Source organism: Vigna unguiculata, chromosome 7 (assembly GCF_037176805.1).
Source record: "Vigna unguiculata cultivar grain cowpea cultivar isolate G323 ecotype 2 chromosome 7, ASM3717680v1, whole genome shotgun sequence".
Taxonomy (NCBI): Eukaryota; Viridiplantae; Streptophyta; class Magnoliopsida; order Fabales; family Fabaceae; genus Vigna; species Vigna unguiculata.
In genome coordinates, this window is record NC_140798.1 from 38640930 (window position 1) to 38693033 (window position 52104).

At 31.7% G+C, this 52104-nt stretch overlaps 4 protein-coding genes and 1 long non-coding RNA gene across 9 annotated transcripts; 3 read left to right on the forward strand and 2 right to left on the reverse strand.

Moving 5' to 3' along the window:
- The first annotated feature begins 7050 nt into the window (after positions 1-7050).
- On the forward strand, positions 7051-10443 carry LOC114190899 (glucomannan 4-beta-mannosyltransferase 9-like). The gene is made up of 9 exons (XM_028079967.2): positions 7051-7551; positions 7665-7763; positions 8056-8308; positions 8431-8541; positions 8628-8764; positions 8984-9097; positions 9203-9402; positions 9488-9682; positions 9974-10443. Exons 1-9 carry the CDS (start codon positions 7231-7233, stop codon positions 10134-10136), a joined length of 1593 nt encoding a protein of 530 aa, XP_027935768.1. The 5' UTR covers positions 7051-7230; the 3' UTR covers positions 10137-10443.
- Positions 10444-11952: 1509 nt separating this feature from the next.
- Positions 11953-16657, reverse strand: LOC114192649 (uncharacterized). Of its 2 annotated transcripts, XM_085665111.1 has the most exons (9): positions 16314-16657; positions 15851-15987; positions 15675-15732; positions 15427-15564; positions 14952-15346; positions 14744-14816; positions 14525-14668; positions 13743-13868; positions 11953-12644 (listed from the first exon to the last, which is right to left on the reverse strand). In XM_085665111.1, exons 2-9 carry the CDS (start codon positions 15973-15975, stop codon positions 12030-12032), a joined length of 1674 nt encoding a protein of 557 aa, XP_085521237.1. In that variant the 5' UTR covers positions 15976-15987; positions 16314-16657; the 3' UTR covers positions 11953-12029. The 2 variants fall into 2 exon arrangements, with proteins under 2 accessions (XP_085521237.1, XP_085521236.1); XM_085665110.1 differs by having other exon boundaries at positions 14744-15346.
- Positions 16658-18146: 1489 nt separating this feature from the next.
- Positions 18147-27532, forward strand: LOC114189520 (Vps51/Vps67 family (components of vesicular transport) protein). The gene is made up of 7 exons (XM_028078108.2): positions 18147-18969; positions 19131-20618; positions 21324-21518; positions 25150-25430; positions 25908-26087; positions 26320-26494; positions 26767-27532. The coding sequence occupies exons 1-7, from the start codon at positions 18283-18285 to the stop codon at positions 26938-26940; spliced, it is 3180 nt and encodes a 1059-aa protein (XP_027933909.2). The 5' UTR covers positions 18147-18282; the 3' UTR covers positions 26941-27532.
- Positions 27533-34718: 7186 nt separating this feature from the next.
- On the forward strand, positions 34719-37177 carry LOC114189819 (uncharacterized). The gene is made up of 5 exons (XM_028078520.2): positions 34719-35305; positions 35851-35972; positions 36065-36105; positions 36192-36290; positions 36757-37177. The coding sequence occupies exons 1-5, from the start codon at positions 34849-34851 to the stop codon at positions 36908-36910; spliced, it is 873 nt and encodes a 290-aa protein (XP_027934321.1). The 5' UTR covers positions 34719-34848; the 3' UTR covers positions 36911-37177.
- Positions 37178-40512: 3335 nt separating this feature from the next.
- LOC114192436 (uncharacterized) lies at positions 40513-49193 on the reverse strand. Of its 4 annotated transcripts, XR_014996594.1 has the most exons (5): positions 48735-49193; positions 48254-48458; positions 44880-46598; positions 44138-44288; positions 40513-43844 (listed from the first exon to the last, which is right to left on the reverse strand). It is a non-coding gene; the product is annotated as an uncharacterized LOC114192436 (long non-coding RNA). The 4 variants fall into 4 exon arrangements; XR_014996592.1 differs by having other exon boundaries at positions 40513-44288; XR_014996593.1 differs by having other exon boundaries at positions 44138-46598.
- Positions 49194-52104: the final 2911 nt, after the last annotated feature.

The window sequence follows — 52104 nt, forward strand, 5'->3', positions numbered from 1 at the left end:
AGTTCCATACGAAGGAAAACAAATCCAAGTCTCAAAGATGAAAAAGATGGTAGGAATTATACACTACATCAAACACATTCCAACTCCAAAAAAATTATTAATTGCTTAATTCTTACGCAAAACATGTAGACGCCGCTTTAATAAAAGGCAAAAATACGTGTTATTCAAGTCGACAAAAAAGAAACCAGGAATAAAGTGAGAATATTCAAAATCCCAAACCCTCAAGCCATACAAGTTTCTATGCTTTAACATTTTTATTACACTTTTAACTCGCTATAAATCCAAATACAAATATTTATTCTTCTTATTATTATATTGCAATAACACAACGCTCATTTCATACAAAACGTTACAAGGTATTGTAAAATTAAATAAATAATTAAATCCTATATATTCTTCTTTCTTCCGTCGTTATAAACATTGTTGTAAAAATGGACTTTGACAATAGGTTGGCGAAATTTAGAACATCTCATTCCATTTGTTCAGAGTTTTTTCTTTCTTGACTGCATGATTATTATGTTTACGCATGTTAAAAATTAAAGGAACTAAATTTTCCTTCTTCATTTCAATATGTTATCATTATTATTACTCGGTTCATACAGGTTGATTCATCATTATAGGTTAAACTAAAAAATATTAGTTTAACTCGACTCACTTTTCGATGAACCATAAATTTTGCAATCCGGTCCGACTCACTAAAGGTTTGTAGGTTAGTGCATTGACTCACTTACGAATTATTATTTTTTTGTAATTTCTTTTATATATTTATTGTTTTATAATGATAGTGAATTGACTTAATTTATATTTTATAATAATGAAATTAAAGTGTTCACCTATATGAATGTGTGAACCTATATAATTAGATAATTAGGAGTAGTAAATAATTATAACAAAAGAATTTTAAAAAAATCATCAAAAAATGTTGATGAGTAAAGTTGGTCAACCCAGTTTCAACCCGATTTGAACTCGTGGATTAAGTGAATCGGGTTCAATTCAACCCATTTTTGAAAAACTAAATTTTTTTCAATCCAATCCGAATTTGTAGTGAATTAAATTGATCTACCGATTAAAATTTATTTTGACATCTCTAATCGTGGTTGCACTTATGTCTTTTATCATAGTGTTGTACTCTTTTAAAAACAGAAGAGATAGTAAACTGTTTGGAAACAAACTTGTTCCAGAGAATTCATTCTAAAAGATACTAGATATGTTTGAAAAAAAAACAAAACTCATTCTAAAAATCTAATTTTTGAAATATCGCCAGGTATCTCGTATGTTTTGAAAACTTTGTTTTCGAATATGTTCTGAAATGTTTACTCCAAAAATCCTATGTTAGAAAGCACATTGCGTTTCATATGTTATGAAAAGCGTGTTCCTAAAACCATGTTCTGAAATTATGTTCCAAGAATTATGAAAAACTTGAGTCGAAAGATTCGTAGAATAAATAAGTTGGAAATCAGCTTTATAAAATAAAATAGCCATTCTAAAATTATGGGGGTGTAGTTAGAAATTGTGTGAGTGGAGGAAGAAAAAGCCTGGTTGAGATGAAGAATTAGGGTTAGTTTATGAATATATTTTAATGGGACTAACTAACCCTAATCCAGTAGCTTGAACTCTTTTGGTTGAAGTGTTGCCTCTTGTTTCAGAAGCCAAACTGTAGACACACTGATCACAGTTTTTCAAAAGCAGTTCTTTCATATCATAAAGCACATAATGTGGATTAAACCAAATTCTTTGCTTTTTTAAGATAATGCATTATAATTATCACAATTTGGAATCTCTTTGCCAAGAGTTTCAACAGTTACAATGAAACAAGCAATTACCGCTATACAATATCAATAAACTTTGACCTAACACGTCAGCATCATTGCAAATTTTTATGTACTACTACTAGGGACGCATAACTACTCAGAATTGGAACAAAAAACCAGATCACATTAATGAAGTTTTGGGGCTTTTAGAGTAATCGTAACCTACACAAATGATGAAGGTTTAAGTAATTTTAATTACTTATTTCAATAATATTATTCAAATATGTTCCTTTCAGACTTTAGTATCTTACTTTAGAATTTTCTCATATATATTTGTATAATAAGATTGTTATTTTTAGATATTTTTAAAAATATGATTATCACTTCTTCTTTTTTTTGTATTCATTGGAATTCTTTTAAATTTAAAATATTTTTTAAAAATAAAATAAAATCTATATTGAATTAGGAAAATAACTTCTCTCATTTTTTGTATGAAATATTGTATTGTCCTTTTTGAATTGAAAATAAAAATTGTTCAACTAAAGGTACGTAATCATAGGTGATTTAAGGATTTGGAAAGTTTAAAATAATTTTAAAAATATGTCTTTTATTTAAAATTTATTTTTTTATATAAAATTACTTATTAAATTATTATAATTAATTTAATTTAACTCCTTTTTTTCTCAATTCCAACTCGTATTATTAGAGATTTTATTTTGATTATATACCAAAAGGTTAAACTCTAATATAATTAAAAGTTTTCCAATTCAAAGCAAAAATGTTAATTCCTCGTTAAAATATTTGTAAAAAAACTTTCAAAATTTATAAATTAAAAAAAAATTAAAAAAGAAGAAGCATATTTATAATCCTAATACAAATAAAATAAAAAAAATATTAACATAAATAGAAAGAAAAACAAACTAATGAGCTTAAAATTCAATGAATGAAATATGTTAAAATCCTGGAAAGAATAACTTTAAAATAGAGAAAAGCAAAAGAAAAATCAAGTGAAATCACAATATAAGCCAACAGATAAAGAAAGAAAATAAAAATAAAAATTGAATATATGAGAATATAATAACTATTCACTATTCTTTTCTTAAATAGAATTATAATATATCGAAAGAAATAAAGTTTTAATTCATTAAAATATAATTTTTAATACCAATAAAAATTAACAGATAGTATAAACATTATAATAATTTAATTAAATTTTGTTTTCAAATATAAAAATATAATTAATTTAATAGAAATATATTAATATTAAAATAAAATTTGATTTTTTTTTCTTAAACATAATTTTATAATTGATTTAATAGAAGTATATTAGTTCTAAAAAAATTTGTTGAAGATTTTTTCTCTTAAATAATTTTATAATTAATTTATTAGAGGAATATTAATATTAAGAAGAAAAAAATTGAGGTCTTTATTTGTTGGAGACCTAAAATACTTTACTTGTTACACCATTACCAAAAATTAGTATTTTTACCATTTTCTAATAAAACATATTACAAAATTTGTAAAAAAGAACATTATGTGAACCGAATGATCCATAATAAATAGAGATGACAATGTGGATTATACTAGTTCATTTAGGCTCGGTCCGCATTTGACTTGCAAATGTGAACTAGACTAGTTCATTTAGTTCATTTTTAATGTGGCTCGTCCCACATTAAAAATGTAGGCTAAAAATAATGGCTCACCCTATATTGATAGCCTGCTTTTCTTGAATAATTAAATGCTTTTATTTCATTTAGTAAATAATATCGCATAAATTTGTTGCCAAAACTTAATTGTCAATTTCATACATGCAACATCATATATGAAGTGTTAACAAATTACATGTGTAGCTAAAATATAAATGCAAAAAACATATACCAAATTATATGTGTAAAAAATTATGCAGATCAACGCATTAGCTTGTCCCATCTCATCCTAGGCCCGCATACTGCAAATTAAGAATGTCAAATTTATGCGAGCCAAAAGACTCAAAATGCTAGCCCATCTTGCTTTTTTAATCATGAGTCAATTAGTTCCGCATTATCTTTCTTACTTAAATATATATATATATATATATATATATATATATATATATATATATATATATATATATAAAATTATTATTATTATTATCGAAGGAAGTCACTAATTAAAATAAACAAAAAAAATAACTTTTTAACTGTTCATCTTTTATATATATATATATATATATATATATATATATATATATATATATATATATATATATAAACTATTGTATTATAATTTTAAATTTGTAGTTGATACTTAAATATTTAAAATTAAAAGAAAAATGTAAATTATTTGTTTAAATAGGTCCCGTTATTTTTTTTTTATTTTAATTAGTGACTTCCCTCGATAATAATATATATATATATATATAAACTATTGTATTATAATTTTAAATTTGTAGTTGATACTTAAATATTTAAAATTAAAAGAAAAATGTAAATTATTTGTTTAAATAGGTCCCGTTAATTAGTGTCGAGCATTATTTAAAGTGTAATTAATAAATATTGATTTTTAAAACAAATTCATAATTAATTGAGATATTAAATGAATTATTATCTTAATTATTAATAAATTTTACTTTATTTAGATGACAAATTTGTCATAACTATTATATTATAATTGATCATTTATTTGTTACACACAAAAAAAAGTTAAAATATAGTTAAATAATAAAATAAATATATTTTAATATTATTAAAAATTAAAATATAATTAAATGAAAAAAAAAACTTAAATTAACATAAAATAAAATATTGTTTATTTTTTTAATAAAGAAAACAAACAATATTTTATTATTTATTTTATGTTGAAATACTTAAGAAAATGAAGTTTTAAAAGTGATAGTGATTTAAAAATAGTGAGACTCAATTATTTTAATATTAAAATATTTTAGTATGAATAAAATTCTTATAAACAAGTTTCATCGTTCTAAAAATATTATCTCTATAAATCACTTTACAAAGTTCTTTGACCTTCTCTCTAAGAGTTCTCCCTCTTTGTTAGTCTGTTTGAAGATTGAAGACCGTTAAAATGATCCTCTTGGCGAACTCTTCTTTTCTGTTCGACCAATTTTTTCATTCGTTTAGGTTAAACTTTTGCTTGTTTTCCTGTGAGTCTTCTCTGATTTGGCTTGCATCCAGTCTGTTGTACACTAGCTTATCCTGTTGTGTGTTTTGTGTCTTCTTGTGTTGTTGGTCCCTTCTCTTATGATAATCATCTATTTGGTGAGAGCAGAAGACCTATTTGGTGGGAGCAGAAGATGTTGCAGATTTAAAGATACCCCTGAAAGATAAGGAGCCATTAGTTAGAGTTTTAAAAGGTTTCAGAGAGTTTTTGTAAGTGAATAGTTTATGTATAGAGCTTGTTAGTTTCAATTTAAGTGTATAAATGATATATTTTTATACTCATATCTTTTGTAAGACTGTATGAATATATTCTGTACATTGAATTATTTGTTTTCAATACTATGATGAAACATTCTATTTTATTAGTGTTAAAATGTTATAATTGGGATGGATGATACATATGTTAATTAATATTTTTATGTTTAATTATATTTTAATATTTAGTAACATTAAAATATAGTTTTTTATGTTTAATTATTTTTTAACTTTTTTTTCACCAAATAAATTATCAATTATAAATATATAACACTTATAGATGTTTTTATTCTTTAAATAAAGTAAAATTGCACTAACAATTATTAAGATCATGATTCATTTAATATTACCGTTATCTATCAACTTTTATAAAATTTAATATTCATTAATTACACTTTAACTAATACTCTCAGGACACTAGTTAGTATTCTCCCTTTAAATATATATACCTCCATTGATTCATCTGGAATCTTGATAGCTATTATTTATTTGGATTAAAATATCTTATAAGTACGATAATTTTTTCTTCAAATTGGTTACCTTGATTATTAATGAATAAATATAAGTAAATTTTTAAGTTCTCATTTCGTACGTTTTTCTGATCTTAATTAAGAGAATTAAAGCACGGTATTAATGTATATTTATGATGATATCAAGTGGCCTTTCAATGTTCATAATCCGTCAAGTTCAATTAAATTTATTTGGAGAAAATAGATGGCATATATTAATTATAATTTATCACACAATTTGATTATTATGCTTATAAAGTGCCAAAAAATTATACATGTCAATTTTCAATGTGTACTTTTTCAGCATCAAACTTGTCGATACAAAATTAAGGTGAATAGAACTTGGGACCTATAAAATACATGGACATGTCAACCACCCAAGTACATGGTTTTTGTTGGCTGTTCTTTGTCTAATTTAACAACACCTTCTAATCATTCTATTTGGACACATGTAAAAGGAACCAAAATCAAATTACAAATTCCCAAGCTTCTTTCCAAAAACACAAAAACTAAAGAGTAAAATAAATACTTCTTTTACTCCATGTACTTAAAATACTCTTTTTAGTATATATTTTTCAATATTATATATATAAAAAATTATAATTACATATATCTTAAATAAAAATATGAAATATTAATTAAGTAAAAGTCAAACAATTGTTACAAAGAGTAACGTATTTTATAGATAAGTTACAAAATTAAAGAACAATGTAATTTTTTTAAATTATCTAAAATAAAGATGAGTAGGAGAACGATGATAAATATGAAAGAACGATGATAAACAAATTTAGTTACTACTTAACACAACAAAATAATTTTTTAAAATGTTTAATTTATTTTTGTATCAACACAATTTTATGACGAAAATGAAGTTCCCTCAAAAAAATTTCATAGACAAAATCTCAACCTTGGTGTTAGGAAATAATGAGTAGCTTTGTAGAAAGCACTGCTCCATACATGTCTGCAAACGCCACTGGATTGTGACACTCTTTTCTGGTTTCAACTCTGAAGCAAGCTGTGTCCATAATCCATTCATCTCATCATAATGGTTTTGCAATTTTTTTCTCCTTCCCTTTCATACAAACTCTGCAATTTATCAAATATAAATAACACTTCACACTTTGTTCTATCATTGCTCAAGACATTCAAATAAATACCCTTCTTCTCTATCTCTCTCCCATTTTTCATAAGAAAATAGAGAGAGAGAGAGCTTGAGAAACACTGCACCATACGTTAGGTTGGTGTCACAAAATGTTGCACATGGAGCTCAGTGTAAATGCATTGTTACTTTGTTTGTTGTTTGTTAGTACTGTGCTATAATAGTGCCTTCTGACTCTACTCTCTTGCTCTTCCTTGTTGCCTTAACGTAACTCCTAAGCAACAATCACTGAGTGAGTGGCCAAAAGTGAAAAAAACTACAAACAATTCGTGTTCTTTTCGCAAAGCCAACAAGCCACCAAGACCAAGCACAAACAGTTAGTGAGTGAGTGATCTCACTTTTGTTCTATATAGTCACACCATTCCATCAGTGCAATTTGTCTCTCCACAGAAAGCCACCAGATGGATCGGCTTTCATCAGCAGCTACGTTTGAAAACCTGCATTATGATGGCAGTGCAAGCCAAATGGGTTTGATTTGGCAGCAAACCAGAGCACCCCTTGTGGTTCCATTGCTGAAATTGCTTGTGGCTTTGTGCCTAGCCATGTCAATTATGTTGTTTGTGGAGAGAGTTTATATGGGTGTAGTCATAATCTTTGTGAAGTTGTTTAGGTACAAACCAGATAACAAGTATAAATGGGAACCTCTCAGAGATGACCTTGAGATTGGAAACTCTGCATACCCAATGGTCTTGGTACAAATTCCTATGTACAATGAGAAAGAGGTACAGTGTTACTGAAAAGTTATCACATTTAGCATATATTGCTCTCACATGCATTGTTTCTTGGAGTAGAATTTTTCTTTTACTGAATTTTTTTACTGTTTCATTGCTTGCAGGTGTATCAGTTATCAATTGGAGCTGCATGTGGGATATCATGGCCGTCTGATAGGATTATAATTCAAGTTCTTGATGATTCCACTGACCCAATCATTAAGGTTGACATTATCCATCCCTAACTGAAAATTTGCTCCTTTATCTTTCATTAACTAAAGCATGCTAAATATTTTTAGATTTTTTTTTTCTTAGTCATCAAAAGCCTATTTTGAGATACTTTCTACTCTATAAGGGCTACTAAAAAGCAAGTTTACTCATTAGTCATGTGTAAGGTCAATATTTGATAACAAAATTACTTTCTGTCAGAAAATCCAAGGCTTCTTCTATGTTCTCTCTGATCATAGTTTGTGCTCACATGACCTTTTTCTGTTTCTTTTAACCAAAAATACTCAGAAAATGGTGGAAGTGGAATGCCAGAGATGGGCCAGCAAAGGCATAAACATAAAGTATGAGATCAGACAGAACAGAAATGGATACAAAGCTGGAGCTCTTAAAGAAGGCATGAAGCATAGCTATGTGAACTTGTGTGATTATGTGGCCATCTTTGATGCTGATTTCCAACCTGAGCCTAACTTCCTTCGCCGCACAATACCATTTCTGGCTCACAACCCAGAAGTTGCACTAGTCCAAGCTCGATGGAAATTTGGTGAGTTTTTTCTCATTAAACCTTCATGAAAAAGGTGTTCTGCAGCAAAGATCAAAACTTCCTTAAGTTGCATCTGGTTTATCTAGTTGTGTTTCATTTTTAAGATACCTTGTGTGTGGCAGTTAATGCTGATGAATGCTTAATGACAAGAATGCAAGAGATGTCACTGGACTATCATTTCCTTGTGGAGCAGGAAGTTGGGTCCTCAACCTATGCCTTCTTTGGTTTCAATGGTAAATCATTTCCCTAATAAACAGTACAAATATTGTCATTGGGTAGTAGAAGCAGTCATGTGAATAATGCAGATGATATGTTGCAGGCACTGCTGGTGTGTGGAGAATTTCAGCATTAAATGAAGCTGGTGGATGGAAGGACCGCACAACAGTGGAGGATATGGATCTGGCTGTCCGAGCTGGCCTCAAAGGAGGGAAATTTGTGTATCTTAGCGATCTTAAGGTATGATGAATCTTTGAAGGGTGAAATATGTTTTTAGTCCTGAACTTTGTTATTTTTTGAAACTTTGATACATTTTAATTTCAACTTTAAAAATTAATGAATATAATCATTTTAATCTAATTAAGTATTTTTTATGTAATTTCAGTAACACATCTACTTTCCGATGAGTCTTCTCTCCTGTACTGAATTATTTGTTTTCTGTAATCTAAACAAATTTAGGTGAAAAGTGAACTGCCAAGTACCTTCAAAGCCTTTCGTTATCAGCAGCATCGGTGGTCATGTGGCCCAGCTAATCTTTTCAAGAAAATGGCAATGGAAATCATGAGAAACAAGGTATCAGTTTCCTTGTAAAACTCAATTTCTATAGTTTGTTTGAAGAGGTCAAATTGTATTATCTTCCATCTTCTCTTGTAATTTCTTTTTTACCATGCCATGCAGAAAGTCTCCACTTGGAAGAAGTTTTATGTGATTTATAGTTTCTTCTTTGTCCGGAAAATCGTAGCTCATGTGGTCACATTTGTATTCTACTGTGTGGTTATGCCAGCCACTGTTCTAGTTCCAGAAGTGGAAGTTCCTAAGTGGGGTGCTGTGTATATACCTTCTATCATCACACTCCTCAATGCAGTTGGAACTCCAAGGTAAGCATTATAAGTTAGCAATTTTCTGCAGGCAAGGTTTTCTTGTGTTGATTTGTGAGTAACTTTTCATCTATATCTTGTTCAGGTCAATCCACTTACTCGTATTCTGGATACTCTTTGAAAATGTTATGTCAATGCATAGGACCAAGGCAACACTCACAGGTTTGCTAGAGGCAGGGAGAGTAAATGAATGGGTAGTTACTGAGAAATTGGGAGATGCCCTTAAGACAAAGTCAGGTGGCAAAGCAGCAAGGAAGCCTCGTATCAAGATTAGTGAAAGGTACACCAACACAAGGAAAATACTCTACTTTTATTAACCTCGTACCAACATAAGGTTATGATTTGTTGAAAGTCTTACATCGACGAGAGATAAAACTAATTTATAATATATAAGTGGATGCAAACCTCATTTTATAAGTCAGTTTTGTAAAATTGAATTATATTTCCTCCGGTTGGATATTTGGTGTCTGAATTTGGTTGATGGAAAGAATTGTACAAGCAACTTAGTATGTGATTTCATAACTAGCATTCACTATTTCACCTTCATTACTTGTTTTTTGATGATTGACAGGCTTCATTTCTTGGAACTTCTAGTGGGGGCTTACCTCTTTTTCTGTGGATGCTATGACCTTACCTATGGGAGGAACCACTACTTCATATATCTTTTCCTGCAATCTATTGCCTTCTTTGTTGTAGGGGTTGGCTATGTTGGCACCTTTGTTCCTAATTCATAAAGGAGCTTCTTTTCTCAGAATTATTCGACGTGGCTGTCATTCACTTCAAGGAACACAATGCAGTTTCTTCTGCTCATAGCTACAATTCAATTTGTTTTAGTACCATACATTACTTTACAACCATTATTTGTCATGTTTTGTATTGTTTTTATATGGACATAGACAAAGAACATAGATAAACAAAACAGAAAAAGTTTGTGTATTATTTGAAATCCCTTGGAAAGAATTATCAATAAATTCTATAAATTGGAAATCAGGAACACAGAAGCAAGTTGACAGTTTCTGCTTCCCACCTTCCCTTCTCTAACCTGGAAGTTAAGCTGTGTGACAATCTTGATCTTCACTTTCAAAGATGGCCTTATTTTAATCTAAATTCAATAATTTATTAATAATTTTATCTTAAAAGAAGAAATAAAATTTAAGTCTAATTCAACCTTACAAATCAAACTTTGAAAGTAAAATTTGCATTCACTTATACACTGTAAATTTATTTTATCTTTAATCATTGTAGATCTCTAACACGTCTTCTCGTGTTGAGATATATACATCTTGAGTTTGAGACTGGATATTTACGAGTAACCAGATAGCGACTCGATAGTTGGTAAAAACAAACAAAAGAGACTTTTAAATAGTATGATATCATCTTAATAATAAAAAAACCTTAAACCTAATTTAATCCAACAAAAAATTGTAAATTTGTTTATCTGTAGAAAATCTGTGATCTCCAACGGTTTAAAAAGTAAAAAAAGAAAGAGCCCTCAAATTTGAATCTTGATTGATTAAAGAAACAAAATTAGGATTTGCTTTAAAGTTGATGTTATTCAGAAATAAAATTACCACAAAACCTAAACTGGAAATAAAATGGAAGTACAGATATTCCAGCATCTCAAAGGCTGCAAATTACAACTTTTGGAGACTTGTGATGGAGGGTACCGTGTTGTTCAGAGGGACCATCAGTTGATACTTGATGATGTCTTCACACTTTTAGATTAGGATTTCAAGTGAAATTCATCATATCAAGTAGCGACATGGTTCTTTTTTAAGCTATATGCATGTTATTGTTTCAAGCCAATGCATTCTCTGTGGAAGTGGAATCTTTGAGGTTTGGCTTACCATGAAACCTCTTCACATGGGACAAATGTACCTAAAGACATCATCAAATGAAGATTTTCATTGCTCAAAACATTTTACAGTATCTGAATCCATATACCACCTCTGTCAAATTCTGATTTTACAGAATACCTTTTAGTGCATGCCAAAAAGGAGTGAGAATTCTTAATCCCGAGTAATCATACCATGGTAATAGTCTTAGTAAGAATATAAAACATGAAATAAAATTCATCTTTGTATTTATAAGGTTACAATAACTTTTTTGTTCTAATTGGAATGCCTAATTAGAAAACCAGGTTTCATATCTGAATTCAGTACCATATTTGCCTTTTGGTTAAAATCATATAACGTCTAACAGTTGCGTTTATTAATTATATGCTTTTGTGTATACAATTTGTCCATTTAGAATTATTAATTAGAATAAATTTTGTCAACCAAATCCAGCAACAACTTACGCCATTAGAAGGAAATGAACGAAAGATTTTTATGTAAAATAATTAAATTGTTATTTGGTTACAAGGTATTACCATTTATTTGACCAGTAGAAGCAATATACAAATTGTAATATAACCAAATTAGAATGTAGGTTTTACAATTTATTAAAAACCGATAATGTAGAACTTTTAACAAGTGTAAAGGAGATTCACAATGAGAAAAAAGGGGATGAGTAGGTATGGCTTTTCCTGTACAATAGAAACCACAAATATTGAGAAAAAAAACATAATATCTATATTGTGATTTTATCTATAATTATCTATAATTATCTATAATCTAGGTCATAAATCAAGAGTAATCTACATTAGAATTCCATATACAAATATCTATATTGAGCTCTCCTGAAGAAACAAGAAAACTGAAAGGAATCAAAATAAAATCTAGTGGGGGGAAATCCTTCATTCGACCAGGAAAATTCTCAGCTACAGACTTCAATCTGAGAGAACTTTTTCCCCTACATGAAACAATCTCATAAACAAACCTCTCTTTTGATGAGGTTGGACCAATACAGGTTATCATCACTGTATTCCCATTAGTTTCTGTGCCCTTGTTGAGGAGAAAGAGAACCCCATCTTCTTCTGCCTGCAGAATAAGAAATTGTTCATCCATCTGTAAAGAGATAGCCAATGGATAATTATATTTGAATCGTCTTCCAGAATCCCAGTGTTTACTGCTGAAATGCAATGCCAACTGTTCAAATGGCCCAACATAGTTACAGTCTTGAAGTGGACAGGTACACGGAGAATAGATGCAGGTTACTTCATGGTTATTACTGGTCATGCAATCCACAGTTTCATTGCAACCATATTCTCTGTTTCGACAAGGGGCTTTGACTGATTCGACTATAACATCTACATCTCCACTCAACATAGTTCTGCTCCTTGGAAAATCTAGGATGGCTTCCTGTAGAAAAAACTTGTTTTTGAGAGCTCAATCTGCAGATTTCAAAATAAAAAAAATGCATGTGCACCAACACACACTCGTCTTAGGAGAGTATAGAAATAGAGCTTCCACTAATAACTCGTTGATAACTTTGGCATTCGTTAAGGAATAAATTAAAGTAGCTATTACAGTTATGAAAAACTATAAAATTCAAGCCCCAATGCATTCTCACTGATTACTTCTCCCTTGAATAAGATTAGTAACACGAGTACTGCTTTAAAATTGACCAGTTAATAATCAAAAACAGAAATCTGAGGAAAAGCTCAACCCAAAATCACCATCGAAAAATACAGAACAAAACGAATATCTCAAACTTAATTAGCGGCATGGGAAAGCCATTTTTCTTTAAAGTCATATCAAGACCCTGTCACTCTTATATATTCATGTGAACCCAGTATAGAAACATGAGCAAGCTATTATCATGAATTTAAGTTACAACAGTGCCCTTGAAGGAAGTCCAGAAAAGAAAAATAAGAAGTTTTTGTATAAGCAGCTTCCAATGCAAAGATAAAAAATCTGTTCGTTGTATAACATGTTCAACAACCCTTTGGTTTATCATCATCGTTATGACCTCATCATCGTTATGACTGCCTGCCAATGATCCAATAATTAACTAGACAGCAAAACAAAGAGACTAAAGACCCAAAGTAACTAGTTTATAACCCAACCTCACCAAAGAGACTAAAGACCATTGGGCTTGATTTTTGCAAAGTACGGGTCATGTTAATAAGTTCTTTCACGTAATGCACCTTCTTACCATCTTAAAAACGTTTCACCAAAATCTATAGCCATCCCATATAAAAGAAAACACATCTCATGGTCACTCAATCATTTTTCAATCAAACTTTTAAATTGTCTTACTATCTTGTTTCTTCTTCACTGTAAGGTCAGAAGGAAACTCAACTATGCATTGGCCTTTTTTACTTCACAAAAAGAAAAGTAAAAATTTTGGGTTCATAACTACAAAAGATATAGGCATAAAACAGTGCCTTTTGACATGATTTTATGGACATGCTAAGACGCTAAGAAGCTAGTAATGAATGTCAATGGCATCATCACCTCATTTAATACTGTTCTAAGAGGACCATGCCCAATCCCAGTGTTTTCTGTGATGATTGGTGGCCCATCTGAATGATCTTTACACTCTGGGAACACCATATAGTGACGTTTCTTCTTGCTTGCTAGCTGCAAAGTAAAAGCATACCTCAGTAGACACCTAAATCCACTAGTTTAAAAGAAAATATCCAATGTGTATTGTTTCACATAAAAGCAGCCCAGTCAGTTGAATTACTTTTAACACTTTAAATGATACATTCTCCTAATACAGTTTTGATTGGTTGTAGGACATGATATCCTTTATGACTCGTGGTGGGGAGCTGAGATCTTTCCACAATTTACTCCCATTGCAACAAAATGTGTATTATTTAAATGCACTGTTGAAGCATACGAAAATATTTTGAAAAATAATAGAAAGCAAGTCTTAAAGAAGATGTCAAAGGGTGTTTTCAGAAATAAATCCACCACTATAAAATTGTAAGATGAAATATCATTTTCAGAGAAAATGCAATCAAATTAGAAATATCATACTTTCCAATGACTTGCATTCAATTGAAAAAGGCTTTCAAGAGACTGTTTAACATTGAACTTTTTTCACCATGAGAACATCTCATGAAACAAATGGTTGGCAGAAGCCTGCTTTAAGTCCTTTTCATCTCCTTGAGGGTTTTTCTGATTTCTACAATTAAATAAACTATTTTGACCTAAAAATAGGAAAATAAATACCACATTTTCCCCAATACAAGTGTAGCATTATAGTAAATAATTTGAATGCCATTATCTACCTCCCCAGAACCATAGCCACCAAGTTCCTTTTCTCGTTTTTCTCTCTCAGAAATCTCCTCCTCTCCCCAAGAAAACAGATATGGAACTGTTGTTGAAACTGGGGCAGAAGACCCTTCAAGAGTTATGCTCTCATAGTAGAAAAGCTGAAAAGAAAGAGTTTAAAAACATATATATTGCTTAATAAGTTAAATAGAAATTGATGCAAAAAATAATTTTACCTGCAAAAATAAGAGACAACCACCAACAGCTCTTTGCTTTCCTTTATGGAAGCGCGATACTTCTCGAACTAGCCTATCAAGCACAAATTTACTCCAGTTATACTGATGTACAAGATCCATATTTGTCAAAATGTGGAGGAATGACGGACTAACATCCAGCCTAGCTGTTGGGGACAGAAGAGTTCCCAACACATAGAGAACAAAAGACCTCTTAAAATCATCTCCAGCCTCTGCAGTAGCCAACCTGTCCTCTAAAAGTCTCACTGAAATTCCATGATTTATCGCATTGTAACTGCTCCGCAAATCTGAAATCAAGTCTTCTGGACCAGAGTTCACCACTTCTTTGCCACTGGCTGATAATCCCAATACTGTCTCCACATCTTTTGGAGTTAATGGCAAGTGCGCACTGCTGATCTCTAAGCTGCAATTAGTAGCATCAAATCTCTCCAATAACCAAAGACACAAACTGCGTCGAAGAGTTCGACATCTAAGTCCAAGGAGGCTCCCGAAGCCCATGCTCTTTACTGACTCCTTCTGTTCAGGTGTGAGGCGCTGTAACACATTGAATAAGCGACCTGGGGAGCATCTTGTTACCAGTTTAGTCTGCATTATTTAATCTTTAACATTAAGATTCATCAACTATTGAAATGAATTAACGAATCAACCCATGTGCTTAGAATTACCTGTTTCCTTGGCTTGGGTTCAGGGGCAGCAGCACCAGAACTCAAGTAGCCATCCCACACTTTTCGTGCATGCCTAGCATACTTTTCCTTCTCTTCAAGACTCATTGTTTTCCATGCATTTGAGGCAGCCTTTGTTGCCTACCAAAAGAAAAAAAAAAATACTAAAATTAACAACTCCATATTCAGTTCAGCTACAAATGACGAACAACAAAAAACCCAGAAATTCAAAAAGTAAAAAGGATGCTCACAGCTTTAAGGCCTGGTGACTCAGGATGGGAAGCAATGTACTCTTTGATAAATTCCTTACTGCAACAATTCAAGACTTAGTAAACAACTAAAAAAACTAGCAATTGTAATTTAATATCTACGCACTGTCAGTTTACAGTCAATGTAATCACATATTTAAGAAATTAAAAGAAATCACCTAAAATACACCCAGGAACATGCAGGACGAGGAATCAAAACTTCCTTCTTCCTCTTCATCTTTTTCCTTTGCCCTTCTTCAATTATAACATGTTCTTCAACCCTTTGGTTCACCATCATCGTCATGACCTCCACATTCTGAAAAAAAAGTTCAAACTTAAATAAAATAAAAAAAATAGTTCTGACACCAAGATGTCAATCCATACTAAAGATTCTCGGACTGTGGGTATAAATATAACAGCAATCCATCTCATATTATATAAAGCAAATACAAACTATACAAAAGGCAATTCAAATATTTACTAGAAGGAAAGAAAAACCAATAATCATGGGTCACAACACATGGCTGATATAAATAATTTTAAGAAAAAATTCCTACGATATTTTTTTTCTAAAAAAAAGGCATAAGCATGGTGAAAATGCAAAAATAATACTGAAGTTAGAATGGCAGTGCTCATACTCACATAAGAACAACCAATGGTAGAAGGAAAGGGAATCGACGAAAGCGTAAGTGGTTCTGCTCTCTCTCTGGTGAATGGTGAGTGAGTGAGTTCGTTGACTTGTTTCTTCTCTCCTGGTAGAAGTGACACGAAACTCACCGTTTCAATTGGCTCCTTACGTCACAGATTCAATGGTTTAATTGGACCCGGTCCGACCGGAATGGGAAATTCAACCGTGTCTCATCGGCTAAATCTCGCGCTCCGGTTTTTGAGTTCATACAAAAAGGTTTGAGAAGAAATATAAATTATTTTCCAATTTTATGAACTAAAAAAAGTTATAAACGTTAGGAGTTTGATATCTAAACATTGTAAGAAATTAGATGAAAATTTTAATAGAACATACTCAAAATAGAAAATTTCAAGCATAATTGTTTTTACAAATTAAAAATTCTGTAAGCTTTAATTTATTAAAAATATTTATTTTTATCTAAAAATATTTTTAGTGAAGTTTTTTCCAAGCGAAGATGGAAGTGTATGTTAGGCATTAGAGAGGTTCTTTGTTTTTCTTTTCTCTTGAAGATTCTAAAAAAGCTACGACTTCAGTTAAAAACAAAAGGCCACTATCAAGGGTATGTATGAGTAGTTTCTTTACAAATATTTTTAAGTGTTGAAATTAAGTTGTGAAAATATTATTTCATAATCTTTTTTACTTGTAAAAGTGCCTACGAATTTTATCCATATAAATTGTTAATGTAAAAAACATTTTAAGAAAATTTATTCATATAAATCCGAAAAAGTTTGCAATGAAGTAAATTCGAAGATTGCATTTACATATTCATCATTGTTGTCTGTTTATTTACTGACATCAAAGAGAGAAGAGAAAACTATAAATAGACCATATAAATTGATTTAAGATTAACATATAATCAAATTGGACGTAATAAAACTTAATGATTTTTGTAATAATTATCTTAATATTTATATTTGGATGAAATTTTTTTAAGAGACTATTATTTTGTAGTAGATGTTTTTTGGATGTAATATTTGTGAAGAATTTTAAATTTTATATTTAATGAAAACATCTATCTTAATTAAAATACTGTAATTTTATTTTGAAAAAACAAAATTGGGTAATTCCGCTTCATCTCTGTGTCTTTTAATTTTAACTTTCTAATTATTTATTTTTCTTCTCTTTCAAAATATTGTGTCTGATTTCTATATTGTTTAGTTTCACAACAGATTTGTCCGAAAGTTACTTAAATTTATAAATTGTACCTTAAAAAAATATTTCCTGTTTGCGATGAAGTAATAAAAGAAATTGCATCCTCGAATTCAAAACACAAATTATGTAAAATTAAGTAACTTTTGATAATGAATTAAACTCGAATGTAAAGTTGATTTTGAGTTAAAATAATTTTAGATAAATAAACTTTCTATAAGATAAAAAATCACATTAACTTTTGTCGTTAGTTTTAAAAATAAAATAATCTAAATATCGATATTATCCCTTCAAATTAGTTTAATAATAATTAAGCATACATTCTCTGATCATTGATTTAATTATTTAATCTATTTTATCATTTTTAATATTGACAGTAGTACAGTTATATTAAATATGCATAAAAATTCAATATTTATTAATGATCTTGAAACTAGAAAGATCATGGCATGAATAAAAATGAATTCAATAGTTGTATCATGAACTATAAGCTTGAAAATGAACCTGTAATTTGTTTTAGTAAGTTCTAAATATAAAGTTTAGTATTAAAAAAATCAATTCAAGCAAAAACACTATTACTTACTGTTCCTCTTCAACGATAAACGACGTCGTTCACCTCTGTCTCAGGCAAAATTATCCTTTACGAAACTCGCCTTGAATTTCTATTTTTTCCCGTTTCCAAGTGACCGTTTTGCAAATTTTCAACTCTCCTTGCTCCTCCGTCCGCCGGAGAAATCAATGCCAATCCACTAAACCCCCAAACCCATCGCCGCAATGCGAGTCTCGTCCCCCTCCGCGGGAGCGTCGTCGCCTCATGGCGACGACCACCGCATCTCCAACATCGGCAGCCGCGATGCCGAGTCCCTGTTCCGCACCAAGCCTATTGCTGAGATCCGGAAGACTGAGGCGGCGACGCGGAGGCAGATCGAGGACAAGAAGGAGGAGCTCAGGCAACTTGTCGGCAATAGGTACCGCGACCTGATCGACTCCGCCGACTCCATCGTCCGCATGAAGGCCTCCTGCAACGGCATCTCCAGCAACATCGCCGCCGTGCACGGTCGCATCCGCTCTCTCTCCCTTTCCCAATCGCAGTCCCAAGCCAAGCTCCATTCCCAGTCCCGAGCCTGGACCTACGGCGCGGCGTGCCGCGTTAAGTACCTCGCCGACACGCCCGAGAATATCTGGGGCTGCCTCGACGAAGGAATGTTTCTGGAGGCTGCGTCGCGCTATGTGCGTGCCAAGAACGTGCACCATCACTTGTTCGTCGATTCTGATGACCAGAAGAAGAAGTTCCTCTCCAATTTCGCCATGCTTCAGCATCAGTGGCAGATCGTTGAGAGCTTCAGGGCGCAGATCTCCCAGCGCAGCCGCGATCGGTTGCTCGATCGCGGCCTCGCCATTGCCGCTTACTCCGACGCGCTTGCCGCCGTCGCCGTCATCGACGAGCTCGAGCCTAAGCAGGTATTTAGTTTCTTCGCATTGAATTATGGATTTGTGCCTTGATTTGTGGGTGTGAACTGTGGAGTGATTAGTCGACGAAAGAAAGATTTGAAATGGACTTAATTAGTTTAAGATTTGGACAGTTGCTGGATTCGATTTAAACGGATTTTTTTGTAAAACAGGTATTGGGATTGTTTTTGGAATCAAGGAAGTCGTGGATAGTACAAGTTTTGGGGAATGCTGGTCCTGGTGATGCTTCCTCCTTGGTGGTTACGGTCTTGTGTGATGTGTTGGGTATAATTCAGGTTACTGTGGGTCAAGTGGGTGAGTTGTTTTTGCAGGTTTTGAATGATATGCCCCTTTTTTACAAAGTCATACTGGGATCTCCTCCGGCATCTCAGTTGTTTGGTGGGATTCCCAATCCTGACGAGGAAGTTAGGCTCTGGAAGTCATTCAGAGATAGACTGGAATCGATCATGGTGATGCTTGATAAGCGTTACATTGCTGATACCTGTTTTGCTTGGTTGAGAGAGTGCGTGAGCAAGATAAGTGGAAGAAATTTGATTGATGCCATTGGCACTGGCCAGGATTTGGCTTCTGCTGAGAAATCAGTAAGGGAGACGATGGAGAGCAAGCAAGTTCTTCAGGGGAGTCTAGAATGGCTGAAGAGTGTTTTTGGCTCGGAGATTGAGTTGCCTTGGAGTAGGATTCGTGAACTTGTTTTGGAAGATGATTCAGATCTTTGGGATGAGATATTTGAGTCTGCTTTTCTTGGCAGGATGAAAGCAATTATTGACTTGAGATTTAGGGAGCTAACTGGTGCTGTTGACGTGGTAAACTCAATTTCTGCTGTAGGTGAGCTGTTTACCAAGCTGGATGATGTTCAGGTGTACTTCAGCAGACCTTCTACGGCTGGTGGTGTTTGGTTTTTAGAATCGAATGCCAGAAAAACTGGAGTTGCTTCTGGGTTAAAAGTTCATCCTGAAGAGAGTGAATTTCACTCTTGTCTTAATGCTTACTTTGGTCCTGAAGTCAGTCGAATCAGGGATGCAGTTGATGTTTCTTGTCAGAGCATCCTTGAGGATCTTTTAAGTTTCATAGAATCTCCAAAGGCATCTCAAAGACTGAAGGATCTGGCACCATACCTGCAAAGTAAATGTTATGAATGTGTATCTTCAGTATTGATGACACTGAAAAAAGAGCTGGATAGTTTATATGCCCCAGCACAAAATAGTGAATCGCCAAGTGCTGTTACTGTTGAAAAGTCTCTTTTCATTGGACGAATATTGTTTGCATTCCAAAATCATTCTAAACATATGCCCCTGATACTTGGTTCTCCCAGATATTGGGCTGGTGGAAATGCATCTGCAGTTGCAAAATTACCTTCTTTGGTGAAACAATCTCGATTTGGATCTGATTCTACTATCTGTGATAGTCCAGGAAAACCAGCAAGCCTTGGCTCTAAAAGACAAAATTCATCTTCCATAGCTGCTTTGCTTGGCGTGAGAGAAGGTGCAAGCCCTGAATTGGAAGAATTGAATAAGACAATAGGAGACCTTATCATTAGAGCTTACAACTTGTGGATATTATGGCTCTCAGATGAACTTTCTGCCACTTTATCTCGGGATCTTAAACAAGATGATGCTTTATCTTTGAGTACACCCTGGAGGGTAAGTGATATTCACCTCTCCCTTGACGTGTTTTCTTTGTTTGTATGTGATGGTTTAATCTTGTTTTCCTTTTTCATAAGATCATGATTTGCCAATATTTCATTTGCGAATGTATAGTTTTTTATGAACCTTTATGTCGAACTATAATACTTATTTATTCCTTTTGAAGACCCCTGTTGTTAAAGTTGTTAGGTGTGAAAAAATGGAGAAGTAAAACATGACAAGGAGGATAAGAAGTTCTTTACGAATATAGAGTAAAATGAAAACAGAGAATACAGGAAGTCAGCAAGTTTAAGCTCTTCATTCTATTTGTATGTACATCACCAGAAGGGAAAACCACTTAACAAATTGACATTGGGCAAAACCTTGATTCGTTCTTCAGCATTTGTAGCTTAGCATATCACGTGATTCTAGTCTGACATGATAAATTGTCTATCAAAACACATCATTATGATCTTTTACTTTGCAACTGTTGTATTAACGAATCTTGTGGGTATTGGTGATATACCTAATGAAAAGTTGTGGCCCTTAAATATAAAATCAGATTAACGTCTGTTTACCTTCTTGAAAGGATAATGGGTGTCATCAAACTCACATTTTCTTGTTCTAATGTTGTTTTTTCTTAGTAGGACCTTGTGTTGGCGATATGTTGGCCAAGTTATAGCTTTTCATCTTGGAGTTTTTTATTTTTGCTTATTTGGACAGGGATGGGAGGACATCGTTATCAAGCAAGATCAATCTGATGAGAACCAATCGGAGATGAAAATTTCTCTTCCATCTATGCCTTCTCTGTACATCATCTCATTTCTCTTTAGAGCTTGTGATGAAGTTCATAGAGTTGGAGGTCATGTACTTGACAAGAAGATTTTGCATAAACTTGCATCAAGGCTACTGGAAAAGGTAGGTTTTCTTGTGGATGTTTTAGTCTGCTTGATCTTAATTTTCACCATCGTGACTTTCTCACTAATTTGTTGACTGTCTTTCCTCTTTGTTATTTATAGAAAATGAAATTTCATTGAAAATAAAAGAATAAGGATGGTATGGATGTATTTTCAAAATAGCATAGAACAGAAGACATTAGACAATAAGAAGTGAACTAAGAATTCATTAAGGAATCTCTCTGCAGTATTTCAATACCATGTTAATAATAAGCTGAAGTTTAAATTAGTTGTATTAACTGTGGCTGCGTTCCAATTTCTGTGTCAGCTTACGTAAAATGGGGTAAGCAGTGTAGTCTTTCTTAGATCTATCTCAGTGCAACCTTTTATCTAGAATAGTCAAAGGCCTGGTACATAGCCAGCCTGCATGAGTATTGGAGCTGCAGAGTGTGGTGGCACGTTTGAATTCAATCTTATTTGTAGAGAACTAAAGGCTCCTGGGTAACTCTATTATTGACAAGTAATTATTTCTTCATTTATCGATATATATTATACATATACTTGCATGCATTTTCGGTGTTTTAATAACATTAATTATAAAACTCTGATTAAATTAAAAAAATTGTAGTGCTTCAAGTCTCATTTACGAGATATCTTTGTGTGTAGAGTGTGTTGAAAGTCAATACACTCATTTTATGGATATTTTCAAACAACTCACGTCAATTTGCCTTTGCCTGAGGCATTAGAGCAGATGCCTTTGTGTGTGTGTTGAAAAACAATACACTCGTTATATGGATATTTTCAAACAACTCACATCAACAATACGCCCTTGTCAGAAGCCTTAGAGCAGTTACCTATCATTTCAAAATTCATGAAAGAGTAACTAAAAGAATAAAAAAGAATTAACGAGAAGGACACAATAGAACTTATGGAGTTCATTTACGGAAAATAATATTTTGACACCTTTTTAAAAATATACATCCAGTTTATAACCCCTTTTAATAATATAATAATGTATATTAAATTTTTAAGTTAAAAAATACAGTTTATAATGATGTCAGCGTATCATCACTCAGTCCAGAAACAAATACATGCATATCACTTAGACAAACATTAATTAATAATAACGATAAAGGTTGGCCATAAAGATTTCCACTCTTTCTAGGAAAAGAGTGAAAATCTACTGTTGAAACGGATGAGGTAAGACTTGTCTCTAAAAAATTGTTTGGTTAAAATCTCTGCAAATGGATCATACTAGATCATACCTGTAGCCAGTGTTATCTCGGTTAGATATATGGTTTTTTTACATTAAATGCCGAAATATGATATGATTTGATGGAAATATTTCACCAAATATTTTCATCATTAGATATGAATTTGTTCCTTATTATTTTATTTCTTCTTTATTTTAAATGAGAATATTTATGTGTGTACACAGCAAATTATATTCCATCTCCATATCTCTGTTCTGAATATGGTGCTAGAGTGGTACCATCTTGTTTTGTCATTTCCTCTCCGCTTTGGTATCAAGAGCCTGACAACGGAACGGAATCCATGCTTTTCCTTTCGGCTCAGTACCCATAGGAATAAATTATTTACAAACCTTGTGTTTTTAGGTTTCTTCTTTTTTTTCTTGGCATCGCCATTCATCGCTGACAACTTTTCAACAAACCATTTCTGGCCAACATTACTATTCACAGCTGATGACTTTTGGGCAAGATTTTTTCCGGCGAGTGTTACTATGTATTGCTGTTGTCTTTTTGGTGAGTGTTGTTTACCATCTACGTATTTCCAGCCAGTATTGTTCATTGCCAATATTTTTCCAGCAAGTGCTGTTTGCAGTCAACTTTTCTGGCAAGTTTCTTTTTCCGTCGAGCTTTTTCCAGCTGACATTAATGTTACCAACTTTTTTTCCTGCTTACTTTCCACTGCCAACATTTTCCGGATTAGGGTCTTTTTTTTTTCCTTTTCTTTAGTTGAGCATTTTTTGGCCGATAACCGCCACAGTTGGCATCGCCTTGCAGTTTTATAACCATTTTTCCTCTCTGCCAGTTGTCGTGCTCTTTGAGCATTTTGCTTCCTAGCAGCAATTGTGTCTGAGAACATTTTTGCTTTATAGTAGCCACCGTTTCCTTTGAGCATTTTTTCATTCCGACAGAGGTCACCTCCTCTTACCATTTTTTTCTTTCTGACATGGTACCTTGGCACTACCATCATCAATGACCTGTTTTGTCACTAATTCTTTCAACATTATCTAAATAAGACCGATCATTGATTTAGTTACGGTACCATCATCTGTGACCTGTTTTGTCTCTAATCCTTTCAACATTATCTAAATGAGGCTGATCATTTATTTAGTCAGGGTACTGGTTAGTGGTTGAAGTAGTGTGTCAATGATAACTGCAGGAACTAGTATTGTATGGAAATATTAAATTGTTAATATTATATTTAAAATGATTTGTAGCACAGTAGTTAAAGTATGCTTTACTAGCCCAAGGTTGTGAGTGTTTGATTCAAAATGCCAGTGTTCACATTCATATTGTAAAACTGATTCCATCAATATTTCCATTTACCCAAACCTTGCACTGTGCACAGTTCCCGTCAACGTCTTAACCCTGCCCAATAAGCTTACTACAGGTCTAATCAATTTTCCTCCGTTTTTCAAACAAAAACCATGTCTCGTACCTTTTGGGTGAAGCAGCACTCTGAGTTCTCGTTCATTTCTTGAATTCAATATTTTCTTCCTTTCACAAAGCTCAACCATCTAATTTTTTTGGGTGAAGGAGCACCGTGCTCCAATTTATTCCTCAAATTCATTGGATTATTTTTCTGGGTGAATGAATTAAGGAACCATCGTTCCCTTCTTTACACAGTTTCATTCTGTTTCCTTTTCTCTACTTCTATATGTGTACTGCAATAACCTTCTTCAAGCTTCAGCAGCTCTCTTTCTGCAAACTGAGCATGTTCCGTCTATTTCTTTTTAAAATCATTTTAAATGCATACGACTCGGCCAGTTAGATGTGAGCTCAAGTCTAAGCCAGCCAAGTCATACTGTCCGTATCAAGTTGAGTGCATAACCTATCCATAGAGGTTCCCAGACTGGCCATATGACCAGTTTCCAAATCTAGTGATCACTCGTGTTAAGTTTTACAACATTGCTTATAGTGCCTTGTTGTTTATATTTTACCGTGAACACAAGTACCTAGCAAATATTGCTCATATGAAAGTGCCATTGGTGACTCTTTCTTTCTGTAATCCCGCTTAATTAAAGTACTAAAGGAACCCTATTTTATTTTGAGATCCCTAAGCAACAGATTGAGACTGAATTCCAGTTCCATTTTAATAATTTTTTTTCACTCTATTGTTTAATGTTTGCATTTAATTTTCTAGGCAGTGAGTTATCAAGTTATTGTGCAAAGTGTGCTCTCTTTCTATAATCCAGCTTAATTAAAGTGTAAAATTTATTTTGAGATTTTTACTCCACAGATTAAGACTGAATTCCAGTTCCATTTTAATAGTTTTGTCTAGTCAATTGTTTAACGTTTGCTTTTAATTTTCTAGGTTATCTAGTTATCATGCGTTACTGTTCCAATGATGTTCTGCTATTTTCTTGACGGCATGGACATCTACAATGTTTGTATCTTATTATACAGGTAATTGGAATCTTTGAGGAATTCCTCTCCACTGAAGAGAGTGGTGTTCACCAAGTTTCAGAAAAAGGAGTTTTGCAGGTTTTGTTAGATGTCAAATTTGCTACTGACATTCTCTCTGGTGGTGATTTAAATGCGGTTGGAGTACCATCTAGTCAGACAAAAGCAAAGCTACCTGTCAGAAGGAAACAAGACCAGAGTTCTGCTATCTCTGTCATTAAAGAACGTTTAGATCAATTGTTAACTCGTCTTTCTCAGAAGCTGGATCCCATAGACTGGCTTACGTTAGTATCTTATGCTCCCGATAAAGTTTTTCCTTTCTTTGTTTTGGTATGTTGAAGGGACATGAGATGTGCAATCCATGAATAAGATGGCTTATATAACGATTGCATATGCAAGGAAGTTGCAAAATTAGATAAGTTTATAATTAGAAAATAGAATGATAGAGCACAAAAATTTCCAAATGGTGCGAGTGAAATATTACTAAAAGAAATCTGGGATTTCAAAGAGGTCGTAATTCATTTCAAGCAACAGTGTGGAATCTGGGAGTAGTAGATCCATCCATAGCATATGCATGGTCCATTGTCTCAATCTGAAAGTTGAAACATTTTTTCTTTCTTTTCTTTGCTGTAAACCCATGGTTAGGGAAAATTCGTAGCATGCAGTTCTTGCACGGGGTTAAATTGGTAGTGTGTAATGATTTGAAGAACTTATATTTATTTCTGCAATGTCATCTGAAATCTTCTTTCTTTATCTTAAAGGTATGAACCATATCTCTGGGAGAATGAGAGACAATCATACCTACGACATGCTGTCCTCTTTGGTTTCTTTGTGCAACTTAACCGCATGTACACAGATACTGTTCAGAAACTGCCTACTAATTCAGAATCTAATATTCTGAGGTGTTCTACAGTTCCCCGGTTTAAATACCTCCCCATCAGGTTAGTCTGATCTTGTATTTCATTTCTGTTTTGTCTGTCATTTCACAAGGCATAGTTACGAACTGGTCTCCAATATCATCATTTTATTTATTTAATTTAAATTAGCTTGAAATGTAATGGTTATTCACCGACTACTTTTGTGGGTAGTTTTTTGCTATCAAACCTACTGATGTACATTACGAAGCAAGTGATTAATGCTCGTATTTACAAACCTACATCTTGGTAAATTCAGTGCACCAGCATTGTCCTCTAGAGGGACAAAGAAGACATTTACTCCTTCGTCAAATGAAATCTCTTCAAGGAGCTCATGGAATTCAATTACAAATGGAGAACTTTCTCAGAAGATAAACTTGGATGACAGTTCAAGTCTGGGGGTGGCAGCACCATTACTGAAGTCTTTTATGCAGGTAAGCCCTTTTCAAATATCGGTGCTATTTCTTGCCTTAGTTGCAGTCTAATTTTGTACATTTATCCTTTAATTAAGATATTATGAGATGTTGATACTCCATAACTACATTCATTTGCATATCACATTCATACACATCTATGACACTCCTACTGCAGTGAACTCCATCCATTTATGCAGCCACACTAATGCATCTTTAAAACGAGTTATTTTTATTCACTGTAGATAACTGTTAAACACGAAATTACAATCCAGTTTATTTTATTTTTCTAGGTTGGAAGCAGGTTCGGCGAGAGTACTTTTAAACTGGGATCCATACTAACTGATGGACAAGTTGGCATTTTTAAGGATAGATCTGCAGCTGCCATGTCCTCTTTTGGAGATATTTTACCTGCTCATGCAGCTGGTCTTCTTTCATCTTTTACTGCTCCCAGATCAGATTCATGATGCCCCAACCCAATGATTCAAATGCACCCTAATTGCTCTATTCAAGGTCTCGTTACCATAAAGTGTGATATATGATATATCTTGAAACCTTCCCAGCCCTCCACCTTTTATACGCGGCACCACTCTATCAGAGCAACTCTAAAATCATTTTTGGAAGCTCCATCTCCAAACATCCTAAACATCTCTGGAGGAAATGGATCAATAAACTATGGGATGAAGATCTTAATGTTGATTGCCGCGGTTAACTTCATTTTATATCATTTTGTCTTGGAAACGCTTGTGAATATAAATACCCAAATTGTAAGCATGAGGAAACTTGACAGGCAAAATTAGAGTAGATGGCAGATTCTAGTTCGCGTGTCATTTAGCCCAAGGAAATTGGAATGGGGTCTTGCTATTGTCAGAGTTGAGAGCTGCTATAATTCATGGCTACTGTATTTCGTGGTTCTACATTTTTGGTGTATGTCTATAGTTGCATAAATTCAATCAAATTATCTTGTTAGATTTATTTTAATGTAACACTGTATTTCAAGACGCATATTCAATGAATTGAATTCATATAAATAAGCAGGAGTTTATTTATTTTGTATTATTCATTTTGGTAAGTGTATCTAACGCGAAACACAGCTCAGAATCAACCAATATAATTGAACTTTTATAGTTGTTGAGTAAAACGAAATAGAAATAGCAACTTAATAGACACTTATCACATGCGAACGTGAACGATTCTTCTTCTATTTTCTGAGAATCCAGCACTTCCCTTTTTATTTATGGATGGAGTTTTTCAATTTTAGATTTGGATTCTAATTGCAGTCCACTTTTTGGCGGTGCCTTTTTCTTATTCTCTTACAAAAGACTTATTATTCAAAACTAATTTTGAGAACTATTTCTGGAATGTTATGATACATTATTAGACAAACTTTTCATAATATAACTATCTTTTAACTTGTACGTCACATAAATTTGTTTTTGTATTATATAAAAAATAGCTAAATGGCAGGGAGTTTTACAATATAACGTTTTTCTTCCTTTATTTAAATTTTTGTAAGAGTTTGATAGGTTCACTCTACTAGTTTCATGTAGTTATGTTTCTATTCATTCCAAAAACATCCAATGAAATTTTGTTTCCTGTTTGTATTTATGGTTGGTGTGCTTCTAATTTTTTTTTTCTATTTATGGTTGTGTTAACAAATTCAACGGAACTGTAAAAAATATAAATGGTAATGACAGGTGCAGTAGATAATTTAATTCAAATAGTTTTTCTTTAAACTTGTTCTATCTTATATTCTCGATGGGATTTTCTTTCTCCACTCTTTCCCTAACATTTAAAGTTTTACAATATTTTGTATTTGTTGTTTTTATCGGTAGATGACGTGGTATGGTGGAGGATGATAGTAACAGAGATAAGAACAACCATAAAAGAAATTATAATTAGAACGAAAGTGCCTATGAAAGAGAAATTTTCAGTACATAGTTGTCAAAAAGAAAGAAAAAACAGAGTAAAGCATGCTGAAAATATAGAGGAAACAAATATCATACCTTTCACAAGAATCGTGAAGACCGTGATTTTTTATATGAAGTTGATAAGTTACAAAATTCTAAAAGCACTAATACCATGCCATTTGTTTGGTCAAAATTTTATCAGTGAAAAAGTAGCAAATTTCTTTTTTAAGAGATATACGTTTCAACTTGGATTCTTAAATTGAAAAGGTAGATTTTTTTTCCCACCCAGAAGGTAGAATAAAAAGCTATATAATTTCCAAAAGAACATTCTCAAAATGTGAATTTAAAGCTACTTGCAAATCTCATCGCATATTATCTTATGAGCGGGTATTCTAAGAAGTTGGGTGTTAAACATAATTATCATATTACTTTTCTTAAATAAATTTATATTAAATATTACGGTTAAATATGTTTTTCTCCTTTAACTTTTAGTGAATTTTGAAATTAGTCCATTTCGAAACTTTGAATCAATTTAATCTTTCATCTTTCGAGATACGTGGATTTAGTCTTTTTAATCAAATTTTGTTAAGTTTATTTAATGTTTCTTACGCATCTCAGAATTGTATTTGAGTTGTTTATAATGTTTAACACATTTTTGCTTTAATGTTAAGTCAAATACTATTATGAAATGCGCTTGAAATGTCAAATAAACTTAATAAAATTTGATTAAAATGACTAAATCCAGGTCTTTTGAAAGATGAATGACTAAATTGGTTCAAAGTTTCGAAATTGACTAATTCCAAAATTCACTGAAAGTTAGGGGACCAAAAACACATTTAACCCTAAATATTATTATGAACTTTTATGTCGATACTTCAGAGTCTATATATTATTTGTTATTAAATATATTAGGATTAAATATGTTTTTGGTTTCTTTCCCTGACAATTAAAATTAGTTCCTCTTAGATGTAGTCATTTGAATCAAATATTGATAAGTTTATTTGATATTTTAAACGTTTTTCATGATATTATTTGAATTATTTACACACAAAAGTATGATAAATGGTATAAACAATTCAAATGATTTCATGAAAAAACATTTAAAACATCAAATAAATTTAACAAAATTTAATTAAAAGATTAAATTTATGTACTTTTAAAATTAAAATTAAATTGAATCAAAATTTAAAAAAAAAAAAACTAATTTTAATTTTTATATCAAAATTAAATAATCAAAAATATATTTAATCCAATATATTACTTTGAGTCACCGGTCATTATCTTTCTCTTTTCTGTCTAAGAATAACATATTATAATCGTAAAAGACAATTTTGTTTCTCACATTTGATTTTGACATGTAACTTGTTCTACTAGGGCATGAAGTAGCTATTCCTAGAGACCAGAATCGTGCAAGAAACATCAATTACAAATTCAATTTAAATGGTTTCCACATGCAGCCATATATATAATATAGATCTAATAAACTAATTTCAAGAAAAAATAATAAAAAAAAACGAGTTTGAATTCTCTTGCTCATCGTTATGATTATCCCAATGAAGAAAGTAAGTCTTCTTTACACAAAACAAGTTACGATGATTAATTATGGTAACTTTTTTTTTTTTAAACTTTGAGACACATAATTAAGAATGTGAGTTCTACTAATTTAAAAATTTAATTTAAATACAATACCAACAGTGTGAAAAGTTTATGTAAAGTCATTTAGTTACAAATTGGTTAATTTTTATAATAACTGTTTCAAAAATCAATCTTTTTAAGTGGCGTTTGACTCGGTTATCTTTTTAAAGTTTTTTTTTTTATCCTTAAGCAAAAAAATCTTTGTCAAACGTCTTTTCTGGCAAACTCTTGAAAGAAAAAAAAAACTTTTTTTATTTTTTTTATTTATTAAAATAATTTTGTATATATTACATTATTTTTATAATGTTAACTATTTTCTAAATACATTTATGAGACAAGATAACTGGTTTTAAACAAAACTATAATACTCTAAAAAAAATTCTCTTTCAATTTCATGTTTTTAACTAATTGAACGTGTGAATCAATACAGAATTATTGCAACATAAACATTCAAAAGAAATATATAAAAACGATATTTAAACACAACTAAAGTATTATGTTTTAACCATGTTAGTACATACTTCTCCAATTATACTATTAAGTGTTGTCACATATTAAGTATACCACTTTTAAAAAAATTTATTGGAATAACCTCGTTTCTTCAATAAACACATTACTTCAAATGAGAGAGTAACTTAATAAGTAAATATTTAAATTGGCATAAAAAATCAGTGAGTAACCTAATTTTTTCAATAAACACGCTGCTTTAAATGATAGAGAGAATAACTAATTAAGTAAATATCCAAATTGGGCATAAAGAATGAGTCTGTTCACATTATTGATTGATTTTTTCTTATAAATGAATCTTTGAGTAATAATTTTGTTTCCATGGTTGTTTCTTGATGGTTAGTATTATATAAGTTAAATGATGGATCATGGGACACCACCTTCTTCATGATTTTATCTTTTTATGTGGTAATACATGATTTTTAATTTGATTTAGTTAAAATTTGTTATTTTTTAACTATTTTAAATTATAAATGTGATTATTTTTTTGTTTAGACGATCATGAGACAAAAAGATAATCATTATGGAAGAATAATATTATTTTTACATAAAAGATATCATTATTATAAAAGAAGAGATTTGAACGAGGACTTTGAATTCTTTATTGGTTTTTTTTTTTTCTGTTGTTCATCTATTCTACTGTGTACTTCCAAAATACACCAATGATCATTAATTTTAAAATTTTTTAAATATATTAAGATTATCTTTAAAATACCAAAGTAATGTGTTTTTAATGTTCAGTACAGGACAACACAAAAAAAAACTCAGTAGAAAATTTGGACTGTTTGAATAAGATACAACGAAGTGTCATAATCATGGTTAGTGTAACTCATATTTATTTCTTTGTATACATCTTTCTTTTCTTTTCTTTTCTTTTTCTAGTGAAACTCATTTATTTTTGTATTGATGAAACTAAGACATGCATTTATGTGTATACACTTATTGGTGGGTTATTTTGTTGTTTATAGTTATTTATGAGTGGCATTATTTATGAATTGTTACTTCATTTATCCAAATTCAGATCATGGTGCAATATTTAAACTTTATACATATGATCCACAAATTTATGAATTTGTTGAAGATGGTTGGTGAAGGAAATAAAGAAGTTTCTTTGCACAATTTAGTCATGATTTAAATTAGTGAAAATCAATTAGAAGTTAATATGTAGTTCCCAAAGATAAGATAGTTGATTTCAAAAATATACTTTCATATGTTACACAATTTAGGAGATGAAATGTATGAAGCATGACTTGACTAGAGTGATGGCAAAAGTTATACCTTAATACTCATATTTGTACATGTAGATTCAAGCATTTCACATGTGCAAACTTTTATCAATGTTAGAGTTTAGTTTTAAGTATCTATATTCTTTATCACTAACTTATTTTCCTAACATGCGTACCATATGAACATGCATATATTGCTTTTCACTCCAAAAATATAGAAGCAAATAAATTTTGTGATGTCTCATTTACAATACCAGAATATAATTACAAAATCTATGAATATTTCATTCAATCCATACACAACCAACAATATTGATAGGGAAAAAGATATACCAATCTAAATCCTCCACCATATAAAAAGAAGGTTAAGTTACAATCAAAGTGCAGTAGGAGTCTTCCCAAATCGAAAAGCAAACTACTTCTATAACCAATCTTAATGTATTAGGTACACATCAGTGTGCGAATGCATAATGCAAAAGTAGTCATATAAGTTGAAGAAGTAGACTTAGATGATATCTTATAAATAAATGCTTACTACCCTGTGTTTAGAATGAGTACTTAAATGTATAAAACCTAGATCGAATGGTTTTGGATAAAAATATTTTAATCTTATATGTACAAGTCCAAACAATGAATTATATGGACTTTATAATACAAAACTTTATGCATATTTTTTTTTATAGAGGTTGAAATATCTCAAAGTACTTAATAAATATATATATATATATATATATATACTTTACCGATAAAAAATATAAAAAAGTAAAAAGTCTAAACTAAAAGAATAAAAGATAATGCTAAGTCTATTATGATTAATAATATCAAAAGAAAATATAAATTTTGCTAAATTTTTAAACGTGATTTGTTAGGACATTACTTAATATCATATAAGAATGATGAGCATGCACTAAATCATCATAAAAAAATTAACTTCTTTATTAAATTTTCTATCAGAATCAAAATTTTCAACTTTTTTTTATCTTTTCCTTTTCCTCCTTTTCATTAACCTTTGGATTTTTCTCTTTCACTTTGCTCTAATTTATGATATCTCGTGATTTGTCACCATTTGTAATACTTGGGTAATTGTGTAATATAAAATTAAATTTAAATCCAAAACATTCAAGCAAGTAATGGAAAATTCAATTTTCAGAAATATAAAAAAAATACAAAATCAAATACTTCTACTACGGAACATGGAACATGTGCAAAATAGTTTCACAATTTTTTTATGTTACTGATACCCTCACCACTAGGCTATTATCACGCTACCAAATGCAACCATTAAGTTAATTAATGTCATCTAATCTTATATCTTTGAGATTAATTAAACACATAATACTTACCTACAATACTCTCACACATCCTTATTTCAAACTTTGAGTCTTATTACAATGAACAACTTTTGTTAAATAAGAGAACTCGAAGCTCTAAAAAATTGAAAAAAAAATTATTCTGTATATATGCATGACACTTTGTTATTAAGGTAATTTTGTTAAGAGTGTAATTGATGAAAAAAAAAAAAAACTTACACAGCCCATTTACTTTAAAATTTTAATGAGAAACCTATGTGTCATCACATCCATCTTTTTAGTACCAATTTCTATATTTACTCAAAGGTAGTTTGAGAATAAATTGACACTTAATTAAAAAGCAATATATTCATTCAATTTGGAACTTTTTACTTATTTAAAATTGTGACATTATAACTATGAAATTATTATTCATCAGTTTTTATCAATGATTAATTTTATTAAAAAAAGTTATAAAGTCAAATTCTATATAGTGCATACAATTCATGACAATTGGATTTTAATTTACTTACCAAATCAAGTTACAATACAAACATCATTACAGCAGAAAAGTTTTACCATAAAAGAAAACTCAACTTTACAAATAAAGAAAATGAAATATTGAAAAAGTAATGTTAGTTTTATAAAATCCTTAAGGCATGCATTTAAGCCCCAAGATATAGCCACACACTTCGAACATATATTAATGAAGAATGTGTTTATATAACACTTGATTATTCAGGAGAAGTTTTATTAAGAATAAGTTAGATGAAAGAATTTATATACAAAATAATTATTTATTCAATGATCCATTTACAGTAAAATTTTAATGAGACCTCATTTATCTGTCTCAAACCAACTTCAGCATAAATATTACTTCTATATATATTCTGAATATCACATTGAGTTTTGACGATGTTTGTTAAAAAATTAATTATATTAACAATACTTAATAAGTAAAAATATTTAAAAAATTTAAATACATTATTTATAGTAATTAATTATATATTAACAATATTAGAAAAAAATTAATAATAAAAGAGATAAAAGAAAATGGAAAAAAGAATGATCTTCAATCATCATCACAATAACTAATTGCACCGGAAATGTTAGCATAGGAGTAAATGTTAGCATATGAGTACTTTCTATTTTGAAGTATACATCAGTACATATTATTCACAACACAAATAGAAATATAAGTATATAGATATTTATTCATCAACGGTTAGGAAATTTATTAGGAAAAGAAATAAAGAAATAATTAAATGGAATTTTAAAAAAAATCATTAATTTGGAACAGTTTTTAAGGAGTTAAAATTGTAATTATATCATATTATATATTATCTATCAGTTTCATTCAGGAATAATTTATTTATTCATTTTGAAAAGTTTACTGTAGCAATCATATTTTTGCATAAAAAAAAATACTTGATAAAACATAGTTATTATTTTTGAATTAAAATTTATGAATGAGATTTGAAGGTAACCTAGGGAATTTGGTGCAAAGGAGAGGAATATTCTGATGGTAAATGAGAAGAATTAAGAAAAGAAAAAAAGAAAAAAAGAAAATTGTTGGAAGGGAAGGAAGGGTGAGAGTGAGAGCCACGCGTGCGTGCGAGATTGTACGAAAAGCGAAGGGAAAGAAAGATTGAAGAGAGTGTTGTTTAAATTTGATGATTCCAATAGTGGTGTGGTGTGAGTCGTTGTAGTTGTCTTCCAAAAACAACCCCATGCCGTCACACATGGAAACTACGTGTGCGGGTGGTGCGTAGGATAACAACAAACACAGCGCACGATAGCCTTCACCCATGCTTGGAGTTCTCTGCGCCACTCGTCCAAAGCCCTGGCTCTTCTCCCTCGTCCATGCCGCGCCGCCTCGCCTAGCGCACGCTTCCGTCTCCCTCTCCGCCTCGCCGCCTCGCCGCCACCATTCCAGCGCCTGCAAACTCTTCGGTTCGGCTGGCGGCGCTGGCTCCATATGGCACGCTATAATGCCCCGCAGCGGTGACGGCTTCCGCCGCGGCGTGGTGGCCGTGCATGACCTCAAGGGAGAGGGATCGTGGAATGTTGCATGGGACACGCGGCCGGCGCGGTGGCTCCATCGTCCCGATTCCGCGTGGCTCCTCTTCGGAGTCTGTGCTTGCCTCGCGCCGCCGGGTTGCGTGGACGCCGTTACCGATTCCGACGCCGACGCTGTGGACGAGAGTTGCGGAGTTCTCGATAAGGAACTGAAAGTCGAGGTTTCTGCTGATTACAGAGTCACTGGTTTGTTCTTCTTCTTTTTTTTATTGTTTTATTAATTTAAAATGTTTACATTGTTTGATCGGATGAAATGAAATATAGTTCATATTTTTGGGTTTATGGATAGCATTGGGCTGGATGTGACTTATGTAAAGCGAAAGATGCTTTTGCTTTTGCTTTGGGTGGAGAGACACTTTTTAACTACTTTATGAGAAATGAAATTGGTGGAACTTTTGTTTTCAATGAGCAGGAATTGGTCTATTTTGTTTGGTTTCAAGTTTGATCGCTAATTTTGTTTTGATAGCATAAGCCTTTTTGCTTTATGGATTAAACATTGTTTTTATCATTGATGGTCTGTCGGTAGACGATTGAACAGGATGAAGCATTTTATGTTTGTGGGAGTTATCATAAGAAACTCAATACTGAGGTTTTTTAAGTTGGTACTGTTGAGTTACATTCTTTTGGAGCAATTTTTGTGTTGTTGGTGATATTCTGCTTAGCATAGAGATAAAGAAATTGTGTGAGTTTAAATTCATTTTTGAGTTATCTCACCTCGCTGAATGGTGCAGGGGTACCTGCTGATGGTCGTTGTCTGTTTAGAGCAATAGCTCATGGGGCTTGCTTAAGAAATGGGGAAAAAGCACCTGATGAGAATCGTCAAAGGGAACTGGCTGATGAATTGAGAGCTAAGGTATGATTTCCTGAGCTTAGAGAAAAAAGAAAACAAGTTTTTGTTCATTTCATTTTCATTAGTTTCTTAACCATCTTTGTGTCCCACTTTAGGTAGTAGATGAGTTGCTGAGAAGGCGGGAGGAAACAGAATGGTAAGTTTTGTAATTTGAAGATGTATGATTCTTTTGGATTGTGTTTTTCTTGGCTTGGTTATCTGTTATGTTTGATGTATGTGTAGGTTTATAGAAGGGGATTTCGATACATATGTGAAGAGGATTCAACAGCCTTATGTGTGGGGTGGAGAACCAGAGCTGTTGATGGCTTCTCATGTTTTGAAGTAAGTTCTAGAATTGAAATTGTTCTACTGAAAAAGGAGAATTGAAATTTGTACTGCTTTTAGTTGCTACTTTCATTTAATGAAATGAGAATTGAGAGGCATAAGATACTTGTCCATCCATATATATATATATATATATATATATATATATATATATATATATATATATATATATATATATATATATATATATATATATATATATATATATCAATTGCTACTTTTTGCTCACTGGAATGGTTGTCATCACAGCGTCTATTAATTGGCTTAGTGTATATAATGTTGAGTAGACAAAATCCAATTATCATTCACAATTTACACACTAAAATTATCACAACAAAAGTTGATTAATCTTTTCAACAATTTACATATTAGCAAGGTGGTGAATGGTGTAATATAAGTTTAAAAGGTATGACTTGTTTGGAGGTTGTTGTTCTTTATCTAACACAGCTGCATACTTTTTCAGGACACCAATATCTGTTTTCATGAGAGACACAGGCTCGGTGGATTTGGTAAACATAGCAAAATATGGTGAAGAGTATAGGAATGATAAAGAGGAGAATTCCATAAATGTGCTATTTCATGGATATGGTCACTATGACATATTAGAGTCTGCGTGACAGACCAAGCTGCCACCTGCCTTAAAATAAAGACATATCTCGACTTGGTCGTGCAGTACATTCAGAGTTTTTTGGGTTCGTTTTAGTTTCTTTAAATTTAGTTACTTTTAGCAGTTTTAGTTCGGCAGCAGAAACTTTATTAAATTCAAGCGAACCATACTGGTAGAATTTTTGTAGTTCTTTTTTTGGTTTACATCAGATATCAAGAATTCAATATAGAAGAAGACAATAATAAATTGCTGCAGTAATAATTTGGGATTGTGATTAGCATTTGCAAGTACACATTTTATGGTATACTTTTATTAGACTGTATATTTAACGCAGAAAAAAGAAAGGAATGGTTTTGTAATCATTTTAATACAGTGGAGTTATTAGGAATTATCATAACATTCTCATTTCTTTTTTACGAATATTTTAAAATTGTCCAGACTTTCAAGGTTTTCTTTTGTATCAAAACAAAATTGAATTAAATTTCTTAGTTATGTTTTTTGATTGTTTATTCGGTAACTCTTTGTATTCAAATAGACAACATTTTTTATTAGTAACCTATTTATATTTGAATGTCAGAATATATATATATATATATATATATATATATATATATATATATATATATATATATATATATATATATATGACAACATTTTTTAATTTTTTTCTAATTGAAAGATAAGTGTATATAGATGACAATTTTCTTTATCTCGTAAATTATGACTTATTTCAATATTTAAGCTTTATAATGGAATAATAAAAGAAATTCTTTAATCCTTTTCATAAACTTCAACTCATGATTTGAAATTTAACAAATCAAAATTAATATTAAATTGCTATGAATCATGAAACTCAAAATGAAACTAAATTATTTCTTAATACAAAAATAATTAAACAACTATAACAAATATAGTTGAGTGAACCTAACCCAACCAAACTTTATAGGGACTTTTAACGAAATTCCTACTTATAAAAGATGCATAATTAATGAATTGATATATAAATTATAATATAAACTTATATTTTAATGTGTATATATATATATATATATATATATATATATATATATATTTATATGTATGTATATGTGTGTGTGTGATTTTATAGAATGGATCAATAAATTATTAGGTCAACAAGTTAAATAGATTGATAAAATATGACCTAATTCAATTTAAACTACAATTATTTTAACTTACTTTGATCCATTGTGTTGTGTAGATTTTTAAAATTAGTCTTTCACCACTAATATTATCTTTAATGAAATGCAATAGGTCTATTTTCCTTGGAAAAAAAATGGAAAAATTGGTACACAAAATGCAAATACAACAATGGAAATCATGAGGCACATGTGAGACCAATGATATTAAGTGGAATTATAGAACAAAAAATCATACTTATAGCCAGTAATGTAGAAGCTAAACGGGAATTACATTTTCTTGGACAATAAATTGTTAAAATGTAACTTATCAATTTATTGTTTTTTATAGGAGGAAACTATTATTATTATTATTTTTACTGTTAAAATTGGTAAGAGTATTATCAATGTTTAATATTTATTTGTGTTCTGTCAGGGTGATGGTATTGTAATGATACATTTTGGGCCTATTCATATGCATTGATAATATTATATGGTAGCTTATAAAAAAAAAACAATTAAATGAGTGAATCTAATTTTTAAATTTGAGTGAATCTAATTTTTAAATCTCAGTGAATCCAATTTTTAAATTTAAGTTTTTAGATTGATGTTATATCACATTAATATAGAAAATGTTATTCCTATTGCTAGTAGTAATATAATTGATGCACATGTGTGAGAACAGAACCCAAAAACATCCTCCAGTTGGGGAAAAATGATTGTAGTGAAGACAAAGGGACACCAAAAGAATAAAGACCCAAAAAGGTTTCAATTCCCAGAAGCATCTCTAATTTATGTTCTTATAAGACATAAAATCAAGCTTAAAATCTGTAACAAATTTGAGTATTTTTCTAATTAAGTTTCTATTTTTAAGGATTCAAAAATTTTATATTTCTTAATTAAGCTATTGTTATTTAATTTTTTATTAAATTGAGAGATATACTTGTTATTTTATTCCATTTTTTTTATCTCATGTAAAATTTTGTAGTTAATATAAAAAAAATATTATAGTCTGTGTAAAACAGGCATAAGGCATTTATTGTTTTAGATGAAGAGGTGTTTGACAATAAATTGTCCCACCAATATGGATAGGAAGTTGAATAGTACCAAGTTGTCGCAGGCAGTTATATAAAATTGTAAATGGTGGAACTGTAATATCAATAATAGATTTTACTTTATTTCTTAATAAAAATGAAAATTTATTACAATAAAATTAATTTCTCTGATAACATTTTATAAAACTTAAGTTTATAAAATTAATCATTTTGTCAATCATTAAATTTAAGTATCGCATTTTTTACTTTGGATTTTTTAAGAAGAGGTAAGGAAAATTTTCAAAATTAGTTTAATTACATTAAATTTTAATTAGGTTTAGATTTTATTTAAATGAAGTAATTTGATTAAAAGGGTTAATAGGTGATGTAAAAAAAACTAGCGCATTTTATTTTGTTTAATGATCTTATTATATTACAATTTAAATATCAATTTTAACTATTATGGTTATAAGATAATAATGTGGAAGTTTTTGAGAAAATATAATGATCTCGTTATTCAATATATTTTAAATTAATATAACTAAAATTAATGACATATATCATATTAAAAAATATAAAAATAAATAAATATTTAATAAAAAAAGTTAATTAAAATTATTAATTTTTATTAAGAAATTAAAATTTAATTAATTTTTAATTTTATAAATAATTTCTTTTTCGGTTTACAAATTTTAACATAATAAATAACTATACATTTTCTTTAGTAACTATTATGTGTTATAGCTGATAATAATCTTACACTTTTCTGTCAAAATAATTATACCTATTTAAAAATTACATAATTATTCATAAGAAGTACATTTAATTAAATTTAATTTAACAACTAAAAATGCACCCCAAATCTTGGACATTCCGTTTTCTACACATAAATAATATTTTTTTTCTTGAAAGGTACATCATGAAGCCCAAACAAGAAAAAAAAAGATGGGCCTACCTTTAAATTTGTTTTACTTGTTGGGCGCTTCTTCCGCATTTCCAACGCTTCTTCTTCATTCTCAAAATTTACTATTATACCCTTCATTACTATACAGGTGAAAAGTGGATAATTGGGTAAAATGCAGTAAATTTCATTTACTCCGTACCAATTCCTCTACACCTCATTCATACTATTTCTTCTCCCGTTTCTTCTCCGTCTCATTACCTCATTATTGTGCATTCATTAAAATTTGAAATATTTGTGAAACGGAATACGAATTCCGTTTCAGAAAAATGTGAAACGGATTTTGTAATCCGTTTCACAAAATTTTCAATTTTTTTTTTGTGAAACGGATTACAGAATCCGTTTCACATTTTTTCTGAAATGGAATTCGTATTCCGTTTCACGAAAAATTTGAAATATTTGTGGAACGGAATACGAATTCCGTTTCATAAAAATGTGAAACGAATTCTGTAATCCGTTTCACAAAAAAATTTTCCTTTTTTTGAAACCAAAGATGCTTCCAACCTGAATATTATATGTTACAACCAATTTTGAATGGCTAAAAACACCGCTGTTTCAGAATAATTTTGTCAACTTGTACGACTTGCCTGTTGGAAGGCACCGTTTCTAATTAATGAAGAAATATCTTTTGTTTGTTGAGATTATTAATTAAAAGTTAACAGGGAGAGAATGTACACTCATTTTCCTCCCTGTTCATATTTCCTTCATCCTCACCTACAAACAAAAAAAAAAACCCTTCAAAGATGATGAACCCAAACACCCAATTTTTTATCCTGAAACCCTTATATTTTCTCATCACCAATTCCTACATCATCATCTTCTACCTCCTTGCCCAAATCACTTTCTCTCAAGTCGACCCTAAATTCACTGCATGTGCACCCAAAACCTGCTCCAACAACAACCAATCTATAAGTTTTCCCTTTTACATCCAAGGAACGCAACAACCTTACTGTGGGAGCCCTGGTTTTGAAATCTCGTGTGCCGCAGATGGCTCCCCTACCCTCAATCTTTCTCACACCCAATACCTCCTTCGTTTCGGTGAAAAAGCAAAAAAAAACACCAAAACGGATTCCAGGTTCTGTTTCAGCCTCCTCCGAGACGGATTCCAGAATCCGTTGTAGTGAAAAAAAAAGGAAACGAATTTTGTATTCCGTTTCAGCTTTTTGCGAAACGAATTTCACAATCCGTTTCGGTAAAAAAAAAATTTAAAACGGAATGTGTGTTCCGTTTTAGCATTTTGCGAAACGGATTTCACAATCCGTTTCGGTAAAAAAAAAACGGAGAAGAGCGAAAGATGGGGCCTGCGGAGTTGCGCGAAAGAAAGGAAAAAGGAGAAAAGGAGCCTGCGGAAGCTCTATGGGAGAATGGGAGAAGAACAGAATGTGGGAGAAGAGAGGTGAAGAGTGTGTGGAGGCAGTGTGGGAGAAGAGTTGTGGGAGAAGAGACGCGCAGCACAACACCTAGGTCAAAGATTCTTCTGGGGGTGCATGGAATCTGATTCTTAGTGCTTTATTGGGGTGCGTTTTGGGGTGCAGATGCGATAAAAGAGATAGTAACTCTTAATTTTTACCATGGGCAAACATGGAAATAAATTTGGTTTTGGGGTACAGGAGAGATTATTGGAGGTGTAGGGAGAAACCCCTTACTTGTTCAAACATTTATGAATTAGGACCAAAAAATATGACTTATCCGATTCCAAAATTAAAGATGAGATTGCCTCGTGTATGTTTAAGGATTTACTTTTTTTTTTCCTCAAAATGTGATTTATTTTTCACTAAAATAATAAAAATACATAAATAATATCTTGATTATTGATATCATAGTATGTGATATGTTTTATTTAGAAGGGAAGAATTATATATTGATCAATCCATAACATGTGAATGTATTTCAGATAGGAATCTCAAACCATTCACTCATTTGATTTTATTTTCTTTTATTGTATTCAAAACTTTTTATGAAATGAGTTATACTAAGGGTAAGGGTGTTGTCCCATTGTTTATTCTATTCCCCAACCACAAGCCACCATTACACAAAATTTAGTCTAATTCTTATCATGTGCCGTTCGAGTTATGCAACAAATCACTTGTTCTATAAAACGTAGTTAGCCACATAATTTTTCTTTTAATGAAAACAAAAAATAATTTATTATATTTTTATGAAAAATCTTTATACTTTTCTTTTATAAACTACATATAATGTACACTTTTTTAGAAAAGTAAAGTAGAAAAATTATTCTCTCCTTTTATAACTTTTTGTGTTCGCTTTTTCTTCTTTAAATTCAAGTGATAATATATACTTATATCAACCAATGCACTTATATACAATATATACTTATATATACTTAATAAATTTTAAATTTTTATGATTAGATTTAAAATTTTCAATTAAATCCTACCTAACTTTTTCTATTAACTCAATGACGTGGCTGTTATGGGCCTATTATCTTGCTATCTGTCACCACATGATATATTCTCTGAACATGCATGAGTAGGATTGAGGTTATTGGCGTGACTTTGTTTGGTATTCGTATCTCATTGTTAGACTTCAACATGTGACAGCAACTTAATAAGGGTTGGCAAGGTAATAACGATTAAAAGTCATGTATTATAACAGTAACAATTAGAAAGAGTTAACGACGTATATTCAATTGAAATTTTAAATTTATTAAATACTTAATAAACTATACAAAATTATTAAAAACTTAATTAAAAATTCCTAAATTTTCGGCCACTACAGTTATTCAATAAACATAATCAGCACAAGTTTTTACGTGTATCCTTCGTTTCAAAGATTCTGAAGATTATCTTTTATCATCGTGAATTGTGACAAAATCCCATTTATTACAAACGGATTTTACTCGATGTCACAGAGACTCACAAAATTGTTGTTTTGGTATTGTGTTGGAGACCTGTTAAAATGGATCAGAACTCCACTCAACAAGTGAATTCGACTTACTAAAAATTGGATTAAATTGGGTTGAAATTTTTTTACAAATTTTAATACAAATTAATTTTTGATTTGGTCCACCTAGGACTCAGTTCATCCATATTGAACCCGTAGTGAGACGAGTTAGTTCACCAACCCGCAAATAAAGAGTCATAAGTATTTTGCATTTGGGTCAAGTTAAGTTGTTTTCTTTAGCCAACACAAAGATAATTTATATTTTTGTAATTTTGGTGTGTATTTAGATTGTATTAAAATTTGTTTAGATTTTAATTAGAATTATAATTTAGTTTTGACTGAAAAAAAAAATAAATTATATTTTTTTTAATTAAGTGAATCTGATTAACCCACTAACTCAGTCAAACTAGATTCAAATTTTTTTGACTTACTAATAAGTGAATCAGATTAGATTGGCTCAGTAAGTGATCAATTCGTGATAGGTTGAGCCAGATTAGACCGGATTACCCATTTTGACAACTCTAATTTCAGCATTTAAAGTCGGCCATTCATGCCCGAGAGGAGTTTTAATTTGTATTCTTTAATATGTTATGATGCTGCAGTAGCTATGGTAAAGAATGTGGTGGGGGAAATTTTGTCTGGTTGGGATTAAAACAAAAAAGTTCTGTGAATACATCACGATTTCAAGAATTCAGGGCTGTAGAATTTGTACCTTTAATTTACTCCATTCAGATGATAAAGCTTTGAAGTTTCTTTGGGTCAGCAACAGCATAGCAGGTGAGATTATCTGTTGAGGACTTTATTTGTCTTCTATTTCTGTCTTCTTGCTGAGATCAATCGGTAGTTGTTGATTCTAAAGAGCTGAAAAATTGCCTGTTTGGGTGATCATTGGACCTTTCCCTTAAATATCTACATATTGTTAGTTGAAGGTACATCGAGAATATAGATAGCAACAAATATAAGCACAAGTTGAAGTTCCATTCAGGGAGAGAAAGGTGAACACGGTATAATAAACAAAACCTATAATAACATCAGAATGTAAATGAATTCATTGGACTACGTAGCAGTAAGAAGTGCCTCCGTCAAAAAGATATCAGAAACAATTAAAGAAAGAGGGATGAACAAAATGCTAGCATAACGAATCAAACTATGTTCAAAGAAACTTTATGTAGAAAACTGATGTTTGGCCAAAATATACTTACAAAAGAACTTGTGTAATGTTTCATGAATTCCTGAACAGATTGGTAACAGACAATTGATCTTGAATGGTTAAGACATGTTCCCCAAGATAAAGCAAAGTAAGCCATTTTATTTCTTCTATTACCATCAAGCAATCCTTATCCCCAAAACTCACTGCATATGACAGTAAATAAATAATGAAAATTAACCATGTCCTTTCTATATTTTAATATCAAATGTATGGACTATCTGCTGAGCATCCGAGGGTTGGGGTTAACCACAAGAGATAATTGTTATAGGAGGACTATTACTCATCTAAGAAATACAGGAGAAATCTTGAACCAATAATACATAATTAGCGAAAAATTCAGCTCATCTTAATCGTGTACAAATTCAATTCAACAGCCAAAGGTTGTCTTATAACACAAAACCCAGTCCTTCAAACAATAATGTACTAGACATTAAAAAAAAAATAGTTTCGATGGATAAAGCTTCCAATTAGCATTCAATGTAGCACAGTTTTCGTTGGAAATATGGCTTAACTCCTACCTTGCCTTGGTAGCAGACTCTTCAGGGTTGTCTTAATTGCAATTTCAAGGGTGGGGATCTAGTTGCACATCAACTAAATATATGGGTTAAATACAGTTTACAATGCTTGGAAAGTTTTCACCTAACAAACTAGTTCTCTGAAATTGAATTAGACTCGAAACACAAGTTCTAAAATGGTATCAAAGTTTATCCTAAATTAATTGATGGATCACTTACATTTGTCACACTCCAAGCCTGATGCCCTATGCTCAAAGCAGAGTGTTGGAAGTCACCTTAATCGCAGTCTCAAGGATGGTGGTTTATTCTCATTAACTACACCAGACCCATATAACAAGTTATGCAAGCAGACCCTCTGCACAGGACCTCCAACTATTGAAGGTCTCTAATTTTTAAAAGTCAGCAAATTTGAACCGACATTTTTATTTGGATGTGATTATCAATATCAATCAGGTGGTTTGAATTTTTTGGGACTTTTAAAAAAAAAAATCATATTATAATATTTAGCAATATTAAAGGGTGGAAGGGTCCAATTTTCATGATTAGTAAAGGGTCTCCAAATATTTTAAGACGACACTGAACTAGACATTTGGCCTGAATACATTTTTTTTTATATATTTTTCAATGACAGCTTTATATCCATAAACCAAACCTTAACTACTAAATTTGAATGGTGAAATTTCATGGCATGATTTATTATTCTTCTATATTTTTTTCTTATTTTTACTTCTCTTTATTTTAAGGTAGGTACGACAAGCTAAGCTCACCAATTGTTGGCCATTTTTTTGGGTTGCAACGGATTGGATCAACTCACTTTTGCGCTAAACCAGTTATTTGTGTCAATTTGAGTGAGTCATGTTAGCTCATTTTGACAACTCTTGGAATTTTAATGGCCAATTGCCATTAAGGAAGTTGCAAGAAATGTATTTTTTGTTCAGAACTATCATATTAATCCCCTCAAAGATTAAATAAAAGGAGCACAAGAACAATGCTTAAACAATCAAATTCAGGGGTCTAAGGCAATCCTTTTCGTAAAGAACTACAGTAGTTTTAATATTTGTAAATGCACAGACAGAGTAAAAAGTAACTATTATAGGGAAGTAAGTAGAAAGAAAGCATTTCCTTTGTTTGGTAACAAAAAATGACAAAGAAAGATGGCACTTTCCATTGGGTCTTAGATATTTTACTTGCCACTTGAATATCGGGACAAAAGAATAAAGAAACTAGTATTTTCCAAAATTATTTATATCCCGTCTCTTTAAAACAAAAAATTAGATCATTTTTTCAGATATGTTATTTCAATAATTTAAGTAACTCAAAATATTATTAGAAAATTATAATTTTATAATAAAAGTATATGATAATTATATATCAAAGTGTAAACAGATTGGACAAAAATGAAACTTTAACTTTAAGGTGTTATTTAAAAGTTATTACATTCATAAAATAATCAATTTTGTTTAGGTAATTATGTAATTGTACAATTACTTAATGTTTATTAATTTATTTATATTTTTTAAATTACAACTTCCTTCATTTTCACTCTATTTCTTTTTTCTTTCCTCACTTTGTTTTATTTTCCTTTGGGGAACCGAAAGTAGCTTAAGTTTTGCATAGAATAGTATGAAATGCTAAGTGAAACACTTAACTAGAGCGGTTATCCCTCCTTGACGGCTAGTGTATGAGCACCAAAGTCTAGCAGCTCTTGTGGTGGAAGCTTGGCCAGCATATGTATGAAACCAAACTCCATCACAGTTGAAGACCCACTGGTGGCCAAACACAAATCAAGTGGCTCCAAGGGTGGTGGTTGGTCCACTGAATTGTCCCAGAACAAGCATGCCCAGCTTGCTACCCAGCTTGCTACTTTAAGGAAAAGTTCCCCGAGCCGTTGGGGGCTGATCAGATTAATTGAACCTTTAAACAATCTTTTCCCTGTACCTTAAGATGTCATGACACTAAAAATCAGTCATGGCTATGAAGAGAAAAAATTGTGCATACATGTGTCAGATACAAGAATACGACCAGCACCTACGACTAAGTCCAAGTAACTTAGGATTCAATACCTTCAAGTCATAGAAACATCATTGCAGAATAGAAATTTTCAACTGATGCAATTTTCCTTATCTAAAAAGCTCATATTTTTTATTAATCAATAAATACAAATATGCGCAGAAAACAGTTGTCCAAAGGGACTTGACAAAAAGAGGAGAAAAATCAAAAGAGAAAGAAACAATGTGCAGAGAGACACAGAGAGAGAGAGAGAGAGAGAGACTGTAAGGATAAAAAAAAACATAATGAACTTTTTATTATGAATGAACCAAATTATAGACAATGAAAAAGTGCATTTATGACTAGTTTTTGTTAAAATCTCCACCAGTTTTGTCAACAGACACAAATTATTAGCCCACTTCACAGACATAAAGCAGTTCCAAATGCTAGCCTACCATTATTAAATAAATAAAAGAATATTTAGTGGTTGAACCGAAAGCCTTTATGTCGCAAAAACTTACAAGCACAACGGACCTAAAATGCATTATGGGATGTGAGCAATAGAATTCCTCAAATGGTGTAATGCGAAGCTCAAATGACTGGAGTGTTTATATCAGAACAATCGATGTTTCCAATTCATTCTCTATACTGTTTATGACTGTGTTGTAATAAGGAAAGGAGCCAGATTCTCGAGGAGAAGAATTACAGAATCCTATATCTTTTTTTACAACCCATCCCACTGCTATCAAAATTCACCCTAAGTAGAATCTACAATTTCTCAAATTAAATGTTCTCAAAGTGACGACAACATTGTCATGGTTTGGTGTGAAGAACCAGTAAAAATGAAGGCAAAGTAATAACAATATAAGGGGTTTTAATTCTCATTTCACTTTTCTTTTTTTATTTTAAAAGCTGTTTCCTAAAATAATTTCACACAACTTAACAATCCATTTGTAACTTCAAATCTATTAAGTTTTGAAAATTATTTCCAAAAAAAAAAAAGCATTTGAAAACCGAAAAAACAAAAAACAAGAAGAAAAAAATTATCCATTGTTGACAACATTATGCCTGGGTCATACATTTTATGGCACATTTGTCAGATTCCATAATGTCTTATGATATTTACTTGTCATCTGTTCTCATCTTATTTGACAAGCTACAATGATTAACTACAACAATATGTTTAAAAGCTTCATATTTGATGGGTATGCACGGGCTAATTAAGTCATCTTCAAAATGTTAAATATGGACTTGGATAAAGAAATACAACCAAACTATACCGATTGTTGAGAAGGAACTCGTAAACAAGAATGTATGTCTGTGGTCTGCCAGTATCTATTATACCTTTTTATTTTTAAATGCCTAAAACCCCATCCACTAGGAATGTATATAAATATTAAGAAAGACGATTTGTCAAAACATAATCTGTCAATTATGATAAAACCATCTAAACGCCAAATACTGGATCCTCTACAAGATTGTTTAGAGGATAAGAGGAGTTTAAGATTATCATAGTTGACAGATTCAGTTCGTTCTTTTTTCCATACAAGTTTTGCACCCAAGCCAACAGTTAGAATTATAAATATTGTATATTGAATTCAAACCTTGATTATATAGTAGTGTCAAATTCTTGAAGGAAGAGCTTTCTTGTCCAAGTCCTACCAAGTTCAAGCATGATTGTCTCCTATGGATGGTACCTAGGATATCTGCAAAGAAATAAAAAGATAGACCTTACCTTATTGTTCAGTTAAGTGCAAAAGTTATGTCATTCGATTTAGTGTTCAACACCACCACCATCCTCCAATAATCCTTCACAGGTAAAGAAACATTCGTATAAAACATTAGCTGATAAGGAAAACAATAGATCAAAAGTATAATAAATGAATTAGAAAGAACTTGCACAAAAATGGCATAAATTAATAAAGCTAGTAGCACTTGCTTATATATTCAAGAAAGGTAACAAGACACATCCCCATCAGGCATATGAAAGCCAAATTGTATTCACCACAGATGCAAAAGAGAAATCCTTGTTCGAAAGAATTGAGTTGAAACCAGAAGATAATTCAGTTAGAGGTAGATACTCACGAGATCGTTCTCCGCTTTATTTCCGTGCAGTTCCCAGTCATCGAAATGGTTTTCCAATTAATTTAGCAGCATAAATTGCCATTACACCCGAGAAACCCCGACGATCCGCTATCAGAATGCTGAGCGATTAGCGAATTACAGAGTAAAATCCACAAACCCAACGAAATAGAACAAATCGCTTATCTCGATAAACAGATCCTAACTAAACAACAACCACATCACGCATTCCGTGCCTCCCATCACACAAACGACGACGCAGAAATGAGAAAGAAAATGAAGGAAAGAAGCGCGAGTATAACTGTACCAGCAGCTAAAGATTTTCTTTCGGCTTCAATTTAGCAGAGGAAAAAAGAAATGAAAAAGAGAGAGAAACAAAAGAATTAGGGTTTGGAATTGGAAAGCGAGGGAAAGAGATTGGGGATGGGGAAGATATAGTGGGGTGAGGACAGATAGAACAGAAGGAGAAATGTAACGGTTATTGCCATTGTTCTTTTGCCGCCACTTTTTACTTCCCTCCTTAACTTTTCAAAACAAAATATTTAATTTCCATAAACTTCTTTTTAGTAAAAGCACCTCCAAAATTCTTTTTTTTTTTTATAATTAGTCGCATAGTATCCATTTTGATGCTGAAGTTTCTAATTGGTATCCGGTTTAAAAAAAGTCTCAATTACGTACCCAAATTAGTTTAAGTGTACCAATTGAGTCCAAACCGTTAAATGTTCCGAAACAGCGTTTAGAAAGTAATGAGGTGGCAGTGCAAAGGGATACGTGTCAAATAATAACACATGACTGGTTGAAATTATAATTGTACAGTGTTCCACGTGGTATTTACATTTAAAGGAGATTTGTCCTCATTTTCATTGTCTTCTTCCTCCCGTATCTTCTGCCCTAATTCAGTTTCTTCTTCATCAATATTCGCACAGTAAGTGCTGCCCTAATTGAGTTTGTTCTTCCACTCGTTTTTCAATTCCGCAATGTCTCGTAAAGAAGGGTGTTCATGTTCTTCGTGGGGTTCACAACAGCAGAGCGTCTCCTCCCCTAGTGGTTGGAATAGGGGTTTGGGTGAAAGACCAATGTGTTATTGTGGGGAGGTAGCTGTGTTGAGAGTGGCGAAAACTATTAGGAATGCTGGAAAAGAGTTTTGGGGCTACCCCAACTTCAAGGTTTGTACATTGGTTTTAATTTCTTTTTGATTCATTCTGCAGTGGTGGATTGTAATCGGAGGTTGTGTGTTTTTGTTTTGTAAGCAGCGAAGTGGTGGCAATGATGTATTTAAAAGGTGCAATTACTTCAAGTGGTTGAACAAAGATAATGGGGATGAAAAAGATGCTACCATTGCTAGACAAAGGAGAAAGATATACCATCTGGAAAAGTCACTTGTAATTTCTGGAAAGTGGGTTAGATTTTTAAGTGGGATTATAATTTGTTTGGGTTTGATCAATGTAATATTGGTTTGGAAGTTTATACAAATCCCACGAAGTGCTGTAAAATTCAGTTCTGTAGTGAATAGGAAGTTATGTAATTGGTCTGTATTTTGTAGTTTGCTTTTGTAATGAAGTGTTTTTAAATGGACGAGAGTTTGAGTAATTCGTCTGTATTATTGATTTATAATGAACCATATAAGTAATATAAAATGGACCATATTCAGAACATAAACGAATGAAGCATATAAGTAATCCAAAATGTTATTAAACCAAAATAACCATGTTCTTCAAAATACATAACCCCTACACCAAAATACATAACCATGTTCTTCCAAAAAGTTGTTGCACATTAAACTTAACAAACAAAATGACCATGTTCTTCAAAATACATAACCCCTACACCAAAATAAATAACCATGTTCTTCCAAATAGGTGTTGCAATTACACATTAAACTTAAGAAACAAAATAACCATGTTCTTCAAAATACACAACCCCTACACCAAAACTGCCCCAACCCTGTTCTTCCAAAAAGTTGCTGCAGTTACACATTAAACTCATTGCTTCGAAATTGGACCCCTCCTATATGATATTTTTTCTCTGAATGTGGGCCTTGTTGGTGGGTCACTGACATTGCATGAAGAAATCTGAGTTGGTTGACTTTGAATAGGTGTTTGAGTTCCCTGTTGTGGTTTTGATGGTAGAATAAGCGCACTTCCAGTAATCTGTGATTGAGTCACTTGTTGTGCTTCAACTGGTTGTGTTGGCTGAGATTCAATGGGTTGCACTGCTTGCCCTTGGTGGGATTGAGTAACCTGAGTTTCAGTTGTTGTGTGCCTCCTTGTTGTGTAGCAGATGGAGTTGGGTTTGGTTGTTGCTGAAGTGGAGGTGCTTGGGGACAATTATTTTGTTTGTGTCCAAGCTGTTTGCATATGGCACATCTTTTACGTGTTCCACCCTGTCTTACTTGTGTGTCATCCTTCCTCAGCTCCCAAGACTCCAACCTGCGTTTCTTTTTTGGTCTTCCAGGAAGGATTCTTTTGGTAGGAGGCAAAACATCACAGTATGATTGTCATTTCCCATAGGTGAGGACCATTGACGGGGTATATCATTGTCAGGGTCACACAACAAAGTACTACTACCCCCCACGTATTTCAGTGAACTCTCATTGACAAACCTTCCCCCATGGTGAAACACTACTTCAAAATTTTCGTCGTTCATGGCAACTACTATATGCCTAACTTTATATCCCTGCCAAATATACAAAAAACCCAAACAATAACACACAATTTACACTCAATACCACTAACACACCAACACACCGACAATAATTAAGAAAGAGGGACCACACCACATACTCAACACCGTCACTGTCACATATCATGGGGGACAAACCAATAAAGTAATACTGACTCAAAGGCAACAAAAAAGACAACATTGAAAGTAAAAAAGCTTCAAATACACTGCGCCTAAACACATAAATCAACAAAACTTCACAAAAAACAACCCTAACATCAAAACCCTAATCAGAAAATCAGAAAAAAAAAAAAAACACAATACCAACCTTTCGTTATTAATGGCCGACAAGTACCTCTCAAGTCTCCACTTCAGTGTTCGAAATGCGCCTTCAATTTCTCCACCACTTCGTGAAGAATCGTCCACCACTTCGTCTCCCCTGCCTCACCTTTCCCCAATTTCACGTTTTTATCACATGTTTCTGCGACTTCTTTTTAACTTCTCGCCCTTTTTTTATTTTCGTTTTTTTCTTTTTTTATTTTTTCATTACAAGACATATTTAATATTCTTCCCTAGATTTCCACGTCATTAAAAATTAATCACCACGTGTTCCAAATTTAATTTAGAGACCAACCAGTATCAGTCAACGTTAACCTTTCTAACGGCGTCAACTTAAATGGACTCAATTGGTGCACTTAAACTAATTTGGGTA

Excerpts from the sequence above, each read along its gene's own strand:
- LOC114189520 (XM_028078108.2), top strand. The coding sequence starts at position 18,283 with ATGCGAGTCTCGTCCCCCTCCGCGGGAGCGTCGTCGCCTCATGGCGAC. Across the intron at positions 21,519-25,149 it reads CATCAAGGCTACTGGAAAAG|GTAATTGGAATCTTTGAGGA; the intron begins GTAGGTTTTCTT and ends CTTATTATACAG. Across the intron at positions 25,431-25,907 it reads GATCCCATAGACTGGCTTAC|GTATGAACCATATCTCTGGG; the intron begins GTTAGTATCTTA and ends TTTATCTTAAAG.
- LOC114189819 (XM_028078520.2), top strand. The coding sequence starts at position 34,849 with ATGCTTGGAGTTCTCTGCGCCACTCGTCCAAAGCCCTGGCTCTTCTCC. Across the intron at positions 35,306-35,850 it reads TGCTGATTACAGAGTCACTG|GGGTACCTGCTGATGGTCGT; the intron begins GTTTGTTCTTCT and ends TGAATGGTGCAG. Across the intron at positions 35,973-36,064 it reads CTGATGAATTGAGAGCTAAG|GTAGTAGATGAGTTGCTGAG; the intron begins GTATGATTTCCT and ends GTCCCACTTTAG.
- LOC114192649 (XM_085665110.1), bottom strand. The coding sequence starts at position 15,975 with ATGACGATGATGGTGAACCAAAGGGTTGAAGAACATGTTATAATTGAA. Across the intron at positions 14,669-14,743 it reads GTTGTCTCTTATTTTTGCAG|CTTTTCTACTATGAGAGCAT; the intron begins GTAAAATTATTT and ends CTTTCTTTTCAG. Across the intron at positions 12,645-13,742 it reads TTAGAACAGTATTAAATGAG|GAAGCCATCCTAGATTTTCC; the intron begins GTGATGATGCCA and ends TTTTTTCTACAG.
- LOC114190899 (XM_028079967.2), top strand. The coding sequence starts at position 7,231 with ATGGATCGGCTTTCATCAGCAGCTACGTTTGAAAACCTGCATTATGAT. Across the intron at positions 9,098-9,202 it reads TGGAAATCATGAGAAACAAG|AAAGTCTCCACTTGGAAGAA; the intron begins GTATCAGTTTCC and ends CATGCCATGCAG. Across the intron at positions 9,403-9,487 it reads AATGCAGTTGGAACTCCAAG|GTCAATCCACTTACTCGTAT; the intron begins GTAAGCATTATA and ends TATCTTGTTCAG.